This window comes from Homo sapiens, chromosome 11 (assembly GCF_000001405.40).
Source record: "Homo sapiens chromosome 11, GRCh38.p14 Primary Assembly".
In the NCBI taxonomy this organism is placed as follows: Eukaryota; Metazoa; Chordata; class Mammalia; order Primates; family Hominidae; genus Homo; species Homo sapiens.
Genome location: NC_000011.10, coordinates 97,534,241 through 97,606,329, shown reverse-complemented (window position 1 = coordinate 97,606,329; position 72,089 = coordinate 97,534,241). Strand labels below are relative to the sequence as shown.

Here is a 72,089-nt window from a genome sequence, read left to right as displayed (position 1 = left end):
AACAATAGCAAGACAATTTCTCCATCAGAGGCACAAGGTAACAGGGATTATTACAAAACTATAGTGAGCAATACCATGCATTTTATTATAGGAATAGACCAAGCAAGACCAGAATAACCCAGAATACAACATATGCATAAATAAAATGATATGGCACTGGTGGCAAAAGAAAGCAGTGGAAATAAGAGGGACTATTCATTGACCAGTGGTAGAGTACTTCATTTTCAATAAGAAATATATATATATAATTAGATAATTTCCTCTTATAGAAAATAATCAATGTGAAAAAATTTTACTTATATGATATTTAACATTAAAATTCATGAACACAGCTTTTCTGGAAAAATGTACAGATTTGTGACATGAGAGCTGCCTCCTCCATTATAACAATTCTCTGAAGATGAGTGACAGCTCCATGTAATTAAACATATCGCAAGTTGTAAGAGTCAAAACATTAAACTTTAAGAATAAAATGCGTGTGAATATCTTTATTATCCAGAATAAGCAACGATTTTTGAAACATAACATGGAAATCAATATTCTATTTGATCATTCTACCTCTGATATTGCCTACTAATATTCTGCCCTTTGCTCACTCTGCTTTAGCTATATTGACCTCATCGTGTTCTCAAATACATGAAAACTTTTTATACTTTAAGACTATTGTACACACTCTTCCTTGTCCCAGGAATGCTTTCCCCCCAGTTATCTCCATGGTTGTTGATGCTTTATCTCTTTCCAATATTTTTTTTCCAAACATCACCTTTTCACAAGACCTACCCAGGTTTCCCTTAAAAAATGACAATTTCTCTTAATTCTCACTTCAGAAATTCCAATGTCTTTAGTCTACTTTTAACTTAACCCTGTGTAACTTTCTAACATATTGTGTAATGACATTTTTATAATGTGCATTAAAAAAATTGTTTGCAGTATGTCTCGTTACTAGGATATAAACCCCAAGAGAGCAAAGATATTTGTCTTGCTTACTGATGTATTCTCAAGCACTGAAAACTGAGTAACAAATATTAGGATAAATAAAATTCTCTGATGTAATTAATTAACATTTATTACGCAGTCTCCACTTTTATAGCTTGTACTTTTATTTTCTCTTGTTTAGTAAATGCTTACAAATCATGAGTATTCGTTCATATTTTTTGAAAAGTTATATAGTTTTACTTTTAAGACGTATGTATTTAATTACCTGAAATTCATTTTGTGTGTGGAGTGAGGTAATGATATGCATTATTTTCACTTTTCCACATATATTAAATATTAAGCATTTTCTGAAGTGATCTTCAATGTCAACTGTCACCTCCTTCGTGGATCAAGTTTTTATTTGTGCTGTTGCTGGTCCTGCTATTTTCTCTTTTTTTGAAATTACATCATTTAACCTTTATCATCAGTCCATGAATGAGATTTCTCTTCACATTCCCAGTTAATGAGAAAACAGAGATCTTTGTTGCTAGCTGTTGCAAATCATATCTTTGAATTCAATCTGCACTACATCTCCAGACAACAAATGATAGTGATCCTTCCCTGCTCCATTACTGCAGATGTGTATTTAAATTTGCCCCTCTCTCTTACCTTATGAAATACATACTGAACTATCTCATTCCTCCAGCTCTGAAGTTATCCTGAATTCTAAGCTGTCATTGAGTTAATATTTACTGATCAAACCGTGAGCTATTTTTCAGGAACACGGGAATTAATTTATTCCCTATAAAATTGCCAACTCTTTCGTGCTTTATCTAAGAATCTCCAATCTCTGCGTAACCTACTGCACATTAGGAACTTAATTAGCATTTTGCAAAATGGCTATGTCCGTAAATGAAAGACATCTCAAGATTCACGTAACTGCTATTCTCCTTTTACAATGTTAGCTTATTCAAAATCAAAATTTACATTTAAAAATATCCTTGCTTCAGACTATGGGACGCTTATTTCTACATGTATTTTGTTTGAAATGGGACTTCGGAGATATATTTTTCTTTTTTTGAACGATATAAATGTCAAATGGAAATTTTCATTATGTTTGCTATCATCTTATCCAATAATCTAGGAATGGTATATTAATAGATACTATAGATTTACCTAGTGTGTCCCTTGGGGTGATTTGATTTTATCAGAAGGATGTGGCGTATAAAAACTGTAGTAAAAATTTCCTTAGAGAGACTTTAAAACTAACCTTTCATGAAAATAATTTAAAATTCCATGATTATGATATTACAGGTGCAGCTCCCTGCAATTTCAAACTAGTGCTAATGCATTATTTGTAGGCTTAATGCTGGTTGTGACAGAAAAAAATATGTAAATGAGAGTGATTCATCTAAAAGTAACTAAAAGTATCAGAGATTTTTTACAATAAAATTCAATGTTCCTAAACTGTTTTGATCAATGGTAGCAGCACCGGGACAATTGTACTGCCACTTCAGGTGAAGATTTTAAACAAATCCACAGTATTTGAATTATAAATTATTGTACAGTTCTAAAGTTTCACCCTATTAATTTATCGTTATAGTTGGGTTATCTGTCTCTGTCTTTGACTGTTATTATCCTTTTCCATCCAAGATGATATTGCTATGATTTGGACCCAGGTGCCATCACCACCCAAGTTAACCAGTAAGCAAAAGACAGCTGCCACTGTGAGTTAAATATATTTTATATCTTTCCAAGTGGGAATTCCAGAAAAGCACATTCAACACAAGGTCAGCAAAACACTTCTGAGGTTCACAGTTCATTGGGGAAATCAGCAGAAGGGCTGGCTGCAGCTGGAATATATGCTAATCACCTTGGAATCAATTGCAATTTCTGCCAAAAGGTATCTCAGGTTTGCCATTATTAAAAATGCGTCAGCCTCAAGTAGTCACTTTCTAGCTCTTACATCCAAAAGGCCATGCCAGCAACTTAGAGGAGCTTGATGTCCAGGATAATGAGATAGGTCAACTGGGAAGGTGTGCTTTATGAGGGTCTTGCATCCAAAATAGTCAATAAGGTACAGCCTACTTTGGCTTTATTACTCATATTTATCAGAAGTCCCATATCCCTTATACAAATATAGCTTGAAGTCATATTTATCATTCCGCTTAACTGTAAGCTCTCAGAGAGTATGCTATGTGCTGCAGTGGATGTCTCAAATCCTGATTGCCTAAGATATTTATTTATTTATTATTTATTTATTCTGACATTGTGTGTTATGATATGCCCACAATAGCTACTGTTTAAATGAATTAAAAATTCTTAAATATAAATATTTTAGTAAACTTTCTACCTTCATGGCTTGCAAATGTTAGCCAAATGTGTAAGAGACAAGGAATGGGAAGAAACTGTAGCTTTATCTTTGTAATTACAATAAGACAGCTTCAGAAAAATGGTTGCTGAATACAGGAGGCCGAGTTCTTTCTGTTAAATAATCCACGCTTTTCCTCTTTTCTGTCATCTGTGTTGTATTCTCATTTCTTAATGGGAAGGTAGTTCCTAATGAAATGAAAAGTTATATGTTTCTGACAAGATTGATTGTTTTCTTGAAGGATAAGGCCAGAGAGTAAACATTAAATATCCTGGGAAATGATCTGCAAATTATCCATAATATATATAATACTGTGCATTTTACTTTATTTTTTATATTGACACAATGTAGAGCCTGCCTAGTCAGGGCTTCAAAGACATCCCACTTTTTATATTAGAAAATTACCATATACAATTAGAAAATAAACTATTCAGAAAGCTTTCTGCCTAGAATCAATTCAATACCTGATTAATAAGTGGAAAAGGAGCACGGTCTTTCCAATATCCTTGGCTGCCAAAATGTGTGAAGCCAGGCTAAATTGTACTCCTAGGCATATGCTGACATTAACAGAAAATCCACTGAAAAATTACAAGTTCTTACTTCTGTGGGGACAATGTTTGCATCTTTTCGCTGAAAGTTTTCTTCTGCTTTTGGTATATTAAAGAGCAGTACAAGTAATACTTAAAACAAAAGTACTCTTGGCTTGGCTTGGCTTGGCTTGAATGTTGAAGATTGCCCTGATGCCTTAGTATGTGTGCCCAGCACCTCTGAGAGCCCCAGGAGGGACTGGACAATCAATGAACCCTCAGGAGTTACGAATTAAGTACTAAAGGTCTCCGAGCTATCAACAGACCAAACAGATTAGATTCATCTCAGGAAAACGAATTGGGTGAGATTACACTCCCACAAAATCTCTGCTGCAATGTCATTGTACTTTGGTGATGTGTGTCCCCATTTCAATGATATATTTTAATTCTTCTCTAAATATACCTGGATAAAAATGACTAAAATCAAAAAGTACACAGTGTCCTGTAATACTTCAAGGACCACTTCTTAGAAATTGCCAGCAACTGTGTCAATTGTGTCATGGAGATTAAACTTGGAACCACATGAATTCTGGAAAACTGTGCCACCTTCCAGGTGGGTGCAGATGAGTGGCATGTTTATATGGAATAGAATTTCAGAGAATATTTTTGGCCAGAAAAAAAAGGACCCTAGGTAAGAAGTTCAGGGTCTTCATTTTGGGAAACATTTTTTTTTTAAACATATGGTCTTTCTTAGAGCATTTGTTTTTCTGAGGTGTAAACTTTTTTACTGAGTATTATGGGTGTTTTGTAGCAGAATGAGAGGGTAGTTAGGTCACTGAGTTCGGCCCAATTACATCTCAAAAAGAATATGCCATCTGTGCAAGCTACATAGAGGACACGGTTGTAAACTGGGTTTTTCATCTCTCAAATCATGTGGACTCATGCTGAGAGACACGTGTGTGTGTGTGTGTGTGTGTGTAGGTTTAAATCCAATGATAGGTTTTTAAAAATGGCATATTTATTTATACATAGTTTTGCAAAATGCATTTAAATCTCATCTGCGATAAAATTAAGTATGTAATATAATCTAATACTATAATGCAAGAAGCATTATTGCAAATCAGTCTTCCTGATTCTCAAAGTGAGATCACATGTGGATTTTAAAAAAATCATTAGACAGAGTCAAGACTTCTAGATGATTACCATTTATTCCTTTGGGTTCAGTTTCCTCATCTGAGTTAGGTACTGTATTAGATGTTATTTAGGGGCCTTCAAGCTCTAAACATTTTATATTGTTTAAATAAAATGATATCTGTAAATTTTCAACACAAACCATGATATAAGGGAAGGATTAAATGAATATTTACTATTCTCATTCCTTTGTTTGATTTTGATCAAACTCTACTGTGAATTTTCCTACAACTCTCATTAATGTGCTTAGCAAAATTTTGCTTTCTTATTGTAGATAATGAGTTTTACATATAGTAATTTGATTTTTTCTAAAAATATGTTCAAAGACCCTGCCTCTCTTCAGATTTTTCAAAGAAAAAATATGAAAATGATACATTATATATCTGAAGATATATATTTAAGTTCTGGATATAATGACATATATTATTTTATTATATTATGATCTAATATATCATTAGCTACAGAAAGTATAAACTACTGATAGTACTGAGTCTGTTTGTCCAATGTAAGAAAAATTTCCACACATAATTCAAATGATACAAATTATTGATTAGAATAAAATTCGTCATGCAACATTGTTTTCAGAATGAATAGATCTTTCAAAATTTTTAAAGAAAATTTATGTTTTATATATCCCAAGCCGGTCTCCTTTACTGGGTTTTTTGATGTAGTTTGATGTTTCGTTGACATATTATTATGTAGTAGAAAAATCAGGGCCTTTAAAGTCTGTTCAAACCACATTATTTCTCCATATCAGAGATATTTTTAACAAGTATTATAATTTCCTATTTAGTCCATTTTCTCCTGTGAGCTGCAACCTACTTTAGGGCATTCTTGCCTGCATTCTTATCTATCATCATATTCCCAGCACACAGCACTGCATTTGATGAATAATAATTAATAAATATCACTAGTGAAAAATCAACTAATGAATAGCCATGCCATTTTTTGTGCCTCAGTTTTCTCATATGTATAATTAGCATATTAGTGTACAGCAATATTTTAAATGATAAAAGTCTAGTATGAAAAATACTTTTGAGACATCTTTTGTTTTTAGAAATATGTTGGTATAAACAATTATTTCCTAAGTTTGATATACCCAAGTACTGAAGAAAAAGTTGTCCTGACAACAAATGTAATCCTGTTTTCAGATGACGTCTAAATCCATCTAGTGCCAACTACAAATAATAGTCTCTGTGAACCCTAATTGAAGAGATAGGCTGCATCATGCTTCATACACTTAATGTTATTGATTATTATTATTAATTATTATTATTATTATTATTATGAAACAGGTTCTCGCTCTGTTGCCCAGGCTGGAGTGCAGTAGTGCAATCTTGGCTCTCTGCATGCAACCTCTGCCTCCCAGGCTCAAGCAATCCTGCAACTTCAGCCTCTGGAGTTGCTGGGACTGCAGGTGAGAGCCACCATGCCTGGCTAAATTTTATATATTTTGTAGAGATGGGGTTTCAGGGCTTTGCCATGCTATCCAGACTGGTCTTGAACTCCTGACCTCAAGTGACGCACTCGCCTGGGCCTCCCAAAGTGCTGGGATTACAGGCATGAGCCACTGTGCCTGGCCCTTAATATTATTTTTAATACAATTTATTATTTTTTAAAAAAAGGAGCAAACAAACTTACTGACTAGCCTGGAGCAGTTGCAATGAAACACATTCATCTTCATTGTATAAAAGAAAGATGTCTAAAGGGCGCTGTCTGATTTAGTGACCCAACAGGAAAGCTAGTCAATAAAGAGTAAAGTAATCTAGTCCTGAAGAATAGAAGGCATGGGCCATAGACTCCACACCTCACCTAGTAACCACTGCTTTCCATATGAAAATGTTCTGTCGTCCAAAACAAAATATATATCACCTATGATTTTTAATACTAAAATATTTTCTTTATCCTTTAACAATATTCCTAATGTTAATATTTTAACATTGACGTTAAAATACTTTCCAAGTTATTTTCAAAGATAAAGGAAAATAATAGCATATTCTTTTTTTTTTTTTTTCCAACTGGTCCTCTGTCTCTCTCACTTCCATAGACTCCTCTTAACTGAGGCTGATAGGCAAATTTTGCTTTGAAAATGTATTTCACCACATGAATAGAAACACTAGAAGGTTTAGAAATGGAAAGAGAAAACGTATTCTGTGTACTTTCAACTTGTAAAATGTGCCATCTACAGTAAGGTGTCAATGTAATTACAGTGCATAGAGAACTCACAACAAAAAAGATTTTATTTTTATCATAAAGAATCAGATGAGAATGTTAGAAATGTAAAATTACTGCAGGAGGTATGTATTATTGATTCCTATAACTATTTGTTTTTGAGACTATGTAAGTAGTATGTATTTCATGTGCACAATTTGAAGAAAATGTAACGCAATTTTTAAAGCCTCAGCATTTTAATGTGACTCCTTTCAACATTCTTTTCTTCCCATATTTTAACATGAAGGGCATCATTTGGAACATATGCCTCTTTCCTAACTAATATATATTAAAAGATTTCCTTTTGGTATGTCTTTCATATACAATTATAAAGTCTATATAAGAGCCCAGTCTTTCAGAAAGCACAGATTTAAGAGCTCCCTTTTTTATAAAGTGGATATTTTGTTCATCACAACTAACTTCATATTACTTGTCATCCTTTTTGATTTCTGAGACACTTTGAAACTTTATTAATGACTTTCCAAATTTATTAATGCAACTTATTAATGGCTACTTCAACATTTCATATTATCTCTGGAATATCTGATAAATTATGTAATTCTGTGTTTTGGGGTTACTTTTATTCTCATTTGGTGTATATAACTATTTTCTCCATACCATATGTTCATATTTATATAAAAACAAATATATTTGATGTAATTGGGTTTGGATTCAGACTTCCAGAATTTGAATTCTAGCTACTATTTAAAAACTGCATGGCTTTGAATAAGCTACTTCACCTCTCCAGGCTTTATTTTCCTCACCTCTAAAACAGGAACAATACTGGTATTTATCTTCTAGCCTTGTTGTACTAATTTGATAAAAATAATATGAATAAATCACCTTAAGCTGAGTCTAGTGAACAGTAAGCATTTAATAAAATTGGCTATTATTAATAGCAGAAGTACTGGTATAGATGAACTTTTTAACATAAAAATTTTACACACTTTAAAAAATATTTTGATGCATAGAAATTTTGAATCAGTGATACCTGTGGCAGGAACAGATTTTATAACTGATCAGATGATATGCTCAAAATAGTGAAATACATGACAAGGCTCAGACACAAATGCTTAACCCCATCCACTGTGTAAAAGTTGAAAAATAGCTAACAGATAACAGCAATATTCTGAACATTCAGTTAATTTACTATTTTGCCTTATTTTTAAGATTTCTTAGTGAGTATTTAACCTCTGATGTATTATTTTTGTGAAAGTAGATATGATTTGGGGTCAATTATTTTTGTCTTTGAGAATGTTAATATCATTTAAATAGTGTTATATAGCGTTTTTTTCTTTTTATTTCTATATAAATATAATTAATTTTGATAGAAACTATCTATTAAGCCCATGTCCTAGACACTTGAATACTTGGCAGTCATTTGATAATTATTTTAGTAAAGCAGTTGATTTCTAAAAAATACAAGTTCAGACTATCACTTCTTTTAATTATTTCTTTAATATTGTTACTTTAGTAAACCTATCCAAATGGTATGAAGAATGCATAGTTTTAGAATAGCAATTTTTAAGATTAGTAAAATTCTCATAACATTATTTTCTACCATATGAGCTACAAAAAAGGAATAATTTTTTTTGAAGTATTTGCTTTCGCGACATAGGTTTTTCTAGGACTTGTATACTCACAATTTAAAACATCTGCAGGGATCTAAAATCAAAGCTAACATTGCCATTATAAAACAAGCATACTTGACTCAGTGTCAACCCTTGTTGGGAAAACACTATTTTCTCAGAGGCAGGAAAATATGTTTGTAGGGCAGTGGCTTACACAGTTTTCTTTCCTGGACCCCTGAGTAATGATATAAGCCGTCCTCGCTGTTTGTCTACTAGTCTGTTTTCCCATATTATTGAAAGGTAATATATAACTGCTTCTGAGACTCTATGGCTTAGAAACCACTGAATACCAAATTGCATGTTTTAGTTACTGTCAATTGGTGAAGAAAAATCTGCTACCCAGCATGATCCCAAGAGTGAAATATCCAGTCTCTCAATCTCTCAATTACTGCCCTTTCCATAGATGCCCCTAGCTTGTATTTCCAGTTGTCCCATGGTCAACATGAGAAAACCAGGCTCTGCATCCTCCTGTATTCTTAATTCAATGGCTCTATGAGCCAGATAATTAAACTAATAGCTGTGATTTTTAGTTTAATTATTTGAAAAATGAGGCTACCTCATCAATGTGTAGGATATTACCAACATGCAGAAGCCTCCCTTGTGCCTCCTTCCAATAATTGTTATTCTAAGAAATAGTCAATATTCTGACCTTTATCATGATAGACTAGTTTTCTCTTATTTTAAATTCCAATCAAATGGAAGTTTATAGTATTTGCTTTTTGTGGCAGGGTTCTTTTACTAACTATGATGATGATGATACTCATTGATATTCATCTGCTGTTGTGTTTAACAGTAATTGGTTGTTGATAGACTATAATTTTCTTTAATCCAGTCTAATATTGATAGACATTTAGGGTACTTCCAGTTTGAAACTACTATGAATAATGCTACTATGTCCATAATTGTGTATATCTTTTGGTATATTTCTCTTTTTTATAGATGTAGTGGAGCAATACCAAGTGACAGGGTTGCTGTACGCTCAGTTTTAGAAGCTATTGACAAACAGTATTCCATAGTAGATATACTAATTTATACTTCCACCAGCAGTATATGAAAAGTCTAATACTTTTTTCACACTGTGGAGTGTATAGTCATCTCTCATTGTGGTTTTCATTGGTATGTCTTCAAGATGCCTATGGGGGTTTTGAATATCTCTTTTAAGAAATACTTGTTCAATTTTTTGCCAATTTGTTGAGTAGTTGTCTGCTTTTCCTTATTAATTTTTATAAGTTCTTTATTCCACATAACTCCTTTGCGTGATATATATATTATAATATATTCTCCCATTGTTTAACTTGCTTTTTTACTCTCTTGTTGGTGTGTTTTAAGGAATATGCCCTTAACTTAATGAGTTCAATTTATCAATTTTTTTCTTTATGGTTAGTACTTTCTGTGACCTATCGAAGACATATTACATATTGTACATCTGCCTCCCCTGTTCCCACCACTTGGTTGGGGTGGGAGGAGGAAAAGGAGTCATATAAATGTTTTTTTATAGTACCATTAAGAGACTATTTTACCTTTTTCATTCATATCTACAATCCTTGTGGAATTTACTTCGGTTTGTTTCGCATTATGCTTTATTTTTCCACGTAGGAATCCAATTGACCTAGTTATGTAGGATTGGTGTTTTCCCTTCCTTAATCATTTTCATTGCTGAAGCCATCTTGCGCTAGAGTTTCATTTGAGGGAAAGTTCTTAATAATAGCCTATTTTAAAAAAGTAGATAAGAGTTTTTTTAGATTTTATAGTATTGCTTCTCTGTTTTTAAAAATATTTTTATAGAGACTTGCTGTGTTTCCTGGATTGGTCTCAGACTTTGTCCTCAAGCAATGCTCCCACTCCAGGCTCCCAAAATGCTGGATTACAGGCATGAGCCATCAAGCCTGGCCCAGTTTTTATGCTAGATTTCTCTAACAAATTTTTCACTTTATCTAAGTAATTCATTGACATGCAGTTACTCATTCAGTCCCTTTGGTTTGCTTTTTACTGTCTGTAGTAATCTAAACCTTTACTTTCTTTTTGTTTTGCTACTTTACTTTTATAGATTTGGGGGGTGATCTTATATTCTTTTTTTATTATTTCAATAGTTTTTGGGAAACAGGTGGTTTTGGTTACATGGATAAGGTCTTTAGTGGTGATTTCTGAGATTCTGGAACACCCGTCAACTGAGCAGTGTTCACTGTACCCAATGTGCAGTCTTGTATCCCTCATCCATCTCCCACCTTTCCCCTTGAGTCCCCAAAGTCTATTATGTAATTATATCATTCTTATGCTTTTGCATCCTCATAGCTTAGCTCTTGGTTATAAGTAAGAATATATGAAGTTTGGTTTTTGATTTCTGAGTTACTTCACTTAGAATAATGGTCTCCAACTACATTCGAGTTGCTGCAAATGCCATTGTTTCATTCCTTTTTACGGCTGAGTAGTATTCTATGCTATATATATATATCAATGTGATATATGTGATATATATATCAATGTGATATATGTGATATATATGATATATATCAATGTGATATATGTGATATATATGATATATATCAATGTGATACATGTAATATATATCAATGTGATACATATGATATATGTGATATGTATCAATGTGATATATATGATATATGTGATATATCAATGTGATATATATGATATATATCAATGTGATATATGTGATATATATCAATGTGATATATGTGATATATATCAATGTGATATATGTGATATATATCAATGTGATATATGTGATATATATCAATGTGATATATGTGATATATATCAATGTGATATATGTGATATATATGATATATGTGATATATATCAATGTGATATATATGATATATGTGATATATATCAATGTGATATATATGATATATGTGATATATATCAATGTGATATATATGATATATGTGATATATAATCAATGTGATATATATCACTGTGATATATATCATATATGATATATAATCAATGTGATACATATATGACATATGATATATACATCAATGTGATATATATATCACATATATATATCACTTTTTTTATCTACTTGTTGGTTGATGGATGTTTAGGTGGGTTCCATATTTTTGCAATAGTGAATTGTGCTGCTATAAGCATGCATGTGCAAGTGTCTTTTTCATATAATGACGTCTTTTAATTTGGTTAGACAACTAGTAGTAGTATTGCTGGATCAAATGGTAGATGAACATTTAATTCTTTAAGGAATCCCCATACTGTTTTCCATAGTGGTTGTACTAGTTTACATTCCCACCGGCAGTGAAGTGTTCCCTTTACACCACATCCATGCCAACATCTATTTTTTTAAATTATGGCCATTCTTGCAGGGTAAGGTAGTATCTCACTGTGGTTTTAATTTGCATTTCCCTGATAATTAGTGATGTTGACCATCTTTCACATGTCTGTTGGCCATTTGTATATCTTCTTTTGAGAATTGTCTATTTGCTTTCCTTGCCAACTTTTTGATGGGATTATTTTTTTCTTGCTTATTTGTTTGAGTTCCTTGCAGATTTTGGATATTTGTCCTTTGTATTATGCATAGTTTGTGAATATTTTCTCCCAATCTGTGGGTTGTCTGTTTACTTGTCCAATTATTTCTTTTGCTGTGCAGAAGCTTTTTAATGTAATAAGGTCCCATCTTTTTATTTTTGTTTTGGTTGCATTTCCTTTTGTGTTCTTGGTCATGAACTCTGTCTAAGCCAATGTCTAGAAGAGTTTTTCCAATGCTATTTTCTAGAATTTTTATAGGTTCAGATCTTAGATTTAAGTCTGAGATCTTGAGTTGATTTTTGTGTGAGAGATGAGGATCAAATTTCATTCTTCTACATGTGGCTTGCAAATTATCCCAGCACCATTTGTTAAATAGGGTATTATTTCTCCAATTAATGTTTTTGTTCACTTTGTGAAGATTCATTGGCTGTATTTAGCTCTATTTCTGGGTTCCCTATTCTGTTCCATTGGTCTACATGCCAATTTTTATACCAGTACCATGCTGTTTTAGTTGCTATATCCTTGAGGTATAGTTGGAACTCAGGTAATGCAATTTTTTTTTTGGCAGGTGTTACAAAAAGGGTTGTGTTCTTGATTTGATTCTCAGCTTGGTAATTGTTGGTATATAGCAGCTTTACTGATTTTTGTATACCACTTTTGTATCCTGAAACTTTACTGAGTTTGTTTCTCAGATTTAGGAGCTTTTTGGATGAGTCTTTAGGGTTTTCTATGTATACAATCATATCATCAGTGAACAGGAACAGTTTGACTTCTTTACTGATTTGGATACCCTTTATTTCTTTCCCTTGGCTGGTTTCTCTGGCTAGGACTTCTAGTAGTATGTTGAATAGAAGTAGTGAAAGTGGACATGCTCTCTTCTTCTAGCTGTCGGGGGAAATGCTTTTAACTTTTCTCCATTCAGTATAATGTTGGCTGTGGGTTTGTCATAGATGGCTTTTATTACCGGGAGGTATATACCTTTTATGACTATTTTGCTGAGGTTTTTAATCATAAAGGGATGCTGAATTTTGCCAAATTATTTGTCTGAGAGTTTTCAGAGTTTATTTAGATAATCATAAGATTTTTCTTTTTAATTCTGTTTAAGTGATGTATCACAATTGTTAAATTGTGTATGTTAAACCATCCCTGCATCCTTGGCATGAAACCCACTTGATCATGGTGGATTATCTTTCTGATTTGCTGTTGAATTCGGTTAGCTAGTATTATGTGGAGGGTTTTTGCATCTATGTTCATCAGGGATACTGGTCTGTAGTTTTCTTTTTTGTTATGTTGTTTCCTCATTTTGGTATTAGGATGATATTGGTTTCATAGAATGATTTAGGGAGGATTCCCTTTTTCTCTATCTTTTTGAATAGTTTCAGCAGGATTGGTACCAATTGTTTTTTGAATGTCTCGTATAATTCATCTGTAAATCCATCTGGTTCTGGAATTTTGGGGCAATTTTTTTATTACTATTTCAATCTTGCTACTTGTTATTGGTCTGTTCAGAATTTCTATTTCTTCCTGATTTAATCTAGGAGGGTTTTATACCTCCAGGAATTTATCCATCTTCCCTGGATTTTTTAATTTGTCATGTAAAGGTGCTCATAGTAGACTTGAATGGTCTTTTGCATTTCTGTGGTATTGTTTTGTTTCTAATTGAGCTTATTTAGATCTTATTTCTTCTTTTCTTAGTTAATCTCGCTAATAGTCTTATCAAATTTGTTTATGTTTTCAAAGAAGCGGCTTTTTGTTTCATTTATATTTCATATTTTTTGTTTCAATTTCATTTAATTCTGCTATGAAATTTGTTATTTCTTTTCTTCTGCAGTCAGTCTTTGGGTTTGGTTTGTTCTTGTTTCTCTAGTTCCTTGAGGTATGACCTTAGATTGCCTATTCATGCTCTTTCAGACTTTTTGATATAGGAATTTAATGCTATGAACTTTCCTCTTGGTAGTGCTTTTTCTGTACCCCAGTGGTTTTGATAAGATGTTTCACTATTGTTCCATTCACAGAATTTTTAAATTTCTATCTTGATTTCATTGTTGACCCTAAGATCATTCAAGATAATAGTATTGAATTTACATGTATTTGTATGGTTTTGAGGGCTCCTTTTGAGGTTAATTTTCAGTTTTGTTTCACTGAGGATGGAGAGAATGCTCAATGTAATTTAGATTTCCTTAAATTTATTGAGACTTGTTTTGTGACCTATCATATGGTCTATCTTGGAGAATATTCCATGTGCTGATGAAAAGAATGTGTATTCTGCAGTTGTTGAGTAGAATGTTCTGTAAATATCTGTTAAGTACATTTGTTCTAGGGAATAAAGTCCATTGTTTCTTTGTTGACTTTCTTTTTTGATGACCTGTCTAATGCTGTCTGTGGAGTATTGAAGTCTCCCACTATCATTTTGTTGCCATCTGTCTCATTTCTTAGGTCCAGTAATAATTGTTTTATGAATTTGGAAGCACCAGCGTTAGTTTTATATACATTTAGGATAGTGATATTTTCCTCTTGGACTAATTTTTTTGTCATTATATAATGTCCCTCTTTGTCTTAATTTACTGTTGTTGCTTCAAAGTCTGTTTTCTGACATAAGAATAGCTATTCCTGTTTGCTTTTGGTTTCCTTTTGTGTGGAGTATCTTTTTCCACCCCTTTACCTTAAATTTATGTGAGTCTCTTGGAGACAGCAAATACTTGGTTGGTGAATTTTTATCCTTTCTGCCATTATGCATCTTTTAAGTGGAGCATTTAGGCCATTTACATTCAACAATAGTATTGAGATGTAAAGTACTGTTCTATTAATTATCCTAGTTGTTGCCTTAATACGTTTTTTATTATGTTAGTGTTTTATAGGCTCAGTGAGATTTATGCTTTAATTTGATGTATTTTGAGGTTTTGTTTCAAAATTTAGAGCTCCTTTTAGTAATTCTTGTAGTGCTGGCTTGTCAGTGGCAAATTCTCTCAGCATTTGTTTGCCTGAAAAAGACTTTATCTCCACTTCATTTATGAAGTGTTTTGCTGGATATACAAATCTTGGCTGAAAATTCTTTTGTTTTGGCTAAAGATGGGACCTCAATCCCTTCTGACTTGTAAGGTTTCCGCTGAGAAACCTGCTGTTAATGTGATAGCTTTGTCTTTATAGGTTACCCGATGCTTTGGTCTCACAGCTGTTAAGATTATTTTCTTTATCTTGACTTTAGGTAACCTGATAACAATATGCCCAGATGATAATCTTTTTGCAATGAATGTCCCGGGTGTTCTTTTAGCTTTTTATATTTGAATATACAGATGTCTAGCAAGGCCAAGGAAGTTTTCTTCAATTATTCCCTCAAATAAGTTTTCCAAACTTTTTAATTTCTCTTCTTACTCAGGAACACCAACTATTCTTAGTTTTGACCATTTAATAAAATTCAATTTTCTTGGAGGCTTTGTTTATTTATTATTATTATTTTTTGTTGTCTTTGTCTGATTGGATTAATTCAAAAGCCTTGTCTTTGAGCTCTGAAGTTTTCTTCTCATTGTTCTAGTCTATTGTTGAAAGTTTCCAGTGCATTTTGTATTTATGTAATTGTGTCTTTCATTTCCAGAAGATGTGACTGTTTTTTCTTTATGATGTATATTTCTCTGAAGAATTTTTTAATTCATATCCTGTATTTTCTTTTAAACTTAAGTTGTTTTTCACTTTTTTTCTGATATCTTAGTAGCTTAATAATCAAATTTCTGAATTATTTATCTGGCAATTCTGAGTTTCATCTTGGTTTGGGTCCATTGCTGGGGAGCTATTGTAATCTTTTGGGGATGTTATAGAACCCCGTTTTGTCATTTTGTCATGTTGATAACATTACTTCCCTGTCATTTGGGTAAACTGTTTGAGTGGAAAGATCCAGAACTCAAGTCCCGCTCTTCAGATTCTTTCATCCCTTAGGATGATCCATTAATGTGGTGCCCTCCCCCTTCCCCTACAGCGAGGGCTTCCTGAGAGTCAGACCACAGTGGTTGTTATTGCTCTTCTGGGTCTCGCCACCCAGCAGAGCTACTGGGTTCTGGGCCAGTACTGGGGAATGTCTGCAAAGAGTCCTGTTTTGTGGTTCTTCTTCAGGTCACCCAGCAATGGATACCAGCACTTCCCTGCTCTGGTGGAGGTAGCAGGGGAGTTAAGTACACTCTGTGAGAGTCCTTGGTTGTAGATATGTTAGTGTGCTGGCTTTCTCAAATGCTTGTTATGCTAGCAGTGAAGTTGTCTTATGGATAGACTCAGGCCCTCTGGTTAGTCAGGATGTTTTAGGCAGTGGACTTAGCTGTTGTTTTCTGCTTCCTGGGAACAGAGTTATTCTGTCATGAGTTGCTGCAGTGGCCTCAGTTGGTTGGCCTCCAGCAAGAAGGTGGTATATTCTAGAGAGCACCAGCTGTGGTAGTAGTAGGGAGATCTGAGCTTGCCCTAAGTTGGTAACTTTTCTGATTTCTCAGGCAATTGTGGGGCCATAAAGCTCCCAAGAGTTTCTGTCTTTTGTATTTTGCTACCTGGGTGGGTAGAGAAATACCATCAGGTGGGGACAGGGCTAAGCGGGTCTGGGCTCAAACTCTTTTGGGCAGGGCTTACTGCAGCTATGGTGGGGGATGAGGGTATATGGTTCTCGACCCAATGGGTTTATGTTCCAGATGGAATTATGGATGCCTCTGCTGTGTGTTATAATTTGCCACAGAAGTGGGGGATAGACAGTAGCAAGAGGCCTCACCCTCCTCCCATGCATTTGGCAAGATCAGTCCTGCTCCTGCAGTGCCCTACTCAGACCTTGTGCCAGGCCATGAGCTTCTCCACTGAGAAAACAAGCATGTCTTTCAGGCCTTGCCCCCACCCTCTGTCCATGCTGTCGGTAGTGGCTCCCATGCTTGTTAACTGCAGCAGTTCTCATTTGCCCCTCCAATTCTGCTTAAGAAAACATATACCCAGTTGAAATTGTTACAAATTTCAGTTGGAAGCTTCCTTCACCCTGCGAGCCCTCCCTAATCCTGCTGGCTGCCTTCCCCAAGGGCCACTGTGAGATATAGTCAGGGATGGCTTCCCTGGGCTTTAGCTAGAGACTGTGAGTGCTTACACGGCTCTTCCCACAGCTGTTTCTACTTTTATATTTTGTGCAGCTCCCTAAATCCATTTTACCTCTAGGTAAGGTTAAATCCTTCTCTTATGATCTGGATTTTCAAATTCTCTAGTGGGGATGTGTTTTTGGAGGTAGGTTTTCCTCCTCTTATGTTTTGGGAACTCACAGTTTTTCATCTATCTCACAGAATTTGCAGTGACATGCCACTTCTTTTAAAGAATCCGTGAATTCTTTCACTTTTCCTGGTTATGTTCTTGTGGTGGTTCTTGGAGCAAGCATTCATGTGAGTCTCCACACACTGTTCTATCCATCAAAATGGGAGCTGCACATTAGCCCTGTCTCCTAAGTGCCTTATTTCTCCTAATTCTGATTTATATATAGATAGATAGATAGATAGATAGATAGATAGATAGATAGATGATAGATAGATAGATTTTTGTTTTTTTTTTGAGATGGAGTCTTGCTCTGTCGCCCAGGCTGGAGATCAATGGCGCAATCTTGGCTCACTGCAAGCTCCACCTCCCAGGTTCACGCCATTCTCCTGCCTCAGCCTCCCAAGTAGCTGGGACTACAGGTGCCTACCACCACGCCCGGCTAATTTTTTTTGTATTTTTAGTAGAGACAGGGTTTCATCGTGTTAGCCAGGATGGTCTCAATCTCCTGACCTCGTGATCCATCCGCCTCAGCCTCCCAAAGTGCTGGGATTACAGGCGTGAGCCACCGCGCCCAGCCAATTTTATATTTTTTATACTGATATTTGTGGATCCCAAATTTGATTAGTCTTTCTAGGGGTTCAACAATTGTATTAATATTTGATATAAAATACATGAATAAATGTTGGGCTTTTAATTTTCTCTATTTTATTTTATGGTTTATTGGTTCTAATTTTTTAGTTTCATAAATCATTATTCTTTCTGCATCATTGTGAAATGCATAAAATTCCTTCATTTTATTTCTGTAAATATGTCACAAAGCATTGAAATACATTTTCTTTATGTGTTTTCAAAACATGTAATAACTCTCTATAACTTATTTTTTTGATCCATCAGTTAAAGGCATATTACTTAATTTCTAAACTTCCTAGAATTTTCTAGCTGTATTTCTGTTATTCATTTCTTGTTTAATTCTACTGTAGTCAGATTGCATATTTAGTGTGGTTTTAAAACTTTGATATTAATTGAGCCAAATATTGGTATTTTTTTCATAGTCACATGAAAAGAATGTATGCCCTACAGTTATTATGTACTATTTTCTGTATATCGTTTTTTAAATGTCATTCAAATTTTCTACTTTCTAAATAATATTTTTCTAATCTTGTTACTGAGAGTTTTTTTTTAATTTCAACTGTATTTTTCATTAACATTTTTCCTTTTTTTTCAGTTTTTACCTTATATGTGTTAAAACTATTTTATAGGATGCATGCATTTTTATGATTGCTTTGTCTTAGTTTTAAATTGACCTTTTCTTTTATGTTTTTTCATTTTCTTCTATATTATTTATTGCCCCAGAGTTTATGCTTTTCCATTTTAGTATAGATATATCAGCCTCCTTTTATATGGTCTTTGTCTAGAATGTCTTTCTCCACAATTCTACTATCAAATATTTGTGTCCTTTTTTTTAAGATATCTCTTGCATATGGCATATATTTTTTTTCTTATTAAAATCTGATTTTACAGTCAACTTGTAATTAAAAAATTTATTATTCAAATTCAATGTAAAAACGTATTGTTTTTAATCTACCTTTTTCCCATTTATTTCAAATTTTGTTTCATCAGTCCTTTGATTTCTGACTTCTGTTTTAGGTAAACAGTCAATTCTAAGACAATCTTGTACATTTTTAGGGCTAATACTTTTTTTGTTGCTCTGCCTTTAAAAAAAATATTTTCTGTGTTTTTGGTTTTCCCTCATTTTAACATGATGACTTTCTGATGTGGTATCTTTACTAGGGCTTAAATAACTGAGAATAGTTGTGTCATTTGCTAAAATAGGAAGATTTGGATACTTAATGGAGGAAACTGAAGGTTAATTTGAGACATGGTGACACTGAATTTCCTATATATTTGAGCTCAAAAATCATGTAAGGGCCGGTCATATAAATCTAAAATGCACTAGGGTGGAAATGGTGATAGATACAACTACCTATAAAATATGACATAATGTATGAAAAAGTATCTAGATGATGAAATAATAGGAGGTACTGAAGTGGAAGCAGATAACACAGACAATTGTTTCTAAAGATTTGATGAAGGTAGGGAGTTCTAGATGGGGTATATTTGTTGATATATATGTATGATGTCAAGGGAGTGTGTATATATATGTATATATGTATGTATGTACGTGTGTGTGTGTGTGTGTGTGTGTGTGTGTGTGTGTGTAAAAAGAAAGGTTGCAGGGAAGAGTCTCACTCTTTCCCCCAGGCTGGAGTGCTCAGGCAATTCTCCCACCTCAGCCTCCTGAGTAGCTGCGACTACAGGTACACACCACCACATCTGACTCATTTTTGAATTTTTGTAAAGGCAGGGTTTCACTATGTCACCAAAGATGGTCTGGAATTCCTAGGCTCAAGCAATCCTCCTATGTTTGGCCTCCCAAAATGTTGGGATTATAGGTGTGAGACACCATGCTTAATTCATTAAGAGACAAATTTACATCAATAATTCTGTATGGATATCACTGTATATAATTTCATCTTGATATGATCTAAGAGACAAGGGAGAGGGATTGGAATTCAGTGGTTGTTTTTATTAGAAGTTCTTAAAACTGTGTGCCCTTGAAAAATATGTTGAAGTCTTAAGTCATAGGTATCTCTGGTGCCTTTGAATGTGACTTTACTTGGAAATAAAGTCTCTGAAGATGTATTCAAGTTAAAATGGGATCATTAGGGTGAGTCCTAATTCAATATAACTGGCATCATAAGAAGGATTTTTGGACGGAGAGACAAACACGCAGGAAGAATATCACATAACAGAGGCAGAAATCGAAGAGGTGCACCTGGTTATTAGGCTGTTTTGTATAGCTATAAAGAAATACCTGAGGCTGGATAATTAATAAAGAGGTTTAATTGGCTCACAGTTATTCAGGCTGGACAGGAAGCATGCTGCTGGCATCTGCTTAGCTTCTGGTGAGGCCTCAGGGAGCTCTTACTCATGGCTGAAGGTAAAGCAGGAACAGGCACATCACATGGTGATAGTAGAAGTGAGAGACTGGAGGAAGGGGGTCCCAGGCTTTTCAACAACCAGATCTTGTGTGAACTAACTGAGTGAGTTATCACTTATCATGGGATGGTGCTAAACCATTGATGAGGGATCTACCACCATGATCTAATCACCTCCCACCAGGCCCCAGCTCCAATATTGGAAATCACATTTCAACATGAAATTTGGAGGGGACAAACATCCAAACTATATCAAGTGGCAAGCCAAAGGATGCCAAGGACTGACAGCCTCCACCACAAGCTAGAAAGGGAAGGAAGGGTTGTTCCTTACAGGTTTCAGAGGAAGCATGGCACCACTGACATGATGATTTCAATCTTTTAGTTTCCAGAACTGTAAGATAATAAATTTGTGTTGTTTTAAGCCACCTAGTTTTTGGTTGCTTAAATTTTATTAGGACACCACTAGGTAAATAATACGGAAGTCAAAACCACTTCTCATTAGAAAAAGGAGAGTTAAGTTTATATGGGTCCTGATTGGTTAGCAGAGTTGGTGGTATCAAAATATCTCTTGTAATACTTTTGATGCCTCAGTAAATTAAGAAGCAACCTAAAACAGCAAATAAGTAAAAGAAAGGTTTGAGTAGAGAAGACAAGGTGAGGTATAGTCAACTTAGAAAGTGTGTAATTAAATGGGAAATTAAGTGGGAAATAAAATAAGATCACTAACAGTGTTGTGAGACCAAATGTAACTTGTGGTAAACTATTTGAGGTGGAATATATGTGCTTGGTTTCATATTTTACTTTTTTAGGCATGCTTAGCTACTTTGAATCAGGGATAAAAATCTGTTGGGGGAGAACAAGGAGAGTTGGTCTAAGCCACTGTGTATATTCAAGGATGTGATAATAGTCACAGACCCATCTGGTCAGGATAGAAGAACAATTGAAAATGTTAATATGGCGGAGTCAATTGGTAGGTGGCCTCAGTTGGGATTCAAAATTGTTAGAGAGGTTATTTAGAATATGTGAGCAGGAAGTGAGAAATTTGGTTGAAGGTGGATGCCTGAAGTTAATATTAAGAGGCTGTGCATTAGTTAGTATTAAACTAAGAAGCTTCACAAATGTTTTCTATTCAGGGCACAGATACAAAATAAAAACATGTACATGGGCAAGCTGAGGTAAACAGAGTTCCTCTCATTCAGGGCCAGCAAGGCAGCAGACTCAGACCCTCATAGTCCCCACATAGCTGTCCTTGTGACTGAAGTGATTATCTGGAATACACCTGTATTTTAATAATGGCAGCAATGCGTATCACAGCAAGATGATGAGAGACTCTGGCCTAACCTAAGACCATAGATGACTATGGTGGCTAAGGTGAAGGAGGTGTAAATTCTGTTGGCATGTGGTAAAGCAACTGAGAGTTTAGAGCATCGGATGGATCCGCTAAATGGATGCTGAAATATGAGGACTGATGCTCTAAATAGTGATGGCAATGAAGATGGTGAAGGTGTTAAAATCTTCAACTAAAGAGGCAAGTAATCTTGGATTTGATAGTCTGGAAAGTACTGAGACAGACAGGGAAAACTGGGCAGGAGAAACTCCTCCCCATTTTTCCTTGTGTGCACTTGACTGTGCTAGCTGTGTTCAGCCTTGCAGCCTGGCTAAGGGAGGAGACCACCCCTCATATTGTCTTATACCCAATTTCTGCCTCCGAAGTAAAAACTAAAAGGCAGAAATGAAATCCACAAGCAGACAGCCCGGTGCCACACCCTGGGCCTGGTAGTTAAAGATCGACCCCTGACCTAATCGGTTATTTGCATAAGAAAAGCACTGTGAAGATCCGTGTCCTGTTCTGCTCCATTTGAATTAGCCATGCATGCAGCCCCCAGTCACATACCCCCTGCTTGCTCAATTGATCAGGACCTTCTCACGTGGACCCCCTTAGAGTTGTGAGCCCTTAAAAGGGACAGGAATTGCTCACTTGGAGAGCTCGGTTGTTGGACACGTGAGTCTTGCCTTAGCTCCTGGCCAAACAAAGCCCTTCCTTCTTTAACTCTGAAGGGTTTTGTCTGCGGCTTGTCCTGCTACATGGCAACCATGAACACTTTCTTTCACAAAGTGAACCAACACAGAACAGAAGGGAACAGAGTACTCTGACCATAAACACCCTGGTTAACAAGTGCAGGCACTTTCCAAAAGACCCTCCCCAAATGTGCATGCCCAGTAATGTCCTATCCTGACCTTTGCTTCATTTTAATAGTAAAAATCACACTCCTAAGTGGAGATTTAAGATGCTAATGAGACCAGCATCACATGAAGAAGCATAAGGAGAAACTGCACAGGTGAAATTCACAGACCACCCCAAATATGCAATGATGTCACCCAGAGGAGGTCCAAAGGAAATAAAACCTCAGAATAATGACTAACTTGCTTTCTGAAGCAAGTCTTTTCCTTTTCCTGTTTCCCTTTCTGCTGGAGCTGAAAGTCCCAATAAACTGCCTTGCTCAAACCCATCTCAGACTCTTAGTTTGTTTCTATTTACCAAGGGTCAACAACCCACCAGCCAGTAACAGTACAAGTGGTATAGCTAACAGCATTTGCTTTAAAGGAGCTCAGGATTTTAGAGATGTGACAGGAGCTACAGTCTGGAATTTCTAAGAAGCAGCAAGAAGCAAACCTACCTCAACTGTACTCCCTGCATTGATTGGTATGGGAGAGAAAAATAACAGCTACCACTAAATGATGACTACTTAAGTTAAAATCAGGAGAGTTTGAAAAGTTTTATTTAGAGTCCAAAAAAATAAGCAAACATTGAAGTTATAGAGTATTTTGCTTAACAAATAGAATGAATTTTCATAAAGAATAACATGAGGCTTTTGTTATTGGTGACAACTGGTATTTATTAAGATGTAAGGCATGATGAACTGCTAGAGACATCTGATTATTCTAATTAAAGCTACCTTCTTGGGACTAGTGTTTTGGGCAGTTTTTGGTGATAAGTTGGGTATAATTGAGGCTGTGGTTTGTTTTACCTGTATGTAGTCTTACCATATTTAGCCAACAACAATATAAAATATTCAATTAAATTTGAGTTACATATAAACAACAAAAATTTTTTTTATATAAGGAGAGCTCAAATATTTCATGGGATCTACTTAAAATATTTTTGTTATTTATAATAAATTCAAAGTTAACTGTGTTAACTATATTTTATCTAGCAAACTCATCTATATAGCACATCAGTATGCATACCTTTTCTATGCTGTGGGTGGAAAAGTGATTTTAGAAAGTAAAATGTTAACTTGTGCAGTATTTACTGTATGGACCTAGGAAAAGTCAAATAAACAATTATTTCAGAAGTGACTGCTAACCATATCTAGAGATCCAGGCTTCAAAGAAAATAATAGTTTCTGAATGGTTGCATTGTCTTTTGATTTGCTGAATTATTTGCTGTCTTTATTTTGCCTTCACTTTTGAAAGACAATTTTGATGAATATAAAATTCTAGGTTGCATTTTTTTTCTTTCTTTCAACAACATTTATTTCACTTTACTTTCTTCATCTTTGCATGGTTTTTGATGAGAAAACTTCTGCAATTTTTATTGCTTGTTACTGTTTGGGTAAGATGTTTTCTCTATCTCCTTCCATCCTAGTCATGCTTCTTTCAGGATTCTGTTTGCATTTGGTTTTATGCAATTTGAGTGTGCTATGCCTTCATGTAGATTTTTTTTGGTGTTCATTCTCCTTGGTGTACTTCCTGGATCTGTAGTTTACTATCTGTTATTAATTTTGAAAAATTCTTAACTATTATTACAATTTTTTTTTTCTGTTCCATTCTCTTTCTTCTTCTGATATTTCAATTACATGTATTTATATCTTTTGAAATTGTTCCATGGTTATTGGATTGTCTGTTTTCATGTTGTTTTGCATTTTTCGTTACTTTTTATGCTTGCATTTCAGTATTGGAAATTTCTATTGGCATATCTTTAGCTCACTGATTCATTTTCAGCCATACCCGAGCTATGAATGAGCATCCCAAAAACATTCACTTTGCTTGTTTGTGTTTTTTTCCTAGCATTTTCTTTTGATTAATTCTTAGAGTTTTTATCTTTTGGTTTACATTACACATCTGCTCTTACATGTTGTCTACTTTTTTGAGTAAATATCTTGATAAATCATAGTTATTTCAACATCCTTTCTTATATTCTATAATAACATCTGTGTCATTTTTTAGTCTGGTTCTGTTGTTTGTTTTATGTTCACAATATGCTTTGTCTTACCTTTAGCCTTCCTTGTTTTTGTTTGTTTTGTTTGCCAAAAGCTGGAGATGATATACCAGGTAGTAGCGACTAAGGGAAAGGCCTATAATCTGAGGATAATTGAAGTTGTCTGAGCTTAGTTGAGGTTAATAGGTTAATAGCCAGGAGGTGAGTTTTGTGTGATGATTGCTGCAGCTACAGGTCTAGTTTCCTTCTTGTTGCCTCTTCTGTTGTCTTCGTCTAAGAACTCTTCCTGAAAAGTCTCCTTTAGCTGCAATCCACTGTCATTATACTAGATCCCTATTGATGTGATACTAAGAAGTGAGGGAGGAAAGGCTTTTATAATCTTATAATTAAATCAAGTTATTTTAATGTTTTTGCTCCTGGGCTATCCTGAGCCCTTCACAAATGGTTCCAATCTTCTACCCACTCGTCATTAACAAGAGACAGGAGGCTCTAGAGTAGCTATCTGTGGATAAATGCCCTTCCCTCCAGGTGTGATAAGACTCTCTGAAAGTCTTATCACCTGGAGAGTAAATCTTTGTTAAGAGGAAGCCTCTAGATGTATTTCAAAATGGCTCCTTTTCCTCTCACCTTGCTAGAGCCTTGCTAGAGCCCAGCTAGAATCGTTTTTGGCCCTTTACTGTGAGAACTTTGTGGGATTCTTGGAGGTAAAACCCACAAAAGTGTGGAGGCCCCCTTAAAACTGTGATTCATGGAGTTTCATGCCTCATACTCACCCTCTGGCATTTCAAGTATTCCTACCAATTAATGGCTCTGGTGGCTTTTGCTCCAGGTAAATAACACCTCCACTGATTCCTTGAATGCTCCGGCCTCTTGCAGTGACAGTTTGCCCTGAGAACTCAATTCTCTGGTGAGTACAAGAAAAATTGTTTATTTCCATTATGTCTAGCTTTGTGGTTGTAAGGGTGGGAATGATGAATATAAAGTTTTTTCTTTATATGTCAAATCTGAAATTACCTTTTGAAACAGCATGAGATTATTGCCTAGTCATGCTATCAGATATGGGGTCTTTGGCTAATGGAAATTTCTTGGAAATAGAAGAACTAGGCAAATGCTTTCAAACATATTACGCATTGTTCTTATATGCACATTGGGCAATAGAAATGACCAAATACATCAGCAGATTAATGGGGGTTTTCTCTGGGAGGCTGAATTTCTAGGTGATTTTATAGGTTTTATAAAAAGTGTTATGTTTTATATATCATATACAATAACTTTTCACGATAGGAAATGCTATGTTTTATAAAATAAGTATAAACTTTATAGAATAAGTTTTGCCTTGGTAAGCACAGAATACTGGGAAGAATGGGAAAGTAGGAAATTTTTAGGTTCTCAATAACACTTTTTAGAATGTGAATGATGAGGTTACATTACTGCAATTTTAAAAAATAATGTAGTGTAAATATAATAAGTTGAAAGTGTAGAGAAGGAAAAAATGGCTTTTACTCTTCTAGGTCCTTTGGGCTATGAATTGACAGAAAACAGATTAACAGTAGAAAAACCATTTAAGTTGTGTACATATGCACAGGAGTCCCACAGATATATGAGACTCAAGAAGGGACAGATGATTAGAGCTTACATAGCATCTTGAGCTACAGAAAGGAAGAGGGGCTTGGGGTTTCTGGGGGGATGGTGGAGACAAATTATGAGAGTATTAGAGGAGCAAATGTATTGAAGTAATTTGTTGCTTTGCTATGAAGATAAAATCTCTCAAGTGACAAATGTTATCTCTAAGCAACTCTCTTGTAGATATTTTCACTAGGAAAAACCTTTCCTTTATTGATGGACGTTTTATTTACAAAATGGAAGCTTTTCAGAGCCACCTCTGTGTCTGCAGTTTCTTAATCAGCTTGAAATAATATGTCAAAGAGAAATATTTTGGGGTGGCCTATTCTGGTCTCCTACAGTCATATTTTGGGGTAGTATGCCCTGAGCCCCAACAAAAGTTTGTCTTAGGACAAATTCCTTCCAATGGGGTGTGTGTGTGTGTGTGTGTGTGTGTGTGTGTGTGTGTGTGTGTGTGTGTGTGTGTGTTATAGGCATCTGGATGCATATTGTATTTGACTCTTTTTAAAAAGTAGCACCTTGTGATGTGGATTCAGTTATGAAAACTGAAAAAAAAAAAAAGATGTAGTGGTAGGTTTTACAAAAGCTGTGTGACCAAGTTCCCTCAAAATAGCTGGATATGGTAGAAAAAACATGAGTTTTTATTTACAGTGACCCAGGTTTACATCCCAATTGCCACTTGTTAACTGTCTAATTTTAAAAGTTACCTCTCTCTATTCATTATTCTTCCTCCTTAATTGGGATAGTGATGATAATTTCTTCCTCTCTTCATACTTCCATATGTCATTTCTTTCCAATCATTTATCCTTGGTGTTGCTCCAAATATATTATGAAAATAAAGCCTTAATGATTCAAGATCTTCAAATTCATCTGTCAGATATACAGAGTATTTTGCAGTTTAGCTATTTCTTGTACCTCTGCAGCTTTTTTCTATTGCTCCTTCATCTTGAAACTCCCAAAATCACCACCTGAGAAAGTGTTGTCTTTTGTAGCCATAACTTTCTCTCTAAGCTTGCCCTAAAATATTTGTCCATCAGTGTTCTACTATCCTGTCAGATCTATCCATGCAACTTCTTTAAGAATCACTTCTAGGCCATTGTTTTTTCTATATTTGTTGCTATTTATTAGATCAAGACAGTATGCCTTGAAACACTGTCTACAACATTGACTAGTTTGAGACCCTAGAATTTAGAAATTATGACACATACAAAGCCATATTTGTGTCACTTGCGGTGTTTGGTCAACTGATTTGTCCATAGTAAATCCTCAAGATACAGTTTTTCTTGGGTAAACTTTGCATCGATTTAATCATTGCCCTTAAAGTAGGATAAATTGTTCTCAAATTAAATCTCATTCCACAGCTGATCTCCCTAAACTCACTGGGGACTACTTGCTTCACCACTGACAAGGCAGAAAAAAAAGAACTTATTAAATGCATTTGGTCAAGTTAGTTAAAGTTGTTTTGGCCCAAGCAGTCTATAGTTTTTGTTCTCAAATATGTGGCTCAGCCTGACCTATGTCCAGGGATTTTTAAATGGAAATTCTCAAAATAATACTGAGCTATTATTCCAAGTTCTCAGGGAATCGAAAATATTGATGTTACACTAAGCAATTATGTATGTCATGGAGAGGTCTTTTATTAGAACATGACTGGCACTTTGATTACCTGAGCTTTCTCAACTGGCTTGAGCTTTAAAATATTAGTTTAATATGTTTTCTGTGTTTATTTGCCATTTTTTCTGACATTAATAACAACTTATAATATTCACATAAGTATGTTAAATCTTGCTTTAATATATAATATAGTGTAGCACATTCAGTAGGGGCCAATAATCCTTTGACTGAAGCTGGAATTCAGAAGCATCAATATTGTATATGTGAACTCTCCTCTTACCTTTCCCAGATCAGAAATAAATTTATATGTACATTTATATAAATATGAATGCTCATATTTCCTCTGCTGCATTCACTTGTGTCAATTTTATTTTTACCATGAAGATAGACAACTAAATGAATCTATTTCCTTGAATGACTCAAATATAGACATTTTGTTAAAAGACAGACATGTATTTTCTTGACATCCAGACCAGATCACACCTCAAATTACCCAAAGCCCATTCATTTAGTTTTCCTGTCTTTACTTTTACCTCTAGGACCTGCAGTAGATATATGAATGACGTAAGTATTGCTTTCCAAGTCTTTCTGAACAATTGACTATGAATGACATAAACCAATCATTTGAATTCTTTATTTAGTATTAATATTTGCTTCTTCAAGCTTTTTCTATAATTACATCCAGATAATAAGTACTATATTTCTTCTCAAGAAGACTTAAAAATGGTTAATACCATGTCTCAGCTACATGGAGAGCTTCAGGAAAAAATAATTCACATTATAGTGTATTAAATATGTGGCTTCTTCTCTAAAATGAGGATTAAAAACTGGATAGTGGAAATAGCCTTTTGATGGGATATGAACTGGGTACACAGGTATGAGGGAAAAGGAAAAGTAGAACCAACATACATTTAGTGACAAAATTGGGCTATGGAAGAGGCAAGACTAATCACAGCCTGTAAGATGTCACCTACACTCAAAATTATTTTGTAATATCAATTTTCCATCATTTACAATATATTCCCCATTTTAAACTACTTAAGGATTCCCTTTGAAAAATCCATTATTAGATATCAGCAATGATCTATAATACGGTTTGAAGAAGAACACTTAGAAAAGAATGTTGATACTTGTTATGATGATAAAATATTAATACTAATTAATATTTGTACTTATCAGGAACATTCCTACAGATTATATACTTTAAGCATTATGTCCTCTTTGAATATATTCATATAATTTGTGTTATGTTAAAACCGTTAAGAATAGAAAAATGTTCCCTTGAAGTGTGTGGATTAAAAGGGCTTGAAAGACAGACCTAGAATATTCTGGTGAAATTATTGGACTCCAAAGCTAATACAAACTATTATAAGGGTCCAAATAGAAGGAAAAGCTGCTTAAAAAAGTGATCTTATAAACATCTCACTTCTCACCTGAAATCTTGAATACCAAAATCACTAGAAAGCTATATGCATGCCAATGAGAGAAAGGGTAAAAACTCTATACCCACCAAGATATCATTGATACCTCAAAGTAAGTAAAATACATTTTAAGGAATGTAAGAATTTATATAAATTATTTACAAATGTGAGAAGGACTGTTTATTATGAGTATTAATTCCCTGAAGTTTCAAGTATTGTAGAAAGTAAAAGTCATAACATGAAAGTATTCACCAGGTAAATGAATCATGTACAAACTTAATCACATCATTTTTCAAGTAATTTGTAATTTTGTGAGTTGAATAGCTATGTTTATAAAATATAAGTATTGCAAATTTTAATGTGTTTATATATTTATATTTAATTTATATATATAATAACCTGATTCCTCATTTATATTTAGAGAAGGTAAACAGCAGCTTGTTATCACTGATTTCTTTAAATAGAAGCAAGCCAACTGTAGTTGGGAAAATTGAAAATTTTAAATGTATGAAATATTTAAAACACACACACACACACACACACATATATATATATACACACACAAGTACATATACATACATTTCAGGAATATAGTACCAATGGCAAACATAGAGGAAAAAACATTACTAATAAGTAGAAATGTTTTCTCTGTGCAGCGTTTTCCCCTCTCCTGCCTACAGGCAATGGTATACCTGAAGGTAGTTTCTATCATCAGGTGTCTTTTTAAAAAATAGTTTATAGTTTTGTGTCTCAGAAGATATACAGTATGGCATCACATATTTTGAAAGTTTTTATAAATGGTAGCATGATATACACATACATGTCTAAAATTTATGGTATTACAACTGAGAAGGCAATTACAAGTTTCAGGGTATTAACATCTTTTTTACTAAATATTGTCAAATCACTTTTGTGGCCTCTTTTTTCTTAGTGGTTTATGTGAGTATTTTTTAAGACTTGCCATTAATGCTCTCCGTGTATATTTGGAAAAGATCTACCTCTTAGTGTACAAAGTACCATTTGTATTTGAAGAAAACTTTTTAACATCAATATAGTGAAATTTGTTCAAATGATATGCCTGGAAAGTGTACTGGACTGTACAATTTTTAAAATCTTCCTTGCTTTTCAGTACTTTGATGATATTGTTCCATTGTCTTCTGGCTTTCCTTGGTACTGTTGTAAAGTTTACTTTCAGTTGTAGTAGTTTCTTTGTAAGCAGTCTTTTCTTTTTTACATTTAATATCTTCTGTTTTTGTTTTTTGAGATGGGATCTCATTCTGTCACCCAGGCTGGAGTGCAGTGGAGCGATTATGACTCACTGCAGCTTCGAACTCCTGGGCTCAAGCGATCCTCCAGCCTTAGCCTCCAGAGGAGCTGGGACTACAGGTGTGTGACACCAAGCCTAGCTAATTTGTGTAATTTTTCATAGAGATGGGGATCTCCCCATGTTGCCTAGGCTGGTCTTGAACTCCTGGTTTCAAATAATCCTCCTGTCTTGGTCTCCAAAAATGCTGGGATTATAGGCATGAGCCACCTCACCAGACCCTCTTTACATTTTTTATAGTCTGCCTTTATAATGCTTAGGCATGGGCTTTTTATTTATACCAGAGTTCTACCAAGCCAGAATGGCTTCAGGTTAACTGGGGGTGGCAGTAGCTTGTGGTTTCTGAATCATTTAAGTGGTATATATATAACTTCAAATGAATGTGAGGGAAGACCTGTGGTTAACAAATCTGAGAAGCTGCATCTTACCATTTAAAAGAAAGGTACATCATCTGAGTTCCTCATTTGCCTTTGTTTGTTTAGGAATGATTTATTTTAGTACATCCTTTCAATGATGGCAAATATATTTGTGGTTCTTAGCTTTATGTTCCACTTTTCTCTCCATCTTTCATTATTGATTCTTTTACTTCTTTGACTTTTGTGGCTGCTACCAATCCTGTATAGTAGAGAAATTTGTAAATTTGCCCATTACTCCAGTGTAACATGATAATTTTATCCTTCCTCATCAATTTTTGTCCCTTTTCTTGAACCAAAATTATGGTGTTAGTATGTTATATTTTACTAGGTACTTCTATGAGTTTCATAGTAAGATTGTTCACATAATTGCATTTTGTTTGGACATGTAATTTTTGTATTTATATCCATGCACTTATTTTTTAATTAAAATTTTATTGTGATAATTGTAGAGTCACATGAATTGTAAGAAATAATACCAACAGATCTTGAAAAACCTTACCCAGTTTTCACCAATAGTAATAATTGTAAAAACTATGATTCAATATCACAATTAGGATGTTGATAGTAATACAAACCAACATTAAGGTTTCAATATCCCTGTTTTACTTGTGCTCATGTGTACAGTATTAGCGTGTGTTTAATTCTACACAATTGTGTCACTATCGGTGGAACCAGCCCCAAATATTTCAATGTAGGTTCTTTTCTATTTTTCCCTAAGTGTCGGCCGGTCTGAGAAATAAAGGGAAAGAGTACACAAGAGAGAAATTTTAAAGCTGGGTGTCTGGCCAGGCACGGTGGCTCATGCCTGTAATCCCAGCACTTTGGGAGGCCGAGGCAGGCGGATCACAAGGTCAGGAGATCAAGACCATCCTGGCTAACAAAGTGAAACTCCGTCTCTACTAAAAAAAAAAAGCTGGGTGTCTGGGGTAGACATCACATGTCAGCAGGTTCCATGATGCCCCCTGAGCCGCAAAACCAGCAAGTTTTTATGAGCGATTTTCAAAGAGGAGGGAGTGTACGAATAGGGTGTGGTTCACAGAGATCACCTGCTTCAAAGGCAATAAAATATCACAAGGCAAATGGGCAGGGCAAGGTCACAAGGCCAGGGTGAAACTAGAATTGCTGATGAAGTTTCATGTACCACTGTGCAAGCGCTGTCATTGATAAACATCTTAACAGGAAATAGGGTTCAAGAGCAGAGAACTGGTCTGACTAGAATTTGCCAGGTTGGAATTTCCTAATCCTAGCAAGCCTGAGGGCGCTGCAGGAGACCAGGGCATGTTTCTTCTGCATAAAGCAGACACTCCCAGAGCGGCCATTTTAGAGCCCCCCGCTCACCCCACCCCGGGAGTGCATTCTTTTCCCAGGGCTGTTAATTATTAATATTCCTTACTGGGGAAAGAATTCAGCGATATTTCTCTTACCCATTTTTGGTAATAAGAGAAATACTACTCTGTCCTGCCTGGCTCCCAGGCAGTCAGAACTAATGGTTATCTCCCTTGTTCCCTGAACATCGCTGTTATCCTGTTTTTTTTTCAAGGTGCCCAGATTTCATATTGTTAAAAAACACGTGCTTTATGAACAATTTGTGCAGTTAACACTATCATCACAGGGCCCTGAGGAGATGTACATCCTCAGCTTACGAAGATGACGGGATTAAGAGATTAAAGATGGGCATAGGAAATTATCAGAGTATTGATTGGGGAAGTGATAAATGTCCATGAAATCTTCACAATTTATGTTCTTCTGTTGTGGCTTCAGCTGGCCCCTCCATTCGGGTTCCCTGACTTCCCACAACATGTCACTTGTATAGATTCATATATACATTATCATATTCAAGATATAGAACAGTTTCATCATCACACTGATCCTTCTTTTTGTCCTTTTATAACCACACCTGACTCTCCCAATTCTTTTCCCTTTCTCTCCTTCACTCATCTTTAACCCCTGTATACCACTTTTCTGTCCTTCATTTCTAAATGTAGCTTGTCTTTCCATCCTCTTTACCTGGTCTTATGTATAGAAAGGTGTTTGTGTCTAAGAAGTACAGTTCATCAATTATTTCTCTTATGAACTGTTTTTGGTATCAGTTCTTAGAATTTTATTTATTTCTAATCCAAAACAATTCCTCCTACATTTTTGTTTCACATTTGATCTAAGAGTTAATTTTTTAATAAAGCATGAAATTTCTATTGAGGAAATTTTCAAAATTTTTTTTTGCGTATGCATGTCCAATTGCTCTACTACCATTTGAAAAGACTAACTTTGTTTCAAATTGCTTTTGCACATTGATATAAAAAGTCACTTGAATGTGTTCATGTGTGTCTATTTGAGTTTTCTATTCTTTTCACCTATGTGTCTATCCTGCCCAAACCACACTTTCTTGATTATGCTTACTTAGGTATTTAGTAAGTCTGAAAAATAGGTAGAGAAAAATCTTACCATCTTCCGTGTCAATATTTTCTCTTTTTTTACCCCTTAAATTCTAGGCTCTGTGCCATTCTTGATAAATTTTAGAAGACTGTCTATGTCCACAAATATGCTAGAATTTTAATAGAAATTGAATTAGGCTTGTAGAATTCTTTGGGGGCAATTCACATCTTTATTATATGAGTCTTTCAATCAATGAACAAAATGTATCCATTCATTTTAGTGTCTGAGTTGCTTCATCGGAATTTTATAAAATTTAGTATACAGGTCTTGCAAATATTTTATTAAATACATAACATATACTTTGTCAAGCATTCCATTTCCTTTGGAGTGATTATAAATTGTATTGTGTTTTTAGTTTGGACTTCTGCATATTCATTGTTCCTATGTAAAATTATAAACAACATTGATTTTTGTGGGTTGATGAGTCTTTGCATTGTTAAACTCATCAGCTTTTTAAATCTAAATTTCTTTGAATTTTATTTATAGAATATCATAATATATGCATATATTATGCATACAACTATCATATATGTGTACACTATGCATACAATTATAATGTATGCACCTAATGAGACCCACCCATTAACTTTGTAGTACACATCCCCTGAGGACTCTTGCATCTAGCCCATGAACACCTATAGAACTCCTCCCATCCTATTCCCATGTAGCTACCACCCTGGGTATGCTCTGTACAAGCAGTTCACACAAGCCTCCACAGGTCATGTATTAGCACACACACAGACAGGTAGACTCTGCTGGATTGGGAGAAGCAGCTTAACATTGAGTGCTTCAGGACACTGCACTAGGGAAAATTAATGGGAGGCTCTTAGCACTCAGCCTGACCTTGAGGGAAAAAGCATACAATCCTAACAGTCTTTACCCCACCCCACTTTCCCAAGAGAAAACAGGAGGAGTGGAGCAGGTACATTCCTAAAAAAAGAAAAATCTGAGATACTCTTAGAACCCACAGGCAGGCCTACTGGTGAATGCCTTTCTTTTCTGAAGCCAGCAAGCGATGACTGGAGGAGATGGATGACTGCTTCTTCAAACACACAAAAAATCAAGGAAAAATGTCACCACCAAAGAAACAATTTTCCATAATTGAAAACATTATTGCTATAATTATTATCTTGAAACAACTATTATCTGCTAGATCAATTAGCAGTAAGAAAAACATTTCCTTACCTTTTCTTTTCTCCAGTGCTCTTCTTTTCTTTATGTTGATCTGAATTTCTGACCTTTATAAAATTCTTTCTCTATGAAGAACTTTTTTGAGACAGAGTGTCTCTCTGTTGCCCAGGCTGGAGTGCAGTGGCGCGATCTTGGCCCACCACAACCTCTGCCTCCCAGGTTGAAGTGATTCTCCTGCCTCAGCCTCCTGAGTAGCTAGGACTACAGGCATGAGACACCATGCCCAGCTAATTTTTGTATTTTTAGTGGACACGGGGTTTCACTATTTTGGCCAGGCTGGTCTCGAACTCCTGACCTCGTAATCTACCTGCCTTGGCCTCCCAAAGTGCTGGGATTACAGGCGTGAGCCACTGCGCCTGGCCTCTCTGAAGAACTTTTAACATTTCCTGAAAAATAGGTCAACTAGCAAGAGATTCTCAATTTTTGTTTGAGAAAGTTTTTATTTCTCTCACTTTCGAAGGATAATTTTGCAGGGTACAGAACTCATGATTGGTGGTTGATAGGGTTTTGCTCTGTGTCCCCATCCAAATCTCCTCTCAAATTGTAATCCCCATGTGTTGAGGGAGGGACCTAGTGGGTGGTAATTGGATCACGGGTGTGGTTTCCCCCATAGTATTCTCATGATAATGAAGGAGCTCTTAGGAGATCTGAGGGTTTTAAGACTGGCAGGTTTTCTCTGTGGGCACTCTCTCTCTCCTGCTGCCATGTAAAATTGCCTTGCTTCCTGTTTCCTTCCTCCATAATTGTAAGTTTCCTGAGGCCTCGCCAGCCATGCAGAACTGTGAGTCAATCAAATCTCTTTTGTTTATAAATTACCCAGTGTGAGAACTGAGTAACACAGAGAATTACTACTGGCAGAGTTGGGTACTACTATAAAAATAACCTGAAAATGTGGAATCAACTTTGGAACTGGGTAACAGGTAGAGGTTTGAATAGTTTGGAAGGCTCAGAAGAAGACAGGAAGATGTGCAGAAGTTTAGAACTTCCTAAAGCCTTGTTGAATGAAAGGTTTTGACCAACATGCTGATAGTGATATGGAAAATGAAGTCCAGACTGAGGTAGTCTCAGATGGAGATGAGGAACTTATTGGAAACTTGAGCAAGTTCACTCTTGCTATACTTTGGCAAGGAGACCGGTGGCATTTTGCCTCTGCTCTAGAGATCTATGGAGCTTTGAACTTGAGAGAGATGATTTAGGGTATCTGGTAGAAGAAATTTCTAAGCAGCAAAGCATTCAAGAGGTGACCTCATTTGTACTAAAAGCACGCAGTTTTATGCAGTCATAAAGAGATGATATGAAATTGGAATGTATGTTTAAAGGGGAAGGAGAGTGTAAAAATTTGGAACATTTACAGCCTGTCCATGTAAAAGGAAAAACCCATTTTTTGGGGAGGAATTCAAGGCTGCTGCAGAAATTTGCATAAGTAACAAGGAGCCAAATATTAATCACCGAGACAATGAGGAAAATGTCTTCAGGGAATGTCGGAGATCTTTGTGGCAACCCCTCTGTTCACTGGCCTGGAGACCAAGGAGGAAAAAATGGCTTCATGAGCTGGGCTGAGGGCCTTGCTGCTCTGTGCAGCCCTGGGATATGGCACCCTGCATCCCAGCCGCTCTAATTCCAGCCATGGCTAAAAAGGGCCAAGGTATAGCTTGGGCCATTGCTTCAGAGGGTGTAAGCCCCAAGCATTGGTGGCTTCTATGTGGTGGTGGGCCTCTGGGTGGGCAGAAGAAATGGGTTGAAGAACCTCTGCTAGGGCAGTGCAGAAGGGACATGTGGGGTTGGAGTCCTCCAACATAGTTCCCACTAGGGCACTGCCTATTGGAGCTGTGAGAAGATGGCCACTGTCCTCCAGACTGCAGAAAGACAGATCCATTGACACGGCTTGCACCATATACCTGGAAAAGCCACAGAAACTCAATGCCAGCCCATGAAAGCCACCAGGGGTGATGTACCCTGAAGAGCCATAGGGGCAGAGCTTCCCAAGGCAGTGGGAGCCCTGGATGGCAGACATGGAGTCAAAGGAGATTTCAGAGCTTCAAGATGTAATGACTGCCCGGCTGGGTTTCAGACTTGCATGGGACCTGGGGCCCCTTTGTTTTGGCCAATTTCTCCTATTTAGAATGGGAATGTTTACCCAGTGTCTGTACCCCCATTGTATCTTGGAAGTAACTAACTTGCTTTTGGTTTTACAGGTCCATAGGCATAAGGGACTTGTCTTAGACGAGACTTTGGACTTGGACTTTTGGGCTGATGCTAGAATGAGTTAAGACTTTGGAGAACTGTTGAGAAGACATGGTTGGTTTTGAAATGTGAAGAGGAGATGTGATTTTGGAGGGGCAAAGGTGGAACGGTAATGGTTTGGCTCTGTGTCCCCACCCAAATCTCATCTCAAATTGTAATCCCCATGTGTTGAGGGCGGGACATGGTCATGGTGGGAGGTGATTGGATCACGGGGGCAGTTTCCCCCGTGCTGTTCTCATGATAGTGAGGGAGCTCTTATGAGATCTGATGGTTTTACTAGTGGCAGTTTTCCCCTGAGTGCTCGATCTTTGTTCTGCCACCATGTAAGACTGCCTTACTTCCCATTCTCCTTACTCCATGATTGTAAATTTCCTGAGGCCTCTGCAGACATATGGAACTGTGAGTCAAACCTCTTTTTTTATAAGTTACCCAGTCTCAGGTAGTATGAACTAATAAAGTGAGTTTTTTTGGTGTATTATTATTATTATTTGAGATGACAGCTTGCTCTGTGGCCCAGGTGGAGTGAAGTTGCATGATCTTGGCTTATTGCATTACTGCAACATCTGCCTCCCAGGCTCAAGTGATCTTCCCACCTTGGCCTTCTGAGTAGCTGGGACTACAGGCATGTGCCACAATGCCAGCTAATTTTTGTACTGTTAGTGGAGATGTGGTTTCGCCATGTTGCCCAGGCTGTTCTCAAACTCCTGGGCCCAAGTGATCGCCTGCCTCAGCCTCACAAAGTGCTGGGATTACAGGTGTGGCAGGCTTTTTCTTTGTTTTTTTTTTTTTTTTTCTTCTCTCTCAACACTATAAATATTTCACTCCATACTTGTCTTCTTGTTGCCATGCTTTCTGAAAAGTCAGATGGAATTCTTATTTTCACTCCTCTGTAGGTAAGGTATTGTTTTCCTCTGGCTTCTTTCAATATATTTTTTTCTTTGTCTTTGATTTTTCTCAAGTTTGAATATGACATACATGCCTGAGTGTAGTTTATTTTTGGCATTTATCTTGCTTGGTGTTCTCTGAGCTTCCTGGGTCTTATGAGGTTTAGGGCATTAATTTGGTGAAATTTTTAGTCATTATTCGTCAAATATTTTTTTTCTTACTGTCTCTTTCTTCTCCTCCTGGTATTCTAATTTTGCACATTTATACCTTTTGTAGTTGTCCCACTGTTATTGACTAATTTTTTTTTGCAGTCTTTTTTTTTCTTTTTTGAAGTTCCTAATGTCATATTTTCAAGCTGAGTCATTCTTTCTTCAGCCATGCATAGTCATAATAAACCCAACAGAGGCTTTTTTTAATATTAGATTATTCTTGGAATTTGCACCTCTTTAGTTATATTATCCAGTTATTCTATATGTTGTCTACTTTGGCTATTAAAGAAGTTAGAATATTTAAGTTTTTTAAAAAACTTAATCTGATGATTCCAATATTTCTATCTTTTTTTTTTTTTTTTTTTTTTTTTTTAAGACAGAGTCTCACTCCATCACCCAGGATGGAGTGCAGTGGCATGATCTAGGCTCAGTGCAACCTCCGTTTCCTGGGTTCAAGTGGTTCTCATGTCTCAGTATCCCAGGTAGCTGGGATTACAGGCAACTGCCATCATGCCTGGCTAATTTTTGTATTTTTTTTTTTTTTTTTTTAATAGAGATGGGGTTTCTCCATGTTGACCAGGTTGGTCTCGAACTCTCAACCTCAAGTGATCAAGACATGTCTCAGTGCTGGGATTACAGGCATGAGCCACTGTACTTGGCCTGCCATATTTGACTGTGGTTCTGATTCTTGTTCAGTCTCTTCAGACTATATTTTTCTGCCTTTTAATATGTCCTGTAGTTTTGGTGTTTGTTGGGGAGGAGGACAGGGAGTCAGAGTGTACTAGAACAAAGGTGGTACGGTATATAGGCCTTTAGTAATGGAGTGTTAAGGTTTAGGGGAAGGGGAAATGTTCTATAGCCCTATGATTAGATCTCTGTCTTTTGATGTGTCTGTGCTCCTGGACTGTGAAGTCATCAGCACTTTTCAGTTATTTTTGCCCCTCCTCCATCACCGCTTAGGCTAGACAGGATGGCTGGAGAGGACTAGCTGGGGTTGAATACTTTATTTCTTCCACATGAAATGCTAGAGCCAGCTGGATTAGGATATTTCTTTTCCTCCAGGTGGATCAGGCTCTGGTTAAATAGTTTCTCCTAAGGTAAGGCCTTGTTAAGAAGAACAGAATGCTCTGGTATATTTCAAAATTATTCATTTTTCCCTCCACATCCTGGGGTCATGAGGGTGTTTTTTTGTTATTGTTGTTGTCGTTATTTTTATTTACCTATTTTTTTTTTGTGATACTCACTGTGAGGACCTGGTAGAACCCCTGAAGGTAAAACTCACAAAAGTACAACACCTCCCATCCTCCATGACTGGGTCCCCTTGGAGTATTTAACTCTCAGCGTGTCAATACTGAGTACTGAGCATCCAGAATTTATCTATTATAGTTCAGGCTTTCTTACCCCAGCACTGGTTCCCATGGAAGTTTTTGATCATACATTTCTGCTCCATGAAGTTGTGATTCTCTGTACCTGCCTGTCTCTCTCTCCAATTTTTGGCACAGTGGTTTGCCCCATGATATCACTTCTTTGACAGATCTAAAAAGAGTTGATGTTTTTTTCAGTTTGATAAGATTTCCTCTTATTTTGAAGATGGAGTAGGCACTTCTAAGCTCCTTACATGTGAGACCATGAAATGGAAGTCTAAGTTTACCTTAAAAAATTATTTTCTTTATGCTGAGTTTATTCCTTTACCCAATCTTAAAGATAGATTTTTCACAGACAAATTGTATTAATTTTTCTTTTTCTGCATCCTTATTTCTTTTTCATTTCTTAAAGACGAGTTTTCTGGTTAAAGAATTCTATGTTGAAAGTTATTTCAGCACACAAAAAATTCTGTACCTCTTTGTTCTGGCCTCCATGATTTAAGGTGGGAAATCTGTCATTCAATTTGATGTTCTCCTGTAGATAATGTGTCATTTCTCTCAGGGACATTTCAAGACTTTTTTGTCTTTGCTTTTCAAAGCAAATTTTGATGTGTCTTGTTTTTTGTTTCCATTTGTGGTTTGCTCAGCTTCTTGAATCTGTAGGTTTGTCTTCTGCCAAATTTGAAAAGTTTTCATCTATTACTTATTTGGATACTTTCTTCTCTCCTAGGATTTTGATGCTGTACATAATTAATCTTTCTTGCAGTTCCATAGTTTCCTGAGGCTTTGTTTTTTTATTTTTAGTCTCTTTTTCAGTGTTGTTTAGATTTTGAAAATTCTATTGATCTATCCTCATGTTAATTATTGCCACTGTAATTTGAGCCCACTGAGCACATTTTAAAATTTATGTTTTTTTAATTCTATGTTATTTGGTTCTTGTTAATAATTTCTATTTCTTTGTTGAAATTTCAATTTTGTTTGGAGATAATTTGAAACTGAAGCATTTTATGATGGCTACCTTAAAATCCTGGTCAGATAATCCCATCATTTGGTTTCATCTTAGTGTTGGTGTCAGTTGATTTTCTTATTCAAGTTGTGATTCCTGGTTCTTACTATAATTTTTAAAAATTGTATCCTGGACATTTCTTCTATAACATAAGAGGTCTCTGGGTTCTATTAAACTATTTAGCAGACAATAACCCTGTTTAGATATAGTATGAAGATTCTGGACTGGTATTGTTACAACATTCTTTTATCTGGGGAAGAATGAAGCTACCTTGGCTGCCTTTTTGTTGTTGTTGTTCTAGGTTGGAGTAAGAAAACACCAGGCCCTCTGTCACCTTCTGCTACTGCTTAGAAAGTAAACATTTAAAATTAAATGTAAACATGTTTAAATTAAACATTTATTTAATGTTTGTAGCAAGTAATTTTTGTGTGACTTCCAGGTACCCAGTACTGCAGTACTGTTTCAGCATGCTAGCATATATAAGCAAGTAAGGTTGATAAAAGAAATATATTTTCATATGAGGCGAAATGGGCTTGGTGCGGTGGCTCATGCCTATAAGCCCAGCAGCAGTTTGGGAGGCCGAGGCGGGCAGATCACTTGAGGGAAGGAATTCAAAACCAGCCTGGCCAATGTGGTGAAACCTCATCTCTACTAAAAATACAGAAAGTTAGCTGGGTGTGGTGGTGCGTGCCTGTAGTCCCAGCTACTTGGGAGGCTGAGACATGAGAATCACTTGAACCAAGGACGTGGAGGCTCCAGTAGGCCAAGATTGCTCCACTGCACTCCAAAGCAAGACTCCATCTCAAAAAAAGGGGATGGGGAGAATATACAGAAAATTGGATAATTTAAGATATTTTCTCAAGTTGACATAACTGGTGTTACCAGAGACATTGCTGAAGTAAAATAATAGTTTTTTTATTACAGAATTACAGTACATGACTAGTGTTGTAGGGAAAAGTGTCAGTGTGTTCAATTGCAGAGTTAAATAGTTTAAAAATATTTGCTCTTAGAAGTGATTCTTAATTTTGTGAAATATCTGTTAACGGTTTATATACTCATCGGGAAGACTACACAAACTAAATTGAACTATCATTCTCAAAAAATTAAACAGATAAAACATCCAAGTGTACTGTCTTGTTATGATACAAAAGTAAGAACTATTAAAATGGAAAATTATCAAGGTCTTCCTATATCTACTAAGGATCATATTATCAAATATATTACTCAATTTTTTCATCTTCTCTGTATTAACTCAATTCTGAAATCAGAATAGCTAATTTGAATGCTAGCTTCAAAGGCTGTCTAATAAATATAAATTTTAGCTTTCTAAGCTCTGTACAATACTTACTACAGAGAAGTTGCTGATAAGAAGAAATATAGTCAGAGAGCCAAATCCACATTTTTTTTAAACCTGAGCAAAGAAGTTAGTTTATTACCTTTTGATGGTTGCTGGCTACTACTGAAATTCAGAAAATAGAATGTATGGATTGCAGTAGAATGGAAGTGATTAATTGAGGCTTTACTAGTTTTGGGTCTTAGATCATACATAACATTTTAGTATGCGACAGCAAGGACATATTCTCATAATGTTTTCTTCATAGAAGAAATACTTTTTATATGCTGAGTTGAATTAAATTTCACTTTAAGTCGAGAAAAGTGAAATAATAATGTTTGTAAATGTAGAAACCAGAATGACCTTTTGCAATAGATAATGGAGAAAACAGTTTAGGGGAAAAAAACCTAAAAATCAGTTCATTAATGTATAAACAATGTGTCAGAGCTCCAAAGGGAGAGGGCTCCACAGATGTGAAGAGGGTCACCATTGAGTCTACAGCTGAGTACTAATTAGTGAAGTAGATAATAAAGCTATATAACGCTGGAGAAAGAGAAAGAAACATCCAGAAGAATTAGAGGAAAGAAATCCCCTGAAGTCCTAAGGGAAAAGGAAAAAATGCTATTCTCACCCAAAATGGCCCAAACCTTCATAAACCACGTAATGTTGAACAAAGTATTTAAAGAGATTTTGGCAAAGTAGTGGCACACACTTATCTCTAGACCAGACACTCCTCTAGTTCTACCAAATAATGGTTAAAAGAAATATGACAAAGAATGTAACTGTTTCCAAGTAACTTAACTGTCTACCAGAATTAAGCACAAAATTAAAATAAAAAATACAAAACTATCAAGCAAATAACAAAGTAAAATACAACATCAGGAAAATAGGACCCACAAGGGATAGATACTTAAAAAAAGGAAAGTAAAACTGGTATTGTCTAAGATGCTGTAGGAAAGTCAAAATATTAAGCAAAAATTTGAAAAATAGATAAACAAAGGAGACATAGATTTAGACATAGAAACTACAATGACTAAGATAAAAAAATAACCTGGTTGGGATTAATGCCACATTAGACAATGCAGAAAACAAGTTTAATAAACTTCAATAGGGAGAAAAAGACTTAAAAATAGAGTATCAGTGATCTGTGTAAAACTTCCAATGACCTTATATATATATATAATAGGAGTCCCCGAGTGGAATGGGGCTGGAGACTGGAGAAAGTATTTAAAGAAATAATGACTAAAATTTCCAAATTTTACTAATATAAACTCTTATATCCAAGAAGTACAATGAAACCAATGCAGAATAAACACGAAGAAAACTATACCAAGTCATATCATAATCAAATTGCTAAAAACTATAGTAAAGAGAAAATTTAATGTGGTGAAAACCTGTTAAATAGAGGGGAAAAAAGATCAGAATGATAGCAGATGTCTCTTCCTTTAATAATGCAAAAGACATCTACAAACTTTTTTGAAGTACTGAAAGTTAAAAGCTGTCAGATTAAAATCTATTATCTTTTGAAAACATATTTCAAAACTGAGATTTGAGGAACCTCTATTCTCTATAGTGGCTGTATTAGTTTACATTCTCACCAGCAGTGTACAAACAACCCACGGGTATATAAACAACCGACGTATATTTGTTTTTGTCTTTTTGATAATAGCCACCCCAACTGGAATGAGATGATACCTCATTGTGACTTTGATTTTCATTTCCCTGATGATTAGTGACGTTGATAATTTTTAAATACATGAGTTGGCCGTTTGCGTGTCATCTTTTGAGAAATGTGTGTTCAGATCATTTGCCCGTTTTTTCTTTTTTTAATTTTTTTGAGACAGAGTCTTGCTTTGTTGCCCAGGCTGGAGTGCCATGCATGGTCTTAGTTCGCTGTAACCTCTGCCTCCCAGGTTCAAGCAATTCTCCTGCCTCAGCATCCTCAACAGCTGGGATTACAGACATGTGCCACCATGCCCAGCTAATTTTTGTATTTTTAGTAGAGACAGGATTTCACCACGTTGGCCAGTCTGGTCTTAAACTCCTGACCTCGAGTGATCTGCCCACTTCGGCCTCCCAAAGTGCTGGGATTCTAGGCGTAAGCCACCATGCTCAGCCCATTTGCCCATTTTTAAATTGAATTGTTTAGTTTTTTTGGCTATCAACGGTTACGTTTTTGTATATTTTGTATATTTATCTCCAGTCAGATGACAAGTTTACAAATATTTTCTTCCATTCTGTAGGTTGTTCTTCCACTCTGATTGTTTCCTTTGCTGTGCTGAAGCTTTTTAGCTTAATATAATCTATTTATTTTTGCTTTTGTTACCTGTGCTTTTGAGGTCTTATTCATAAAATCTTTTTGCAGACCAATGTCCTGAAGTATTTCCCATATGTTTTCTTCTAGTAGTTTTATGGGTTTGGGTTTTACGTTTAAGTCTTTAATCCATTTGAGTTTTTTTTTTTTTTTTTTGTATGCTGAGAGGGTCTAGTATGATTCTTCTGTGTATGAATGTACAGTTTTCTCAGCACTACTTACTGAGAAGAGTGTCCTTTCCCCAATGTACGTTCTTGGAATCTTTGTCAAAAATCAGTTGGCTTGTAGACATGAAGATTAATTTCTAGACTCTCTATTCTGTTGCACTGGGGGGCTATGTGTTTGTTTTTATGCCAGTACCATATTTTGATTATAGCTAAATAGAAGAATAAGTTCTAGCGTTCTATAGCACTGTAAGATTACTAGAGTTGAGATTAATATGTTATACAGCTTCAAATAGGTAGAATGAGGATATTGAATGTTCCCAAAACAAAGAAATGATAAATGTTTGAGAGGATTGATAGGTGAATACTTTTATCTGATCACTATAAATTGTATGTATCAAAACATCACTTTATACCTCCTAATATATATACACACAATTATTATGTGTTAATTAATAAAATATACTTTAAAATAAAAGAGAAAAAGTAAAAAGCACCCATTAGAATTTCAGGTGTGAAGGCAAAAAAAAAAAAAAAAGGCAAATGTGAATATTACAGTTCTAAAAGACAAAAGCAAACCATAAAATTGGAGTACTAATGATTCTCCCAACCATCATGAAACAAATTAAGCCTACCAAACAACCAAGATTTTAATATACTGACAGAAGTATGTGCCATTAAACTAGGGATATTATAGATTACTCTAAACAAGAAGATAATTTTACATATATTAACTAAAGAAAAACTTCTTCCTCTGAATAACAACCATGAACCAGAAGAAAACTATGGCACACCAAGGAGAAGCAAATATATATAAACAAGTGTGTAATGGTATGAAAAACTAGGAATCAGAATTACAAAAACTTAAAAACAAGCATACAAAAATTAGGAAGAAATGGAAAAGAGTTAATTGAACTCAAGATTATCTCAAATAAAATTACATGATATAGAACAGCTTCAAAAATTAATAAGTGGCAATAATCAAAGGCAAGGAAACAGAAGGAGGAAGAAACATGAGGAAGTAAAAAAGGTCGGGGGAAACAACAGACATGGAAAACTGGCAAAGAAAGCAATAGTCAAACTTTCAAAGTCCTTAAAGAAGTGAAAAAGGCAAATCTAATATTTAAAACTATAAGAAATATTTTCAGAAAATGTCTGAAATTTGGAAGGGCACATTGACTATGTGGAAAGACACAGGGTGGAGGGGATAGGGAATACGGAGACGGGAGATGTGGGGGAATGGTCTACTCTGAGAAAGAGCTAAGCAAAATACTCAGATTTGAAAAGCAAAGTTAAAATCCCCAAGGCAAATATATTACAACTTTCAGAGGCAAAAGAACTAAGCTAGCATCAGCCTTTTCAAAACCAATATCCAAAGCAAGGTAACAATGGAGCAACATTCTTCTTATTTTAATTCAGTGAACAAAGGTGAAAGATTTTATATCAAGCCATTCAGTATTTAAAATAACAGGGTTATAAGGAAAAAAAATTCAACATAAACTTAGGAAACTCTGCATCCATTATCCCTTCTTGAGAAATACACCAGAGAATGTCCCTCATTCAACAAAATGATGCCTGAGAAAACATCAGCAAAGGTCTTAATGATGAGTATCTTAAAATGTTTCCATATACATGTAAGTTCAAAACAAATAAAAAGACAAGGATGGATAGATAATTTAAAAAATTTAAATTTTTCCAGGTGTGGTAGTTCACACTTGTAATTTCAGGGTTTTGGGAGGCTGAGGCTGGAGGGTCAGTTGATCCCTAGAATTTGAGGCTGAAGTGAGCTATAATTGTGCCACTGCACTGCAGCCTGGGAGACAGAGCGAGATCCTATCTCAATCAAGTAAGTTAATGACAAGGAATACACTATACATCACAATACATGGTACATCTAAATCAGAAGTAGATGAAAATTCCTGTTACTAAAAAGTTTATTAATAATACAGAAAGAATGAAAATAAAAGTTAATATATCCCCTCACAAAAGCTAGACAAAGAAAAAAAAGTCTTTGTATCAAATGAGAATGGAGGGGATACTAATGATAAAAAAAAAAATAAAAAATAAAAAATAGAAAAACTGTGGATATAATCACCTGGGCGCGGTGGCTCACAACTGTAATTCCTGCACTTTGGGAGGCCGAGGTGGGCGGATCACGAGGTTAGGAGTTCGAGACAAGCCTGGCCAATATGATGAAACCCCATCTTTACTAAAAATACTAAAAATCAGCTGGGCGTGGTGGCGCATGCCTGTAGTTGCAAATCCTCAGGAGGCTGAGGCAGAAGAATTGCTTGAGACCAGTAGACGGAAGTTGCAGTGAGCCGAGATCATGCCACTGCACTCCAGCCTGGGTCACAGAGGAAGACTCTGTTTAAAAAACAAACAAACAAAAAAACACACCAAAACTCTAGATATAATCAATAAATCGAAGCTCAGAAGTTGCTAGCTAACTTGCTCAAGAATAAAAGAGAGAAAGCACTAGTAAAACAAAAAATGTGAAGGGGAAATAAACATTAAAAATAAGTGACTCAAAAATCATAAGACTAATATGCAGACCGTACAAATAAATATGAACATTTATAGGTAATGGTTAATTTCCTAAGAAAATAGACTATAAAAGTTGATCCTATTGAAAGATTACCTATTCTAAAAAGTAAAAATCAAATTATGGTCATTATTAAGATACTACCCCGCCAAATATCATCAGACCTACAAGACCTCAAAGAAATTCTGCCAAATATTTACAGATTAAATAATCCAAATATTATGTAAATTATTTGAGACATTAAAAAGGTAGAAGATCTTTCCAAGCCCTTCTATAAAGCATGCATAACACTGATACCTAACACTACAGACTGGTAATTCTCAGGAATATATGATGTAAATATAACAACATATATTTTGTCAGCCAAGACAATTCAACACATTGACACAGATGCTCTCATATAAAGAATGAGATCTGAGTCAGTCATGGTGGCTCATGTCTATAAATCCCAGCTACTCGGGCCAAGTCAGGAGGGTTGCTTGAGCCCAGGAGTTCAAGACAAGCTTAGGCAATACAGTGAGACTCCGTCTGTCTTTGAAAATAACAATAATAATAAGGTGGAAATCTGATCTGATCACATTCCCAGATAGTAGAAGTACATCCTCCAGTTTAGGCTGGAGAATGACATACAGTTGGGGGGTAGGAATGGGGATCCTGAGAATTGATAGAATCAGCATAAATATAACTCAGTAAAGCACCTGTGTTAACAAAACTGTTTCAGGAAATTCTTAACAAAGAAAACATGAATTTAAACCAAAGAAATTTACTGTTTGCTTCAGGAAGTTCCTGCAAACCACTTTGTCCAAGCAGTTTGCTCATCTGTACAGACACCTCTCTTATTGAAACAATAGACTGCTCACATGGGCAAACAGTCTGCTTATTAGATAACACGTATTTTATACACTTTTCAAAACAATTTGGTTTTGGTACTTTCTTCAAATTATCGAATAAACTTTGTCCAATCCATATCAGTTCCTCTCTCTGAAACACCTTCCTTAAATCACATGAGCCTAGACACACAAAAACCTGTAAATATCATTTCTCAGCCTACCTCAGAGACACTATATCAAGTTATGTTTTCCCTTGCTGCAGTAAATTTAATGAATTCAAATTTTACCAATAGGCTTCTGTGCTATACTTAAGAGAGATTCAATGGTCAATACAATGCCATTTTGAATTGTAAACAATCAACATGATAAAAGCATATATTTAATTTGAAGATTTGAAAACCAGGTACATTTGAGATAAATTTAAGATTTTGAGGCTCAAAATTAGAAATGTACAATTAAACATTTGCATATATTTGCACAGTATCATGTTCACACACATTTTCATTTTATAAGAATGATTTTTTTAACAAGTAACAGAAGCTCAAACACAAAAGGTTGGCAAATGTGTGACTTCTCTCATTACCTGATTGTTTGTCTTATAACTAGTTATATTCTTAAAAACAATTTGTTTCATTTTCTAGCTATTGAAGGCTGAAAAGAAATGTATTATTCATTTTAACTTTCTCTGTGACAATGAGAAATTCAAAAATCTCTTCGTGGCTCATAAGATAAACAGTATCAGCAATTCATGCTTTAACTATTTTTTATACTTTACCAATTAAATTATAAAGTTATTTCCATAGAAAATATTAAATATGGAAAACAACATATAACATGTCATTTCTCCTTTTCTAAATTTGTAACATTCCCTGAAAAACTTATTTACTCCAGCTATTATTACAAATGTTTGCCTGTCAATTAAGGTCATTACTGGTATGCAGATCTGTTTGTTTACAGAAATGTCTTAGGTCCTCTAGTGGCCCATCGCATATGTGCATTTTGAAAAGCAGACTTGCATTCTCCAAAATGAATCACTGGACAAAAGATGAATAAAATGATTACATTTTAAAAAATCACTCATGGTTGGGAATACCAGGATTTTTCCTGCCCATGCATCTATCAAGGAGCAGGAATACGTTGCCTGTCTAGATTAGAAAGAGTAATTACTTCAGTAACAAGAAAGAGTCCAGAAAAACATGACAACAAAAATATTATGTAAAGAAGTATATGGGAAAGGATTTTAAATATGCAAAAATAATTATCGAACATTCCCCAATAAAGTAACAGCAAGCTGTATCTCCCTGTTCAGTTTCTTGAACTGCTCAAAAATACAATGCCATCCTTTTTTTTTTTTTTTTTTTTTTTTGAGGGGGATTCTCGCATTTTTGCCTGGGTTGGTGTGCAGTCATGTGATCTTGGCTTGCTGCAACCTCCGCCTCCTGGGTTCAAGTGATTCTCCTGCCTCAGCCTCCTGAATAACTAGGATTACAGGTGCCTGCCACCATGCCTAGCTAATGTTTTGTATTTTTAGTAGATATGGGGTTTCACTATATTGGCCAGGCTGGCCTCGAACTCCTGACCTTGTGATCCGCTCACCTTGGCCTCCCAAAGTGCTGGGATTACAGGCATGAGCCGCTGCACCCGGCCGATGCCATCTTAACATTGGATGATAACATTGATATCAGCACCATTTTGTGAACTCTTACTGAGAATTTTTGGTCTGTCAAAGAGCCCTATTCAAATGATCTCTCTCATCCTTGCAATAACACTGCTAACAATCTATTATTATTTTAACCTTAATAAGGGTGAGAGAGGATAACTGTTTCCCAAGGTAACAAAGTCAGTAAAGAAACAGAAAGCATTTAACTATATATCTGTCTGATTTCAAAGCAGTTTCTCTTTTCATGATGCAACATTAATATCAGCACCATTTTGTCAACTCTTATTGAGAATTTTTGGTCTGTCAAAGAGCCCTATTCAAATGATCTCTCTCATCCTTGCAACAACACTGCTAACAATCTATTATTATTTTAACCTTAATAAGGGAGAGAGAGGATAACTGTTTCCCAAGGTAACAAAGTCAGTAAAGGAACAGAAAGCATTTAACTATATATCTGTCTGATTTCAAAGCGGTTTCTCTTTTCATGATGCTATAGTTCTCTTTTCATGATGCTATATATTCTGATGATAATGAGACATAAGGAATATACGTGGGAGAGTTAAGCTTGATGCCTTACTTTCCTTTAGTATCACGTCTGGCCCAGGTTACCCTAATTCCTTCCTTCCTTCCGTCTTTCCCTCCCTCCCTTCCTTCCTTACTGTCTTTGGTTGTCTTGTCCTTTTAACATGAATTAAATTGGCTTTGTGTTTACCTGGCCACTTCATAACTCCTATTTCAGTACCCAGCTTAAACATTTACTCAGGAAAAGCCATTTTCAGTTCTCAAGGAATGAAATCAGGTACCCTTGTAATATATACTTATAGACCCTATTTTTATCACTTGAATGATCACAAGTGTGATCATTAAGTGTTTAAAATCAATATTATTCATTAAATCCTAAGTTCCACAAAGTCAGGGATAATATGTGTCACATTTAGAGAGATAAGCCCAGTACTTTATATGATACTGGACATAGTAGAAGCTCAATAAACATTTGCTGAAAACATTAATAAAGCAATTATATTTGAAATAACCATTTAGAGAAAAGTTACCTCTCATATACACTGATTTGTCTCCTAAGTTTCTGCTTCATGAGACTGTTGTTAAGTTATAGTTAAAATACAAATAAAATGTTAGGGTTGAAAACATATTTAAAGTTTGTGTAAAGTTCAAGTGGTTCCGTGTCAGCTATAGCATCTCTTTAAATGGTCACCTATTCTGCAATTAAACATCTTAAGTCTCAGGGAAATTCAGTATTCAAAGGAAGCCCATTGGCACATTGATATTAAGCCTCATTTACTGAATCCAGAAATAATTCGATTAAATGCACATTTACATAGCACATAAACTCATATCTAACTAATTAGCAAATTTCTGTTTTTTCAGCCACAGAGAAGTCCAGTGAACAACCAGAAAATATTAGGAATGATGTTTGTTACCCTTCTACCTGGACACAGACAATATAGATCCTTAGGTATACTCTCTGTGGATCTCCTTGACAGTTGGATGCAATTCCAACTGTGCTTCACGGAATAGTCTGTTTGCTAAAACATCAGCTGCAGCAGATTGTTCCAGCTCACTGGAATTCTATTATTTAGAGGATAATATATAACTCTAGAACAATGTTACCATTTCAAAATAGCCGTAAATTGGACTCCTCTGAGAGTACTTACATAAGGTTAAAAAAAGTAGAAAGATAGTGGTAACATCTTTTTTGTAATGGTCCAGAAACAAGAAAAAAACTCATAGTGGTTTTCATAATATTTTTATTAAATGTTGGATACATATACACACCAAAAGAAACTCTCAAATATTTGCATTGTTTATTACAAGGAATCATTTATGTTTTAAAGCTTTAATATTATCTAATGATTTAAAAATTTATTTTAATATGAAGTTCTCTTCTGAAGCATATGTGTTTAGAGTGGGAATACTCAATATTAAATAGCCATGTCATCAAGTGAAGGACCATCCTGCTTGTATTTAATGCATCCCCGTCTTCCCTGACCCACAAGTGCGAGATGCTAGCTATATTAGTCTCTCATACTGTTGGTGAATTTTTTTTGACAAAAATATTAAGAAATCTAGATTTCTTTACAATAATTGTCAGCATTTCAGCATTTTAAATAGACTTTCCTTATTCAATTGAGCTGATGGATCATCCTCCAAATTTCCTATAAATGACAAAATAGTGTTCAGCTTTTTGCAGAGAGCAATGATTATACCTGCATGCATTTGCAGTCACCACTAATTGTATGCCCATAGCAACTGGCAATATTTTCTTGCAAACACTGGCTGATGTTATTAAAACACTTACCTTACCTATAGATTCCTGTTGCCCCCCATTGTGCTTGCATTAGTTGTTTTACTGACAACGAACATTCAAGAATCTAAGTATTAAAGAGTGGCAGACAAACTCAGGGAAGATGTATGTTGATTTAGTGCCACTATAAAACACAACTGTTTGTACTCCAGAAAAGATTGGAGGTGGCAAATAAAATTCCAGATGTTTTAGAATCAAAGCTGGCATAAACTATTTACAAGATACACTTTTATATTGGTGTATCAGTATGTTCTGTTTTTTCATGTGATATCATTCTCTTTAATGGGAAATGGGAAAACAAGGCGATTAATTTGAGCCCCCAAAATATTGTTAGTATTATTGGCCAAATATTCTTAACTCTAAATTTAGGTAAATACCTTTTTAAAAAATCTCTAACAAAATATAATAGAGATTAACAATGCATCAAGAAATCACTACATTGAAAGTAAAAGTAAAATGGTGATGATAATGAAACTAATTCTATAAGGGAGAACCAAGTGACCATACATACTGAATCATTTCATAGAACACATGATAGGGCAGGTGATTTGACAAAGGAAAACTTAGCAAACTGTCTTACACTTACAACACATGCACATCCATACAAACCGTCAGATATGCCTACTTTTTCCATTTTTAATACACTAACAGCTTTTTTACCTTTATGGGAGATTTTATTTTATTGTAAATGAGGACTATAATCTTCTTCTTCTATTTTCCAAATTACTGAATACATTCTACGTTTGTCCTGAGCAAAGTTTCAGGAAACTCCGTATTGCTGTATGTATGTAGTACTCATATAATCCTCATTCTTTCAGGATAAAGGAAACAAATGCCAGCTCTGTCTTTATACATATGTTTTTATTATACGGTAGCATAAAGTAAATGCATGAGAGAATTGGAAGTAGGAGAAAAAAGAGCTGTTTTTTGTTTTTGTTTGAACTATTGACTCATTAAAATATAATCATTCAAAATAATTAAAATTATCTTTATCAGTAATTAAGGACTATATTGAACTATTGTCACGTATACTAATTTCTGTGTTCACCTTCACCAATTACTACCCAATCTTTCTGCCTGGATTCAATGTTCTTATTGTGATACATTGTTTTTTGTATTTTCTTACACAATTAGCCATAATTAATACTCTCTGTTTTCCTGTGTTTTAATTTGTCATTATTTTACCCTCATTCTTGAATAATCTTTTAGCGTGATATATAATTTTAGGTTGACAGTGATTTATCTTCATCATGTTAAGGATATTACTCAAGAGCTTTTTGGACATCAGTCTGGTAAGGGGTCTGACATTCGAAGCACCATTATTAATTTGCTTGTAATATTTTTTATAATAACTATAGCTGTTGTAAAAATTTATATTAGTTTTACAATCTTGGAATGGAATTATTGTGTGATTACATGGTTTAATCCTTAACTGTCATGTTTCATGCTTATCTTCATCTAGGAACCTCTCAACCATTGTCTCTTTTAATCTTGGATATCCTTATTATCTACAAGTAACCTAGAAGAAGGGGTAACTAGATAAATTTATCTAGAGAAACTAGATTTAGTCAGTCATTTTTATACTTAAGTATATTTGATGTCAAACTACTAAATATATTTACTGATGGAACAAATAAAGCTCTGAATAAAATGAGAATATGGACATTCACAATAGGCATAAGACAACCCATTAGAGGGGAATTATTAAAAGCTAAAAAAGTTGCAGTGAAAAGAACACCCTAGAATAATAAAAAGAACAAAAATGACACAGTATAGCAATGTCCATAAATCAGTATGGAACACATAGGAGTATGCTCTGGCTTCACTACAAGTGTACCATCTCTGTCTTAATAGGAATCAGTGACATCAGAATAGAAATGTAAAGTCTGATGTTAGCCTAAATGCTGTGGAAAAAATGTATACAAACATCAACTAGCTAAATGGTCAAATATTATCAGAGTTAGAAAAAAAGCCAAACAAACAATGAGGCATTAACCTTTTGAAAGCAAGATTTTGAAGTCTGGAGAATAAGATCAAGATAAAACAATAGATGTTTGACAAAATAAACAGAATCTCCCCACATGTCAACTGTATGTACTCCAGAAAAGATTGGAGGTGCCAAATAAAATTCCAGATGTTGTAGACTTTGATGTACCTACATAACGCTAATTTTACCTACTGGTAAGGTCTTGGTGAGAATGTCCCTTGGCTTTGTGGATACTTTACCCCCAACCCAGGAAGACGGTACACTTAAAAGAACAGAGGAGAGACTGGTAAATGTCAGGATCCAATGCAATGGACCTTGTTGCAGAAGTGTTAAGTTCCCTTGTGGGACCAAATATGGATCTGGCTTTCTGAAAGATACTAAATTTTCTATATTATGATTTCCCCGAGTCATGCTTTTGTACTTTAAAACAAATAGAAAATGGCAAATAGTATGTGCTCAATTATCACTTTGAATACAACTGAGCATTTTCTTTTGCATTTATAATTATTATTGTTTGTCTTTCTCAACATATTTTGATATCGGCTTTAAACTAAGTATATATAATATACTATAAGAGAAGACATATTATGTGAACCTGTTGAAAGGTAGCTCTGAAAGCAAGAAAAAAATAGCTAACACAACAATTAATGGTGAAATATTAAAAGCTTTCCCCCTGAGTGTACGGAGAAGAAAACAATGTCTACTTTCACTATTTTCATTAAACATTTACTTCAGTTTCCACCAGTGTAATAGGGAGAGAAAAACAAATAAAAGGCATGCATATTGGAAAGAAAAAATAAATTATCTTTATTTCCAAGTATGTTCCTATATAGAGTTAATGCAAAAGAACCTACCAAAAATTACAAATGATAGTCACTGGATATAATTCAATATACAAAATTCAATTTTATTTCTATGTACTAGCAACAAACAGTAGTACACTTAAAATACCACAATAGCACTGAAAATAAGCTTCATCAGAGAAAAAAAATCCATCAAAAGATGTTCAAGTTTCCTTGCTTAAAAGTACAAAACATGGTTGAAATTCTTAACAAAGGCAAACCAATAGCAATTGTAGACTATGGCCATAGATTGGAAAACTCAAAATTGTTAAAATAACATTTTTTCCCAAACTCTGTAAAGATTCAGTGTAATTTGAACCCAAGTCTCAACAGACGGAGAATTACAAAGTGATTCTCTACCAGAAATTAAGATTTATAAAGATAAAATAATGAAGGCAGTGTGGTTATTAGGGCAAGATGAGAAAATAAATCAGATTTGTGTTCAGAAAAAAACAAAACACATCTGGTTTTAGCAAAAAATGAATTCCAGGAAGAATTCATGGAATTTCTTCTTTACCCTGGGACAGGCAAGGATTTCTTAGATTGAACTCAAACAGTATTAACCATAAAAGGAAAAAACAATTACTTTGTTAAGTTAAAAAAAAAAAGTAAGCATTAAAATACAGCAGTAACAAAGTGTCTAGTCAAGCTACAGACAAAAGGAAGATAATATATTTGTTATAGGTGGATGGACTGATGGACCGATAGGTAGATAAACATATATGACACACATATGTGATAGAGAACTCTTATATAGGATTCATGAAGGACTTCAAAGCAATAATAAAAAGACAAAGACTATAAATAGGCTATATATTGAGTAGACACCTCATAAAAAGAGGCTATCCAAATGGCAAATATTATATAAAATATATATGACATTTATTTCCAGGGAAATGAAAATTAAAAGCACTACACCTCCACCAGGATAGCTGAAAAGAAAAACAAAAACTGACATTACCAGTTGAGAAACTTCTTTCATATGTTGCTAAAGGGTGTCTGAATTGATACAAACGATTTGGAGAATTGTTTAGGACAGTATACTAAAGCCAAGCATTTTTCTGCCCTATGACTCAACATTTCCAATCCTAGGTATAGATGGAAGAAAAAATATAAGTATATGATAAATAATATATATTATATATAATATGTGAATACATATTTACACAAAGACACATACAAAAATGTGTATAAAAGCTTTTAAACCTAGAAGTCTGATCTATTTTTTGATAGGGCAAAAACATATCTGCTAAACAGTAGAGTTTAGAGAAGACATTTAATCAGGTTTTTTTTTTAATTTTTTAGCAGTACTTAAATATGTATTGTGGTAATGATTCAAGATAATTATAGTATTATGGAGCTGGTTTATCCATCCCAATAGGGAAAATAAATCAACACAGAAGTTAGCTTTATAGCAAAATGAAGATTCTAAGAAATTTTGGAATAAGTGTCCTCACTATTCATGTGTTTCTCACCCAATTATTAGAACACTACACGCTGGTAAAAAAAAAAAAAAAATTCAGATTAACTGTGAGCATTAGCACTGTAAATGTTTCATGTACTGAGAAATTATTTTAATGTGATCTCTTATCCTGACTATTTAGAAGAGTATAGGGTTTTTTTTTATTTAGAAATTATTTAATAAAATGAGGCACATGCTCGCTATGTAAATAGAAACATGGAACCGATGTTGAGAAAAATGGATAATGATTTCTAATGCAGTAATAATTTAAATTTCAGTAATTTAGCTATATGATGAATATCTCTTGAGGCTTAGACAGCCTTTAATATATTTTTTTATTTTAAATTTTTGTGGGTACAGTAGGTGTATATATGGAATACATGGGATGTTTTGATACAGGCATGCAGTGTATAATACCACATGGAAAATGGGGTAGCCATCCCCTCAAGCATTTATTCTGTATTCAAATGCAATTATACTCTTTTAGTTATTGTAAAATGTTCAATTAAGTTATGAATTATAGCCTCCCTGTTGTGTTATGAAATAGTAGGTCTTATTCTTTCTACTGTTCTTTTTGTTTTTTTGTTTTTTTTTTGGTACCTATTAACCATACTTACTTCACCCCCTCACTACTTTACTACCTTCTCAGCATCTGGTAACAGTCTCTATGTCCATGAGTTCAATTGTTTTGATTTTTAGATCCCACAAATAAGTAAAAAAATGTGAAGTTTGTCTTTCTGTGCCTGGCTTATTTCACTTTACATAAGGACCTCCAATTCCATCCATGTTGTTGCAAGTTACAGGATATCATTTTTTTTTTAATGGCTGAATAGTACTTCGTTGTTATTGGTCTGTTCAGGTTTTGGATTTCTTCCTGGTTCAAATATTTGTAGGTTGTATGTGTCTAGGAATTTGTCCATTTCTTCTAGGTTTTTCAGTTTCTTGGCCTATAGTTGCTCATAATAGCCACTAATGATCCTTTAAATTTTGCAGAATGAGTTGTTATGTCTTCTTTTTCATCTCTGATTTTATTTGGATCTTCTCTATTTTTTTCATAGTCTGGCCAAAGATTTGTCAATTTTGTTTACCTTTTTTTTTAAAAAACAGCTTTTTGTTTTATTGACCTTTTGTATTTTCTTCATTTCAATTTCATTTATTTCTGCTCTGATCTTTATTACATCTTTTCCTCTATTAATTTTGGGTTTTGTTTGCTCTTGCTTTTCTAGTTCTTTAAGATGTACTGTTAACTTGTTTATTTGAAATTTTTTCTCCTTTTTGATGTAGGCACTTACAGCTATAAACTTCCTTCTTAGTACTGCTTCTGCTGTATCCCATAGGTTTGATATGTTGTGTTTCCATTCTCATTTGCTATGAAAAAATTTTTCAATCTCCTTAATTTTTTTTCATTAACTGGTCATACAAGAGCATATGCTTTAACTTCCATGTATTTGTGTAGTTTCCAAAATCTCTCACTATTGATTTCTAGTTTCATTCCATTGTGGTCAGAGAAGATGCTTGATATTATCTCAGTTTTTTAATGTTTTAAGACTTGTTTTGTGACTTAATGTATGTTCAATCCTAGAGAATGATCCAGATGCTAAGGAAAATAATGTGTATTCTGCAGCCGTTGGGTGAAAATTCTTTAAATATCTATTAGATCCATTTGATCTGCAGTGCAGGTTAAGTCCGATGTTTATTGATTTTCTATCTGGGAGATCTGTCCAATGCTGAAAGTGGAGTGTTGAAGTCTCCAGCTACTGTTGTATTGAAGCCCACAGCACTAAGTTCAATGCCTCACAATTGCTGGCTCTCCCTCTCCCTAGGGTGCGGAAACACTTTCCACACCAGGCTGCTGCTGCTGCTGCTGGGGGATGGGAGAGGGGACATTTTAGCAATTAATGACTGGTTATATTTTTAGAACCTCTTGTGTGCCTCTTACAGAAATATGAAGTTAAAACTAGGTACTGAGAGTGCTCACCTGTTTTTTGGTTTTTATGAAGGTGCTTGTTTTATGTAGATAGTTGTTAAATTGGTGTCCTTGCTGGGGGGCAATTGGTGGAGGCTTCTATTTCACTTTTTTTCTCTGCTTCTAATATTGTTAATTTACAGTAGAAATTGCTTTTGAAAAATTACGTATTCTGATTAAATTATCATTAAACCTCCTAGAGATAGAGTATCCTAGAAATACTTAATTTTCTATGAAGCACTGGGTTACTATTGTAGCAACATATGACGCCAAATGAGTAATATTTGTTTTTATTTTTAGTCATTTTAATTATAGTGATAAAATTATAAAAACAAATACTCTGAGAAGATTAAAATATCACCAATTGTTTCCAGTTCCTCATTGTTAATAAAATTCTTGGTTTAATCAGCTAAAATGTGAAGGTAACTATAATAAAAATAGTATTTCTAATAATTATAAAATACATGATCAAACTTTTTCATTGTTCTCAGGAAAATTGTAATAAATTGAATTGCATAAAAAGTGTATTTGTTTGAATATTCTTATTGTTTCAAATACTAGTTTATTAATAAATGTATGTATTGATTTACATTTAAATATATTAATGTAATTAATATATTTAAATATTCAAATTCGTATTTAATTTATTTAATGTTAATATAATATATTAAGGAATGCTTTTTAACTTTTCCTCTGCTGTATTAAGACTTAAGTAATTATCTCCAGACTGAAGATTATGAATAAAATGTTGTTAATATGTCCTTGTCTTTACTAAATTAAGGCTAATATGTATATTTTACTAGTCTACACACATATACATATACATATATTTAGCTCTTTTCTCTTTGCTCGAATATCTACCTTTCAGTGTGTATAGTAACACTTTTCAGTGTGTAAAGTAACTTTTTTAAATTTAAAAAAAGTACCTTCAATGCCAAAAATGGACATGAACAAAAATTGCAAAAAGTTTATAATCTCACCACCTGGAGATAAGAAATGTTACATGCATTTACATTATTTTAATGCATTTATAACATTTAACAAGTTATAACATTTCTAAAAATTTATTTTTTATAATCGTTTATGATGTATAGAGAGAACTTCTGAAGTTAGTACAGAGAGTTCTCATACACCCTGTGCTCAGTTTCCTTCCTGTTAAATTCACATATGTTAATAGAACAAATACATTATATTTGTTAATACTAATGAACCAGTAATCTAATCTTGATTCATTATTATTATCTCAAGTTCATACTTTATGCAGATTTTACTAGTTTTTGACTTTTTCTTTCTGTTTTGAGATTCCATTCAGGATACCACATTACATTCTAGTGTCACATCACCTCTGGCTCATCTTGGCTGTGACAGTTTATTAGATTTCCCTTATATTGATGACTTTGATAGTTCTCAATTTTACTGGTCAGGTAATTTGTAGAATGTCCCTATCTTAGGATTTGTCTAATGTTTTTCTTAAAGTAGGGCTATGGGTTTGAGGGAGGAAGGGGATGGTTAAAGTGCTGTTTTCATCACATTATATCAAGAGTATACATTATCACATGACCTATTGCTGTTCATGTTAGTATTTATTACCTGGCAGAGGTTGTGCTTGTCAGGTTTCTCCACTGTAATGTTATTTTTCCTCTTTCCATACGCTATTCTTTGTAAGGAAGTGACAATGAGCAGTCCACACTTAGAGTGGGGAGTTCTGCTCCACCTTCTTGAGCATGAAATATCTATATAAATTATTTGGAATTTTTCTGCATGGTAGATTTTCCTCTTCTACCATTTTATGTATTCATTCATTTATATTAATATGGACTCATAGGTATTTATTTTATATTTGGGTTACAATCCAATACTACTTTATTCTTTAAATTGTTCCAGTTTTGGTTGGGATCTCTTTCATTTGGCTCCTGTGTGTGGGTTTTTTCTGGGTTTTTTTTTTTTTTTTTTTTTTTGAGATGGAGTCTCGCTCTGTCAACCAGGCTGGACTGCAGTGGCGCAATCTCGGCGCACTGCAAGCTCCGCCTCCTGGGTTCACGCCATTCTCCTGCCTCAGCCTCCCCAGTAGCTGGGACTACAGACACCCGCCACCACACCTGGCTAATTTTTTGTATTTTTAGTAGGGACGGGGTTTCACTGTGTTAGTCAGGATGGTCTCAATCTCCTGACCTTGTGATCGCCCGCCTTGGCCTCCCAAAGTGCTGGGATTACAGGCGTGAGCCACTGCGCCCGGCTGGCTCCTGTGTGTTTTTTAATATACCTCCAGCAAAGGGCATGTTATTTGTTTAAGTACTTCATTACTTTCTGTCACTGTGAGATCCTTCAGACTCATCTTGTGTATTTTCTGCCCCAGTCCTAGAATCAGCTAGTTTAATGCAAGGAATCCTGGTTCTTTCTACTGAAGAATGGTATCAGAAATGAAGGTCTAGGTTCCATGTGTGACCGTTGCTACTGAGATTTCACTACTTCTAGACATTCTCAGCCAATGGAACAAAGAAATGTGTGTGTTTATCATAACCAGTATATATACACACATACATATATATTTCCATATGTAACCACCTGTGTCTGCATTAACCTAAGTATAAGTTCATATTCATGTACCTGAGTATCATCCATTACTACATGGGTTATTCTGGCATCTTTCTCTTGCTTATATGTAAACTCCCACCATCTGCCATTGACTTAATTGATCAATTCTAGTATACATATATAGCAGTATTAGAATACTGCTCTGATACTGCACTCATCTCCAAAATTCTTTGGGTTAATATGTTTCCCCCACCCTTATCTCAATAAGCTTATTCCGTACATTGGTTATTCATAATCAAAGTATAGTTAGATTCTTTTGTTACAACTAGCATTCTATTCTGGGGACCCTCAACCAGCAAAACATTTGTCTTTTTTTCTAATTACACATTAAGGTTCACTGTTTGTTCTGTGAAGTTATATGAGTTTTATTTCATAGGTAAAGTCAGGTATCCATCATTCAACTATCATATTGAATATTTTCACTGCCGTGAAAAATCCCCTGTGCTTTCACCTTCTTAATCAGAATAATTGGCAGCAATTAATCTTTCTATTGTCTTTGTAAGTTTGCTTTTTCCAGGATGTCATATAATTTGAATCATATAGTATGTAGCCTTTCAGATTGTTTTCTTTCTCCTAGAAATATACATATGTTTCATCCATTTCATGACTTGATAGTGCATTTCTATTTATCATAAAAAATGCTGCATTGTATGAAAGTATCCCAATTTGCTAATTCATTCACATCTTGGTGATTTCCAAGTTTAGGCAATTAAGAATAAGCCTGCTATGAACATTTCTTCCTGTTTCAAATTAGTTAGGTAAGTACCAAGGAGTACAATTGTTGGATCATATGACAAGACTATATTTACCCCTATCTGTCTTCCAAAGTAGATATAACATTTGACATAACCACCAGCAATGAAAGAGAATTCCTGTTGCTCAATCTCCGAGCCAGAAATTGATATTGCTGGCATATTTGGATTTTATCCATTGTAATAAGTGTGATATGTACTAGGATCAAATGAACATCATTTCATATGCTTATGGGCCATTTGTATATCTTCTTTGATGAGGTGCCAGATCTATTTTCTATTTGTAATCAGGTTGTTTATTTTCCTATTACTGAGTTTTAGGAGTTATGTGTATACTTTGGGTAGGATTCCTTCATAAGATACATCTTTTGCAAATGTTTTCACCCAGTCTATGACTCACCCTCTCATTTTGTTGACATTGTCTTTCTCAGAGCAAAAGTACTTAATTTTAAGTAAGTCCAACTTAGTTTTTTTCATGAATCATGACTTTTTACTGTATCTAAAAGGTACTGCCAAATACAAATTTATGTAAATATTATCCTATTTTCTAAGAGTTTGATAGTTTTGCATTTTATATTTAGGTCTGTCACCTATTTTTAGTTAGTATTTGTGAATGTTGTAGATATGAGTCTAGAATCATCGTTTCATGTATATATCCAGCATACCAGCACCATTTACTGAAAAGATTACCATTTCTCCATTTAATTTGCCTTTGATCATTCATCAAATACCAGTTAACTATATTTGCAAAGGTATATTTTTAGATTGGCTATTCTGTTTCATTGATCTCTGTGTCTGTTCTTTTGGCAATAACATAGTGTCCTGATTACTATACCTTTGCATTAAGCTTTTCTATTGGAAAATAGGAGACCTCCAACTTTGTCCTTCTTCTTCAGTATCGTGTTGGCTCTTCTAGGTCTTTTACTTTCCTCTATAAACTGTAGCATCAATTTGTTGAAATCTGTAAAATAGCTTTCTGGGGTTTTGCTTGTAGTTATACACTGAATCTATAGGTCCATCTGCGAAAAATTAACACCTTAAAATGTTTAATTGTTCAAGCTACAAGCATGGTACATTTCTCTATTCACTTAGTTCTGTGTTTTTTGTTTTTGAAATTAGAGTTTTGGAGTTTTTTACATATATGTATTGTACATATTTTGTTAGATTTGAGGTTATTTAAAGTTTTTGGTGCTATTGCAAAAATGGTATTACATTTAAAAATTTCAAACTCCAATTGTTCATTTTTGATTAGGAAAGCAATTCGCTTTTGTATATTAATCTTGTATCTGTGACCACGATTTATTCACTTATAAATTTCAGGAGTTTCTTGTTAATTCTTTGGGATTTTCTACATAGACAACATTGTCATTTGTGAATAAACACAGTATATTTTTCCCCCAAACCTGTATATTTTATTTCCTTTCAGTGTCCCATTTCACTAGATAGGAATTTTAGTTCAATGTTGAATAGGAGTGTTGACAGAAGTTATCTTTGTTCCTGATCCTAGGAGTAAATTGTCACCAGGATATTTCTTACCATTGAAGATGATGCTACCTGTAAGATTTTTGTAGATGTTCTTTGTAAAGTTGAGTATGTACTTTATTTCTAATGGCTGAAACTTTTTCTCATGAATGAGTGAATACCTGGAATATATCATGTATACTTTTTAAAAATTCATTGTTATATTTGATTTGCTAATATTTTGTTGAGTGCTTTTGCATATGTATTTGTGAGAGATAATGGTCTGTAGTTTGTCTTTGTAATGTCCTTATTTTTATTTTTTAAACTTTAAGTTCTGGGGTACATGTGTAGAACGTACATGTTTGTTACATAGGTATACATACATGTGCCATGGTGCTTTGCTTCATCTATCAACCCATCATCTAAGTTTTAAGCCCCACATGCATTAGGTATTTGTCCTAATGCTGTCTGTCCCTTTGGCCTCCATCCCCCAACAGGCCCTGGTGTGTGCTGTTCCCCTCCCTGTGTTCATGTGCCCCCATTGTTCAACTCCCACTTATGAGTGAGAACATGTGGTGTTTGGTTTTCTGATCCTGTGTTAGTTTGCTGAGAATGATGGTTTCCAGCTTCATCCATGTCCTGAAGAGGATATGAAATCATCCTTTTTTATGGCTGCATAGTATTCCATGGTGTATATGTGCCACATTTGCTTTATCCAGTCTATCACTGATGGGCATTTGGGTTGGTTCCAAGTACTTGCTATTGTAAATAGTGCTGCAGTAAACATATGTGTACATGTGTGTTTATAGTAGAATGATTTATAATCTTTTGGGTACATACCCAGTGATGGGATTGCTGGGTCAAGTGGTATTTCTGGTTCTAGACCCTTGAGGAATCACCACACTGTCTTCCACAATGGTTTAACTAATTTACAGTCCCACTAAGAGTGTAGAAGCATTCCTATTTCTCAGTAGCCTCACCAGCATCTGTTGTTTCCTGACTTTTTAAAGATCGCCATTCTAACTGGTGTGAGATAGTATCTCATTGTGTTTTTGATTTGCATTTCTCTAATGACCAGTGATGATGAGCTTTTTTTTGTATGTTTGTTGGCTGCATAAATGTCTTCTTTTGAGAAGTGTCTGTTCATATCCTTTGCCCACTTATTGATGTTGTTTTTTTCTTGTAAATTTAAGTTCCTTGTAGATTCTGGGTATCAGACCTTTGTCAGATGAGCAGATTGCAAACATGTTCTCCCATTCTGTAGGTTGCCTGTTCACTCTGATGAAAGTTTCTTTTGCTGTGCAGAAGCTCTTTAGTTGGATTAGATCCCATTCGTCAATGATTGCTTTTGTTGCAACTGCTTTTGGTGTTTTAGTCATGAAATCTTTGCTAATGCATATGTCCTGAATGGTATTACCTGGGTTTTCTTCTAGGGATTTTATGGTTTGGGGTTTTACATTTAAGTCTTCAATCCATCTTAAGTTTATCTTTTGTATAAGGTTAGGGAAGGCATCTAGTTTCTGTTTTCTGCATGTACCTAACCAGTTTTCCCAGCACCATTTATTAATAGGGAGTCCTTCCCTCATTGCTTGTTTTTGTCAGGTTTATCAAAGGTTAGATGGTTGTAGATGTGTGGTGTTATTACTGAGGCGTCTGTTCTGTTCCATTGGTCTATATATCTGTTTTGGTACCAGTACCATGCTGCTTTGGTTACTGTGGCCTTGTAGTATAGTTTGAAGACAGGTAGTGTGATGCCTCTGGCTTTGTTCTTTTTACTTAGGATTGTCTTGGCTATACGAGCTCTTTTTTGGATCCATATGAAATTTAAATTAGTTTTTTCTAATTCTGCAAAAAAAGCCAGTGGTAGCTTGATGGGAATAGCATTGAATCTATAAATTACTTTGGGCCGTATGGCCATTTTCACCATACTGATTCTTCCCTTCCATGAGCGTGGAATTTTTTTCCATTTGTTTGTGTCCTCTTTTATTTCCTTGAGCAGTGGTTTGTAGTTCTCCTGGAACAGATCCTTCACTTCCCTTGTAAGTTGTAATCCTAGGTATTTTATGCTCTTTGTAGCAATTGTGAATGTGAGTTCACTCATGATTTGGCTCTCTGCTTGTCAGTTGTTGGTCTATAGGAATGCTTGTGATTTTTGCACATTGATTTTGTATCCTGAGACTTTGCTGAAGTTGCTCATCAGCTTAAGTAGTTTTTGGGGTGAGATGATGGGGTTTTCTAGATATAGGATCATGTCATCTGGAAAGAGAAACAACTTGAATTCCTCTCTTCCCATTTGAATACCCTTTATTTCTTTCTCTTGCCTGGTTGCCCTGGCCAAAATGTCTAATACTATGTTGAATAGGAGTGGTGAGAGAGGTCACCCTTGTCTTGTGCCAGTTTTCAAAGGGAATGCTTCCAGTTTTTGACCATTCAGTATGATATTGGCTATGGGTTTGTCATAAATAGCTCCTATTATTTTGAGATGTTCCATTGATATCTAGTTTTTTTGGACAGTTTTTAGCATGAAGGGGTGAATTTTATTGAAGACCTTTTCTGCATCTATTGAGATAATCATGTGGTTTTGTCATTGGTTCTGTTTATGTGATGGATTACATTTATTGGTTTACTTATGTTGAAGCAGACTTTCATCCCAGGGATGAAGCCAGCTTGATTTTGGTGGATAAGCTTTTTAATGTGCTACTGGATTTGGTTCGCCAGTATGTTATTGAGGATTTTTGCTTTGATGTTCATCAGGGATATTGGCCTGAAATTTTATTTTTTTGTTGTGTCTCTGCTAGGTTTTGGTATCAGGATGTTGCTGGCCTCATATGAGTTAGGGAGGAGTCCCTCTTTTTCTGTTGTTTGGAATTGTTTCAGAAGGAATGGCACCAGCTCCTCTTTGTACCTCTTGTAGAATCTGGCTGTGAATCCGTCTGGTCCTGGGCTTTATTTTTTTGGTTGGTAGGCTATTACTGCCTTAATTTTAGAACTTGTTATTGGTCTATTCAGGGATTCAACTTCCTCCTGGTTTCATCTTGGGAGGGTGTATGTGTCCAGGATTTTATCCATTTCTTCTAGATTGTCTAGTTTATTTGCATAGAGGTGTTGTTTATAGTATTCTCTCATGTTAGTTTGTATTTCTGTGGGATCAGTGGTGATAACCCCTTTATCATTTTTTATTGTGTATTTGTTTATTCTCTCTTTTCTTCTTTATTAGTCTAGCTAGTGGTCTATTTTGTTAATCTTTTCAAAACACTAGCTCCTGGAATCTTTGAATTTTTGAAGGGTTTTTGTGTCTCTTTCTCCTTCAGTTCTGCTCTGATCTTAATTATTTCTTGTTTTCTAGCTTTTGAATTCATTTGCTCTTGCTTCTCTAGTTTTTAAAATTGTGATGTTAAGGGGTCGATTTCAGATCTTTTTAGCTTCCGATGTAGACATTTAGCGCTGTAAATTTCCCTCTTAACGGTGCTTTAGCTGTGTCCCAGAGATTCTGTTATATTGTTTCTTTGTTCTCATTGGTTTCAAAGAACTTCTTTATTTCTACCTTAATTTTGCTATTTACTCTGTAGTCATTCAGGAGCAGGTTGTTCAATTTCCATATCTTTGTGGTGTTTTGAGTGAGTTTCTTAATCCTGAGTGCTAATTTGATTGTACTGTGGTCTGAGAGACTGATGTGATTTCTGTTATTTTGCATTTGCTAAGGAGTGTTTTACTTCCAATTATGTGGTCAATTTTACAATACGTGCTATGTGGCACTGACAAGAATGTATATTCTGTTGATTTGGGGTGGAGGGTTCTGTAGATGTCTATTAGGTCTGCTTGGTCCAGAGCTGAGTTTAAGTCCTGAATATCCTTGTTAATTTTCTGTCTCATCAATCTGTCTAATATTGACAGTGTGGTGTTGAAGTTTCCCACTATTATTGTGTGGGAGTCTAAGTCTCTTTATAGGTCTCTAATAACTTGTTTTATGAATCTGGCTGCTCCTGTATTGAGTGTATATATATTTAGGACAGTTAGCTCTTCTTGTTGCATGGATCCTTTTACCATTATGTAATGCTCTTCTTTGTCTTTTTTGATCTTTTTTTTTTTTTTGGTTTAAAGTTTGCTTTATTAGAGACTAGGATTGCAACCCCTGCTTTTCTTTTTTTTCTTTTTAATTTTTTTTTGCTTTCCATTTCTTTGGTAACTATTTCTCCATCTTTTTATTTTGATCCTATGTGTGTCTTTGCACATGAGATGGGTCTCCTGACTACAGCACAATGATGGGTCTTGAGTCTTTATCCACTTCGCCAGTCTGTGTCTTTTAGTTGGGGAATTTAGCCCATTTACATTTAAGGTTAATATTGTTATGTGTGAAATTGATCCTGTCATCATGATGCTAACTGGTTATTTGTTTTTAGTATTGAGGTAATGTAGACCTCACAGGATGAGTCAAGAAGCTTTACTCATGCTTCTATTTTCTGAAAGAGACATTGCTGTACTGGCATAGTTTATTGCTTAAAAAATTGGTGGAAATTAGCAGTGAATCCCTCTGGTTTGATTTTTTTTTTTTTTTTTTTTTTTTTTTGCAAAATGATTAGTTTTTGATGCTATTACTTTAATAAATAAAGGCCTATTATGATTATCTACTTCTGTATGGGGTTTTTATTGTAAAGTCTTTCAAGGAAAATGTCCATTTAATTTAAGTTTTCAAATTGGTAGGAATGAAGTTGCTCACAGTATTCTTTTATTATAATTTTAATATCTATGAGAATAGGGATAACTCCTCTTTCATTTCTGAACCTTGTAAATGGTGTTTCCCCTTTCTTGTTTAGTTGGCTATAGTTTATTAATTTTATTGATCTTTATGAAGATCCAGTTTTTGGTTTTCTTGGTGGTGGTGGTTTGTTGTTGATTTTCTGTTTTTGAATCATTGGTTTGTGCTCTAGTTTTTATATTTTTGTCCTCCTGATTTTCAGCTTAAATTTCTCTTTTTCTCATGTTTCAGGGTAGAACATTTGGCTGTATTTAGGTCTTTTTGTTTTTCTAATTTTTGAACTTAATAAATTTCCTTATAAGCACAACTTTTACTGGCATAATTTATTGAAATAATTTAGTGAAATAATTTATTGGCAAATCATATGCATAAAAGAAATTTCATAAGGAATTCAGCAAATAGTAGGAAAATGATAATAGATTACAAGTTAGATCAACACATAGGATTAAGGAATGCTAGAAATGGTAAATGTGTGGAAAATACAAAGGTTTGTATTTTCCTTTGTATTATCTGTAAATCACACTTGAATCTTTAAAACTAATAACAATAAATTATACAATTAAAACAAGAGTAATATAGGTGAGCACAAGTTATTTGTGAAGTAAAAATAAATTATACTGTTTTGTAGTTCTTGCATTATTGTGTAAATGTCCCATGATCCTTTGGGTGTTGCTTGACCAGCCAAAAACCTCTGCGGCTTGAGTTTCACTCATGCCCACTGGACTTGTTCCATCCACTGAGCCCTGAAGGCTGTGCTCAGCTCGCGCTGCCAGCCGAGATCTCATGCCTGTCAACGGTGAGCCAGGCGCAGAGCAATGAGGGTTATGTGAGCAAGTGAGTATGGGGTCTGGCCACTGTGCACAGCCATGTGAGCCAGCTGCTGCAGTGGGACAGGCTGCTCCAGGTGCTGGATTTGTGCAAAGCTGCAGCTGGACCAGCCATATTGCAAGTCGCTTCCGCTGCAGGTGCCAGCGTCTGGATGATGGGAACATGGTGGGTCATAAAAACTTGGAGACGCCAGCAATCACATATCCCCAAGGGACTGGGGGGAATGCTAAGCTGTATCTTTCCCACTGCCAGCAGCTTGGCAAGTAGGGGTGAGGGGCATGTTTTCAATTCAATCAGTCCTGCTCCCTTGCTCTGGCCCATGGCTCCCAGGCTAGCCGACCCCGCCACCACTTTGCATCACATGGGGTGGACACCTGATGCCAGCAGAGGGCAGGAGGGCTATAGTGTTACAGCTCTGGCTCAGGAAATCCTGAGACCTGGGCCCCCAGAAGGGTTACTGCCCTTCCCTGCCAAAATCTGACAAATGGGAGCTTGTCATTACCCACAGCTCAGCGAGCTGGCCAGGAACGTGTTATAGCCTGTTTTGCACTTGCCTTGTACTGGGTCCCGAGTTCTTGTCCTGCATTCAGGAAGAATAAGGTTACACAGACACCTGGAGGGTGAGAAAGGCAGAGAAGAGTATTGAGTGAACAGAACAGCTCTCAGCAGAGAGGAGACGTTAAGTGGGTATATTCTACCCACAGGTGGGTGGTCCTGACATGTGGCTGATTCCAGGGTTTTATGAGCTCAGAATGCACAAAGTGTGTGCTGGTTGGTCCATTGGCAGCCCTGGAAAAAGCACCTATTAACTGGCTGAAAGGCATCAAGCAAGTTCTCACTCTGGGTCATGAATTCCACCTGGAACTGGAAGCCTGGGTCTCAGGCTTGAGGCTGCCTTTGGCTTGAAGGTTGAGTTTTACCAGGGACCCCCCCATCTGCCTAGGAATTTGTCTGCCTCCTGCCACTATCATAAAGTTACATAAAATGTCATTTAAAATTACACTGTTATAACTGCATATTGTATTACATAAAAAAATTATTAAAAATATAAAATCAATGAGGTATAACTAGTAACCCCAAGAGAACTTAAGATGGAATACTGAAAAGCGAAAATCCTCAAGCCCAAAGAAGGCAAGAATAGAGGATAAAAAGAAAATATAGATGGAAAAAGCAGAAAATTAATAGAAAATTACTGACTTAAACCCAACCATGTCAATACTCTATCAGATATTAATGAATTAAACTGACTAAGAGAAAGAATTTTTGGCCAGGTGTGGTGGCTGACACCTATAATCCCAGCACTTAGGGAGGCCAAATCAGCCATATTGCTTGAGCCCAGGAGTTTGAGACAGCCTGGAAAACATGGCAAAACCCCATTCTACTAAAAATACAAAAATTAGCCTGGCATGGTAGCACACACCTGCAGTTCCAGCTACTTAGAAGGCTGAGGCATGAGAATCACTTGAACCCGGAAGGTGGAAGATGCAGTGAGCCAAGATTGGCCACTACACTCCAGCCTGGGCAACAGAGTGAGGCTCTATCTAAAAAAAAAAAAAAAAAAAAAAAAAAAAAAGTCGGGGTGGTGGTGGTGGGGGGAAAGAATTTTGTAAGACAAAGATTTATCTGCTTGTTGCCTATAAAGCATGTTATTTAATTACATTTAAGATTTCCCATAAGGGGATGGGAAAATACTTCAAAAACATTCTTTACAATGTACATACATATATGCATATACACTCACTTCAAAAGAAAGCTAGAGTGGATATATTAATACCAATGATATTCAAAGTAGAAATCAGGACAAGTCATGTAACATTTACCAAACCACAGAATGGATCCTTAAAACATATCTTTATATATTTCAAATGATTAAAATCATAAGTTGAAATTCTTTAAGGTTAAATTAGAATTTGATACTTGAAAGATAAAATCAAATAAAATTAAATACATACTTCTATATAATGGCAGTGAGAAATTGCAGGATAAATTAGAAAATAACTTGAACTGAATTATAACAGAAAATACAAACTACATATTAAAAATGTACAATGTAGCTACAGTAATTTTTAGAAGTAAATGTTTAACTTTAAATACATAGGATAGTATAAAAACCACTATAATACTAAGCTTATACTATAAAAGGTATGAATTTAAAAGATCAAATTAAATCCAATATGAATAAAATGAAGAAAGTAATATAGATAAGAGTACACTTCAAAATAAACATTGAACAAATAAAAACAAACAAAAATCGGTTGCTGGAAAATATCAATAATATTAATTAGCCTCTACTTATACTATCGAAAAAAAAACAAACACAAACATATATAAGGAATGATAGAATAGGCATCACTAAATAAACCCCAGGCAGTAAAAATATAATAATATGAACAAATCCATGTCATTCAAATCCCTTGAAAGAAATAAATTACCAAAATGATGACAAGGATATTCCAAGAATATGAATAGCCCTCTATTAAAGCAATCAAATTTAGAATTTAAAAAAACTTCACTAAATAAAACTCTAGTTTTTATTCTGAAGATATGGCTTTATTGTTGGATTCTATCAAATATTTAGGTAGAATTGTTTAATACCAATTATATAATCTTATAACTTTTCTTGGAAAGAACAAACATTTCTTAACTTATTTTAGAATGACAGCCTCTCTGAGGCCAAATCCAGAGAAGGGACTTACTAAAAAATAAAACTTCAGAGAAATAGCTCTTATACACGTAGTTGAAAAAATCTTTAACAAAATAATATCAAATTAAATATAACAACATGTAATTGTTATATATCACAATCAACTGGATTTATACCAGCATTGCAAAGTTTTATTAACATTCAAAAATTTATCAATGAAATTGATCACAACAGAATAAAAAAATCCCATAATGCTCTCAATAGAGCCAGAAAAATATTTATCAAAACTAACATCATTCACAAAAAATAAATCAGAATTATAAGAATTCAAAGGAATTTGTTCTATCAAGAGTACATTTAAACAAAAACTTAGAACATTATATTTAGATTTGAAATATTGGACACTTCCCTTGCTAATATAAAGCAAAGCAAAGATGTTGGCTCTTTCCACTCCTATTTGACAAGTGGAGATTCAAGTAATATAATAAGGCCTCCTGTGTCACTATCCAAACCCCTATTATAAAAAAGCATCTAGGAGAAGTACAATTGTTTTTATTTAAGAAAATATTAACTATAAAGTTTATACAGATAAGATAATAAACTTACAAAAATGTATATGTGAATTTAGTAGGGCTACAGGAAACAAGGTCACCACACAAACACGCATACCAAAAATTTTTTGATAATGTAACTTAAAAACAAAACTAGTTATATAGTATCAGGAAACACAAGATATACAAAAAGGAATGTAATATATATATATACTAGACTTATTGAAAACTATAAAACTCTTCTTAGAGAAATAACAGAATATCTAAATAAACTGAGAGCCAGCACGTTCCCTGATTGGAAGAAAATACTGGGATGTAAATTACCTGACAATTGATGTAGCACTAGTCCAGTCAAAATCCAAGAAAATTTTTTTAGAGATTGACACATTTAAAAATTACTCAGTAGTGCAAAATGTTTATCATTGACAAAATAATTCTGTAAACAAAAGTGGGGGCGAAGACATTTCTGATATCAAGACTCACTGTCAGTATATTCCATTTCAGTGTAATTTAACT

General features: G+C 34.9%; 1 annotated feature.

The window, feature by feature from the left end:
* Positions 31,543 to 32,742: an enhancer, noted in NCBI's record as "CDK7 strongly-dependent group 2 enhancer chr11:97444588-97445787 (GRCh37/hg19 assembly coordinates)". NCBI's record gives its function as "activates an origin of replication core promoter dependent on BRD2, BRD4, P300/CBP, MED14 and CDK7 cofactors, with strong dependence on CDK7, by STARR-seq in HCT116 cells {active_cell/tissue: HCT116}" and the evidence as "EXISTENCE:reporter gene assay evidence [ECO:0000049][PMID:35650434]".